Source organism: Oxyura jamaicensis, chromosome 9 (genome assembly GCF_011077185.1).
Source record: "Oxyura jamaicensis isolate SHBP4307 breed ruddy duck chromosome 9, BPBGC_Ojam_1.0, whole genome shotgun sequence".
Lineage (NCBI taxonomy): Eukaryota > Metazoa > Chordata > Aves > Anseriformes > Anatidae > Oxyura > Oxyura jamaicensis.
Genome location: NC_048901.1, coordinates 2,384,636 through 2,456,532, shown reverse-complemented (window position 1 = coordinate 2,456,532; position 71,897 = coordinate 2,384,636). Strand labels below are relative to the sequence as shown.

Below are 71,897 nucleotides of genomic sequence, written 5' to 3'. Positions count from 1 at the left end.
ATTTAAGAGCTTGCTAATTGCTTGTGTTTCGTTCTGGAACTAGTTCTTTTTGCATAGGACAACAATGAGAAATCTCCATCCCTTACTCCAAGTTTCTCTTCTTGAACAGTTTGACCTGGCATGCTTTTTCTTGAAGTCTCTACTACTTTTTCTCATTGTGTAACTTGAAATTCACTTGCGTGAGTCAAATGTTCTTGCCCTTATCCAAAGGAGTAATGGTATTTTATTTCCTGAGAATACCTGTGAGAAAAGTGACAATGACCTTCTGTGTAGTAACCTCATATCTTCAGTATATTCAGTTGCTGGGGACTTGATGCCATTTTATTTTCCAGAAGTCAGTGTATATGTGCTATTTATTTTGGGAAGGGCTTTCTGTCCTTAATGGGTATGGGTTTTGTGCAAAGCAACGGGTGCATTTAAGTTATGAAGTACTTTGTCGAGCCAGAAAGCTTGAATATTGAAAAAATAACTGTGAAAAATAAAACAAGATAAAAATATTATTGTAGTATTCATGAAAGTGCATTCATCTCTTCAGAGGTTTCAGGCGTCCTCACAGTTTTCCTGTGCTGTGTTTTATATATTTGAAGGACATCATAATATTTTTATAGGAAAAACATGTTTTGGTTAAAATCTTACTCAAAATGTCCTTTTGCCCTCCTGTATGTTTGTTTATTATAAGATTCTATTTCTTAGGAAAACAGAAGGAAATCTATTTAGATGTTCCTGTAACTTGCAGCTTAATTTCAAGACAGTTGAGAAATGGGGAGAAGGGTTCAGACCTGTGAAATTAAAAATAACTAAGCAAGCTATTCCGCAGTTAACCTCTGGTCATTATCACATTGCCTTTTTATTTGATAAGGTTCAGTAAAAATGTATTCTTCCTTTGCACTTTGAAAAATGACAGCTCTTCATTTGCTCAGAAATAGTTACTAGTGGGACTTTGTTCTTCAAAATGTTGATAATCACAGTTGTGATGAAGTGCGTCATAATGACAGGTATTTTGCATTTTTTCTATCTGAAACGTATACTTTGCGGAATGAAATCTTATCCACTATGACTGCCATGAGCACTTGAGTGTGAACGGAGCAAAAATAACTTTGTGAGATCTTTCTGCCTCCTGCGGTTTTGTAGGTGGCTGAAAGGATATTGTAGTCATGTAAAATGACAAGAATGCAATGTGTCCCAACCAAGTACTTACCCTGCACAGGGCTTGCAACCTGCCAGAAACTTTTTTCCTGTCTGGGAAAAGTTACTGGTGTCCTTTAAAGACATAGCATCAGGGCTCTTTGCATTACGTTTAGCCTTGTTGTTCATTCGGTTTCATCTGATGGTTAATGCGTGCTGTAGCATGTTCCATGAAAAAGCAAGATATAAGATTCCTTATAAAGTTCCTAGAGCTGAGTAGAAAGTTATTTAAGCTCTTAGAAGATGAAAATGCCACATAAGTGCTAAATATTACTGTTTAGTTCCTTTGTCTTTTGTTATAAAAAATTCTTTCTGGAATGTTCTCTTTAAGTAAATCATCTAATGGGTCACTCATTGATTTAACATTGTCAATAATGTGTATTTTATTGGATAAGAAATACAATATTTAGCTGATGATGTAATTCTTTGAGCTGTTGATTTGACAGCTTTGCAGAAACTGCAAGCTGCAGGTTGGTGAGTAATGTAGTATTCTACTCGTATTGGACCACACGTACAATTCCAGTTACTGTGGTGAATAGTTTCACGTAACAGACATATAATGACGTTTTTAAGAAGACAGCTCCTAGAATACAGATACAAGCAAGTGGAAACTACAGGCTCAGTTTTGCTCCTTGCTCAAGTTGAAAATCTGCTGGTGGAAGGCAGTAGCAAGCAGGTTCAAAATACACGGAGTGGTTCTTAACACAGTGTAGGTAGGCTGCAGGGCTCTTCTGGTAAAGATCTTGTAGAGTCTAAGAATTTATCTAGGTTCAAGGGGAGAAGGGACAATTGATGGAAGAGAACTTTGTTGAGAGAACCCATATCTGTCTGAAAGCCCTTGACGTGCAAACAACTGGAGGCTAGGAAAATATTAGAGGTATCAGTGCGCACGCCATCCTCTTGCGCTTGTCCCCACACATCCAGCTTTGGCCAATTCACATACAGTTAACTGGCTGTGTGGGCCTCGGTCTGACGCAGCCAGTAGTTGTCTTCCTGGACTTACCTGTGTAAGAATAGTACCTTCAACGTTAGTCTTAATCCTGAAGTGGTGGTTGAAATCCAGTGAGTTTCATGACAGGAACCATCCAGGCCTCATCGTTTGCTCGACTTAACCTGCAGTGGCTGTGTCACCATTACCCTTCTCACAGGACTGTGCCACGCAGTCCTGTGCCTTCAGTCATGCTGGCTGTGAACACGGAGCTTCTCTTTTATGTCCTGTTTTTGAGAAAGCCACCTACACATTGTACTATATTAGCATGCATTTTAAAGAGCTTCATAAAATATATACAGAGCTAAGTAGATGGAAAATGTTCTCCTTTTATTAATATTGCTTATAGAATATTCAACAATCATTAAAAAATAAATCCATAAGCATCACTGAAGTGCAGTATTATTCCCACATTACAGATGGAAAATGGTCAGGAGAAACTGAAGAAGAAACAAAGCATTGCACAAAATCAAAAGTAAAATTATGTTATGGGAATACTAAAGAAGCCTGGTAAATCTTGTGTACTAATTGTGTAGTTATGAGTCAGTAGCAAGTGTTCTGCGTGTCGTATATGCTCAATCCCTATAACGTCTGGTTGCTGGAACATCTATAAATGCATATTTCTTCTGATGACACTTCACCAAGATAGGGTTGTGAGTGGGTTCTCCAAGGGGGATCTGAGGCAAGGATAGTTATTTATGTGTGATCACACAGGGAGTCGTGGGGAGATGCTCTTGAGTCCAAAGTTCCAGTCATTGCCCAGTGACTTGCCTAGCCTTCCTCAAGGCATGTATCTCTTTCATTTCCTTAGAGCGTGGATCTAAACTGAAGAATATGCTCACTACTTCAGTATGGGACTTTGATCCCAGAGGTAAATTCAATTTCCTTTTTTTCTAATATAGCAGAAATCTGTTTTTGTCCCTTTTTGCTTTTAGCTGTAGGCTTTTTGTTAAGACGGACAGCTTTCCCCGTTAAAATGATGTCCCTCTGTGAAAATGCAAAAACCTTCAGTGGTGAATTTTGCATAAGCCTGTGGGATTCAGGAGCTCCTAAGCTCCTATACAGTGTGTTGTTATCTTCTCCTGGTACTCTGGGCAGTCCTCTTTGTGTTCTGAACCAGTAGCCCATCAGTTTATCCAAATGTCTTTTCCTTTCTAACCAAAGTGAAGTCTTTCCCTTTGCTGAGCATTAATGGTATGCTGAGATGTTTGCTCTGTGAGTCATTTCAAGGGTACAGTTTTTGCTAATTAGATTTGACTTTATCTTCTAAAATACAGTTGCCTACTCGTTTGGTCAACTGGCGTGTTGCTGTGTGAACATGTGGAACTGTAGGCCTGGGTGACTGATTTAAGTTACGCTCCCTTTCTCCTCACAGTGGCTCTCGGGAGAAAAATGAATGTTGTAACGTGAGTGACAGAGGAAGATCAATTGTTCTCCTCTGCATCTAGGGCCTGTTCAGTTGTGTGCAGGGAAGTTTTTGTGCTCTGTTACTGCATTCCTCCAGGGTCTCCTCAGGCCCTTGCTGCAGGAGTGGAGGAACAGCTGGAGGAGAGAACAAAGCAGTCAATGGCACCCCTCGGAGGAAGGACGGACCGAGCCCCAGGAAACAGCTGATAGAGCTAAACTCAGCTTGTTTTTTTTCCTCTGTTCAACAGTTCTTGTGCCATGGCAAACAAAGGATAGACATTCTGATTTGCTTTACTGTTTGGTTTGCGATATCAATTGAGTTTGTTTTGCAGAGATCTGTGGGAAAAGCTAGAGGGATCTAAATCCCATTTCTCCCCATTTGTCTGTTCCCGTGATAAAGAAAACTCCGGACAGTTCTGTTTCTTTCTCCGCTGTATTTGTTGAGAAATTGGGATAACGATGTTGTTCAAAGTACTTTCTCTTCTCAGGACAGTGATGTGAACAGGCTTTATGAACATGAGTTACTCTGTGCACCGCGATCTGCTGAGAGTAGCCGTGTGCCAAGGGCCCTTGACTGTGCTGGGAAGTGAGTGCACTTAGTGCTTCTCTGGATCACATCTTGTATTATTAAAAGATTATAATTATGTGGCCTTTAGAAATTTTGTACAGAATCACATTTCGCTAAAGAGACATTTGTATCCTTTCAGATGATTCATTGCTACTATGCCCTGTCAAACCACACTCAAAGCAACAATTCCACTTAGCAGAAGTTCTTTGCTAATGTATCCAAGGACAACATTCGGTCATTACATTTGAGATGATTGTTGAAAACTTGTATTTTGCATAAGAAAATTAAGAGAGAAGTAGATCATTTAACCCGTTTTCAAAAGCAAGTCAATTAAAATTTATTTAACAGAAATTTAATTAGTATGTTTGTATTTCAAACAGCATGTGCAAATAAGGCATTCTGCTTACCATCAGAAAATATAGTATTAGATGTAGAGCAAGCAGGAAATGGACAGTGGGGCACTGACTAAACTTGGAAAAGTTGTGTGCCTTTGCAGTGGTGCATGATTTCTGCCCTCTGTGGAAAAGCTGGGGTAATATAACATTCTTTGGCTCCTAGTGAGAGCTGAAAATAAGCTGAGAATATGCTTCTCTCTTACCTGCCTAAATAAACCTTTCTTGCATCATTGAGGCTCTTTCATGTTGCCACAGGCTTTCTTTTCCTTGAAAGATGGTATGATTTTTTAACATCTTGTTTTCAGTAAGGATTAGTGCAGGAATGTGAGTTTGTAGCTTCCCTCAAATGCCATCAACTCTCCAAAGATACAATTAAGTCTTCATATGAAAGATACATGTTCTTCCAGTTCCAGGGGTTGAATAATTTTCTTTCTGATTTCCCTGTTCTATCTTTAAATGCTTAGGGGTTTATCATCCTTTTTTCCCAAATGAAATATTTTGCCAAGCTCCATATGTTGAAATAGGTGTAAAAGACTAAAATTTAAGCTCTTTTCTTCCTTTTTCACATTACTGTTTTGATTTAAAAAAAAAAAAAAAAAATGCTGAGATTTGTATTTCTTCCCCCTGCTTGTTTATGTGTTTCTTCCCACTTACACATCACTGTTGACTACTTGTGAAGTGTGTTTGTTTCTGTTATCAAATGACAATGTTTAGGTGGGTTTTTTGAGTCTCAGGGGTTATGAGATTAGATTAGATTCCTGTTTCCCAACCTGTTCCTTCATTATTAATTTTGGGATTAATAAGAATCTTCAGGATTGAGAGAGACTTGTTTTAAATTTAGGTTCAAGTTTTGATGAATTTTCATGAGGAAAAAAAGCTCATTTGGGATGGTTTCACATATCAGAGGAACAATATATGTTTCTAGACTTTTCTCAGATTGAGCTGTATTAGTTCAATAACAGTTCAAAAGATTTCAGTGCTACTAATTGAGAATTTTAAAGTTTAATTCTCATTCACACTCTAACCCCATCCAACATCTTTTACTTTAGTCTGAAGGAAAACTTTTGTTGATCCATCTCTGTTTTTTATTATGTTGTCATGAAGTCTTTTTGGTCCGTACTTACAGTCTTGTTTTCTCTGTTCATGAGTAATGAATACCATGTCAAAGCATGGTTTTCTGCATAGTGTGACTTACTGAAGGGTATGTGGAAGATGCATATGGAAGAGACAGATCTTACTTGGCAACTGTTTCTTCTGAAGAAAAAACAATTATGGAAGAAACAAGTGGAGGGAATAGCCTGGAAGGGAGCTCCCATGAGACACGTTAATGATCACAGAATGACACTCTGACTTTTCCATGTTAGAATTATCCAGTTCCCGTATGGTGATGCTAAATTACAGCAAAGTAATGTCTTATCAGAAAGACCTTACTGTGCTGTTGTCAGGGCACATTTTGATAATGACATGACTCATCAGTTCTTCAAGACATTAGTGCCCTAAATCAGCTCCATCTCAGCAAAACTAAGAATGCTTATTGCTTCCCAGAAAAAGAAGCCAAAAATATTCCAGAAGCCTAAGAAGTGTCTGTTCTCTAACCCAGAATGAGCTCTGTGCCCATCCTTTTGTACCAAAATTTCTCTGCTGCTTTCAGCCCCTCCTCTCCCTTCCAGGTTTCATGCTCTTCAGAGGCTGGATACGTCTGGGTTCTGCAGGCTGTGTTTGAGCACTTGTCCCCTTTCTGTATGGCAAAGTAATCACACGTAAAAATATAATACTATCAGGGTATCTCTCAATATTAACTTAAAAGAACCCAGTGCAAACTGTATAAATTGCCTGAGGAAAGATACCAGCTGCTGTAATGCCTGATGGTTCCTTTGAACTGTACCTTTACTGACGGAGGTGTCGGTTCACTTTTAACCCTTTCTTTTGCTTTCAACCTGGCCGATATATTTTTCTCATTTTACTTTTATTTATCAACCAAATGGTGGATTTTACTTTTACTTTAGAACCCTAAAAGCAGAAAAACTAACTGGATTTAATTTTGTTTAAGTTGTTTAGGCTTGTTTAGTTGTTGTTTAGGCTTGTGTTGTAATTGATGTTGTGATGTTACCTCCTGCACGTATTGTTTCCAGTAGAGTATACGCCATGATACGTACTGGCATGAGCTAAACTTTACAGGGAGACCTGACTTATAAACTATAATTCAGCTGGTGAACTATTTTTTTCCCAAACATAATTTGCCCGTATAAACTCTAGTTTTTGTTACCCCTTTCTCACTCTGATTTGCTTCACATTGAATCCCTTATTAATCATGTTGTGGTGGCAGTAATGATGACCATCTTGAGTAAATTTGGGGGAATTGTATTTTCATTTTAAATCACAATCCTACTAATTTATTAGTCCCAATATTTCAAACAGATGTGACAGGAGTTCAAGTAACTTCTGACATAGTGATTGCTGTTAGCTGAATCTGGTAAATACATGGAATAAGGCATTGCATCAGATATGTCAGGAAATACTGGGTCAGCCGAGAAAATGCTTTGATCGAAATCTCACATCCTGAGTGATGTAACAGTGCAGCAGAAAGCATATAGAGAGGTTGACCTCCTCTCGTTCCTCCCAGGTAGATCAGCTTACTAGAGAGGCAGCAGGAACTGTTTTGAATACTGTGGAGTCTGTCCCCCAGCTGGGAACGTGCCAGGCCCAGGCTTGGGAAGAAGCAGACAAATTCCCCTCTCCAAGAGTGGACACTGCTTTTGGAGAAGGCTCGATTGGTCCTTTACTTTATTCAGAAAGCCTTTTCCAGTCAAGCCATGTGAACTAGCTCTTTCACCTAAATGTAAGTAATTTACTAATTATGATTTTCTTTAGTTTACTTCATACAGTGGTTTTTCTTGGCCCTTGATGGTCGTAACTCCTTGCAGAAGCCAGCAGGGAGTGCGGGTGAGAACTTCCTACCGCAGCTCAGCTACCGGCTCAACGAGAATTTTCTCACTGGCAGCAAACCCTTGTTGGAGCAGAGTTATAACCACTGAACAGGGAGGGGGCAGATGATTGTCTGATTTTTGACCTTTTTCAATCGTTTCAAACTGATTGCTAGCTGTGTTTACAAGAAAAAGGGTAGCAACACTCTTCAGCAGGAAGAATGTTAATATGAAAGAAAAAAGAAAGATAAAGACTAATATAAAAAGAAAACACTCTTAGGCAGAAATTGCATAGGCATTTCACCTAGAAGAGCATATTTAACACAGTTTTTCCATATGCTAAGATGTTCAAAGACAGAAATAGTCCATGTGCTAAAACATTGTTCCACCTCGGTTTCTAGATACAAATTATGTCAATCATATTACTGATATTTTTGAAGAATTATAGACTAGTCTGTTTAATTGTATGTATTTCATTATTGGCCTTGTATAGTAAATCTTTCTGTTTGCTATAGGCTGGGACAAATGGTTATATGGCTCCAGAAATCCTGAAGGAAGAAAATTACAGCTATCCTGTGGACTGGTTTGCTATGGGATGTAGCATTTATGAGATGATTGCTGGGCGAACACCATTCAAGGATTTCAAAGAAAAGGTCGGTAAGGATGAGGTTAAAAGAAGAACTCTGGAAGATGAGGTGAAATTTGAACATGCCAGCTTTACAGAGGAAGCAAAAGATATTTGCCGACTGTTTTTGGCTAAGAAAACAGAGGATCGTTTAGGAAGCAGGTATGCCTTACTTCTCAGACTTGAAAAGAGACAGATGAATGCTGCAAATAGTAATAATGCTATTTTACACAAAATAAGATTAGCTCTTCACTTTCTATGGAGTATTGAATTTTCTCTTTCATTTCCAGGAAGAGGTGGAAGTTGTTGAAGAGAATATGGAAAATAAGGAGTGTTGTTGCAATACTGCAGCAACCATCCCCACCCCAGACTACTCACAGGAGTTCTTTTCTTGGTGTTTTGTGGGGTTAGGTTCTATGCAGATCTGGGAGATGGGAGGAGCCCATTTCTCATCCAATTTCTTTCCTAAAGCTAAAGGATGTTCAAGTAGATGCCCACATCTATGCTAATGCAGACTGAATGCAGAGTCTCAGCCTGTATCACTTACTGGAATGATGTGGGCAAAAATCCAGATCTGCAATATGGATTTTCTGCCCTGCAGATACCTAACTTGCAAGGCTGTGGCATTGGCTTCCTGATGAAGAGACCATCTTCTTTACTCAATTACTTTTAAAAAATCTTGTAGAGGTTACTGTTCTTCCTGACTCATCCCAGGAAGAAAAGAATATTGGACACACGTTGGTATAAAACAAAAAGTTTTTTGGGATTTCGGTGGTGGCTTTGAGTTGATGAAGACTGATGAATGTGTCCCTGACTTAGCAATTTCAAGTAACTGTTCAATAATAACATAATTGGAAAGCTAAGCATTTTAATATTTAACTTGTAATATCTCTGGTCCCTGCGATTGTGTGTGTGTATACGTATGAATCATTTAGTGCATTTCTAATGAGACAGATTGGGGTTCCACATTTGCAGTAGAGACAAAATAAAAGAAATGTAACCAAAATGTAATAAAAGAATAGGAAAATGGTAGTAACTGTCTTTAGAATACACCAAGATTTTAATCATCTATGCATGTTAGCATATGTTCAGATTCTTCTCCAACCTAAAGGTCGTATAGACACAGGGACTTAATAAAAATACATAGATAATCTTTTGAATTTATATTTCATTACAACATTGAACAGATTTGCAAAATTTTAGTCACACATTTGCCTGAAAGAATTAACTTTAATGAAATGTAATAATATATCATTAATATACGTGTTCTCATTATCCTAGTGCTAAATAAAGAACACTACTGTTTGTGCCTGATGAGTTTTCCCAACAACTCTGCAAAGCTGCAGGAAATAATATGCAAAGGATTTTTGATAGAAAATGTGTTATTTTAATATGTTCTAAAAGCTCATTTAAAATAAATTTTATACAAGAACAGAGCATTCTATTCTACAACTCAACATGCTTTGCAGATGTTTAGTCTTAAAGTGTTTGGTGAAGTAAAAAAAAATCAGAATAGGGGAAAATGAAATTTAGATATTCTGAGAAGTTGGGCCAAGTTAATTCAACAACTCTGAAACAAAAACAGCAACAAATTAATCACTTACAGTAACCACATTCCCTTTGCCGAAGTACAATTATTCGGCCTGCTTGCTGTTGCATTATTTCTCAGCAATGGGAGAAATGTATACAGAAAAGTCATTGCACGGGTTATTTTTGATTTTCTGCCTTTTAAAATATTCTTACTGTTATGTGTTGTACTTGCAGAAAGAAAACGATGGGATGTATAGCATGCCTGAGCATGACAGAAGAAAAGCCTTTATGTGCCTCTTAAACAGGGAGAGATACTATTCAGGACAGCTCATCCTTATGTAAAGATTAGCACTGTAATTCTACTAAGGACAACAAGACCTTGGGTTATCTACATAAGTGCCTGTTGCATAAGTTAAAGCTGCTCAAGGACAGCTTTAATTTGTACACATGACCTTTTAAAATACTCCACTTTTTTATTGAAGACTTAATGTCATCGATTAACTCGGGAAATAATGTAACCATTTTTCTCCGCTCCAGCTTTTTTGGGATTTGCATTTCTGAAGCCCACATCTTCCTCCATGTACAGTGATTTTCTGTTTTTGTGGAGGATACAAAATTGGCAGAGTTGAGATGAGCTCATTTGTTTTTTCTACATAAGTCATCTAAACACACAGTTCACACAGTAAGGGCTCAAGTTCAACTCCAGCTAGTTGGAAGATGCCTCCGTTGGTTCCAGTAGATGGCGTTCCTGTAGCTTTATGTTTTCAAACTTTTTATGTTTCTGGTGGTGTCAGAAAATACATCAGGAGGAAAAACACCATAGCAGTCCATTCTGGAGCCTTCGCCAATTTTTAGTGCTTTTTGGTTTGTGTTACAGAAAGGAAAAGAAAATAAAGTGAAATTTTTGCAAGTGCATCTCCCCATCGAAATGCCAGCACTGCTAGCTCACTGGTGTCACAGGGCACTAATTAATTTGAGCAGCAACTCGAATGTACCTCAAGCTAACAGCAAATGTAAATAAATCTCAACAGGCTGGAGGGCTGCACAAGTACTTGGTATTATCACTGGCTAGTTAAGCCAGAAGATGATTTTGCAAGGCTGTTTGTATAACTTTGATCTATGTATACAGGTCACAACCTCTTTTGGCTTAATCTACAGTTGAATAATTATGTTCATATAGCTCTTTTGGGTTGAAAATGTCATTTCTTCCTTGTGCAGAGTGCCGTGATGGCAGTATCTGTCATTCTTCAGTCTATGATTTAGCATCCCAGTCATGGTGGCGTGCAGTTGTTAGTGGCTGATGGTGACTTGCTCAGAGGAAGCAGGCAGCAGAAGGGCAAAATGATGATTTTCTATCAAGGGAGCTGAAAAAGGCTGCTGGTAGTTTCATCTCAGCTGTGCTTGGTTATAAGCAGGGCATGTCAGGACAGCTTGTGAGGAACTGGCAGTAGTGGCAAGCTGTTCTGTTTTCCTGGTGCTGCTATACATTTGTAAAGATAAAAAAACAAAGGCCTGTATAACATTTTGTTCATAGAACATTGTCTAGAAAGACATCAGGGCTTACACTTCACAAAGTACATGATTTTGTAAGAAAATGGGAAAATAAAGTAGCAACATGTTAGCAGCAACTATAGGTTGCTGAGGTAGAAAAAAAAATACAAATATGTTCACATTACCATTTTCAAGACCAGTGCACTCATAAATATGAAAAAAAAAATCATAGATGTAAAAAAATAAAAATAAAAATACAGTGGTCCTCCCTTTTCCTCTGTTAAGTAGCATTCTAAATGCAAACTTTGTATGCCTTGATGCTAGAGTTGCATTACAGGCAGGATGCAGTTCTAAAGCTGCAGTCCTTTGGCATGCTTTAATGAGATATGTTTAGGGTTCAGATCATCCTTAGAATATCCTACAAGCCTTTTGAAAGAATTCACTGTTTCTGTTAAAGCAAAAGTCCTACTTGAGGTCTGTAGTTGCTCTTCTTAAAGTGCACTTAAAGTACTTATGTACAATGTTTTTAGTCTTCTGGATTTTATTCTTGAGTTTTAAACCTATTGAGAAAGGACCGTGTTTGTGACAGAGGTACACCTACTTTTGTTAATGCCATAATTTATGAACATCTTTGCTCATCTATAAGGAGTAGTTCACCTGAATGAACAGATTCACTAAAGCTGTGACTGTTTATTAGAGCAACGTAACTGGGTTTTGCAGAATAGTTACATGATGTAAATGCATAGCTGCTCTGAATTAAGCTAAAACCACAAATACCATTTGTCAACAGTTTCCTATTCAGACCATTGTTCCTCAGAGTCAATCCCTAGATGTATTAACCCAGTGTACGCCAGTCTAGCATTTACTAGATATTCTTACCTCATTAATATAGAGCCAACCACTGGAGTTTCATTGTTGAACAGTAAATCCAACACTTCGCTCCCCATCCTTCTATCCCTTTAGTTCTGGTTAAAGTGTATCTTTGGATATGGGTATCTTGGTGCACTTCCAGAAGCAGCACTGTGACTCCTGCATGGCACCTTGCCCAGACTAATTTACCCTGAGAGGCAGAGTAATGAATAATGGGATCTGGAAGTTTTTTGCTTCTCAGATGTGCTTATATTGTGCAATGCAACATTCTCTGAATATGCCTGAGCTATCTGAATGGGATTGCATGGCACTACATATATACTTATATACATATAACTATATATCGTTAATTTAAAATACTCTAGTATATACAACGCAGAGGCACCTGTATCTACCCGAGAGCAAAACATTGCAGTGATTAACCATCTTTTGCTTTATTGCAGAAATGAAGATGATGACCCAAGAAAACATAGCTTCTTCAAAACAATAAATTTCCACAGGCTAGAGGCAAACCTTATTGACCCTCCATTTGTGCCAGATCCATCTGTTGTCTATGCCAAAGATGTTGCAGACATTGCTGACTTCTCTGAAGTACGAGGAATTGAGTTTGATGACAAAGATAAGAAATTCTTCAAAAAGTTTGCGACAGGTGCTGTCCCTATACCCTGGCAGGAAGAAATTATTGAAACTGGACTGTTTGAAGAACTGAATGATCCCAACAGAGTAGATTCTGGAGGTTATGCAAATGGCGGTGAAGCTAAGTCAGGAGTTTGTTTGTTGTTATAAATAACAGGTCATTAACAAAAAGAGTAGAAACCACCTCAGAACTTTCCATATTCTGACACACTGTCAGAAGCTCAGTGCATCTGTTTAAGAAGAACCAATCAGTGTAATGTGACATTGACAAGCTATGTAGACCACCAGCTTTATAGACTATATTATTTTCCTTTGCTTTAGCAAAGGGGATATCCTTTGTTTTAGCAAAGGGGATATTTTTGTTTTATTGGAGACTTACCAAAATGAAGAACCGTATTTGTCTAAAAACACTTAGAATGATAGAAATTCTGAAATACCGAAAGCAATAATAGAGTGAAGAGGCAACCCCTTTTGAAAATGACTGACTGTTCCATTTTGGATACAATCATTTATTGGTTTTCTTTCTATTTTCTTGTTATTTCTACTAATGTTTTCTCTTTGTTGTAAAGTTTTCAGGACAGATTTTTTTAATTTTCAAGGAATATTCTCAGTTAGACAATGGAGCTCATAAACCATGTCAAACTTGGAATCTTATTGTCTTGCCAGTCTGTCTGTAGTTGTCTTAATTTCTGTTAGTTTTTAAATGGTTTGATTGTCATAAAATGTAAAAGAAGGCTCTACAGATCACTAGGAAATGGGACTTCCAGGATCAAACTCTTCTTAAAGCTGATTTTAACAAAGTGAAGATAAGATTGCACCAATTTAATTGAATAAAACATCTATTTATTATTATTATTGTTTTAAGTCGTAATACCATATACAAAGAAAATGTATTTATAAGTGAATACGCATTCTTTTTGACAATCAATTTCAACCTTTTTCAGGTTTCCTGATAGTATTTCTGTATTTGGGTGATAAATTAAACTGTAAATAGACTAAAGCAATTTGTAACTGGCTTTTTATAATAAATATATTTTAGTATAATATTAATTCAGTCACAAATACAAAATATATTCACGCAAGTTGACACCTACAACGGTTCACTGATTCTCATGCAAATTTTGATGCATCTGTTTGATTTTTCGGTTTTATGACAACCTAAAATGAATTAATTAAAAGCATTTTTGCAAATACTTGCTACTGTTGAAGTGTATTACTTGAGAGGTGCGTCCTACTGATTATCTCTAGTATGAAATAAATAGGTGGTAGTTTTTTTGTAGCAACTTTTAAAAGCGATGCTGTATGTTGTTTACTGTCATCTGTCTAGCCATAGTTTCCACTGACTAAAGTAGAAGTTGAAACGCTCTGGTCATTGGAGTTCTGGAGGCTGCTTATACCATTTCCTATTTTTCATATAGCAAACCTTCTCCTGAGCTCAGAGATTTATTTTATACAGATACTGGAATTGAACTCTACATCTGTTTTAAAATGGGAGTATCAATAGATTTGCTGGCTTCTATAATCATCATATCTATAATGCAACACATAGTTTTAGAGATTATTTATAATATAATAGCTTATCCCAAATGGTGCAATAATCAAAAACTCTTTAGTTTTAAATATTTTAAGTGCTTTAGTCACAGCTAAGTAATATGTTGGTAATGCATTGTGTTGTTCTTCATTTTCTGTAGTAAGTATAAAAATAATTCTCTTTTTTTTTTTTTTTCCTTTTTCTTTTAAATTTGCTTTTCCAGTGTCTTATATACTTAATTTTCAAGTGAAAAATCATGAAAAAGGGTGTTACTTAGGATTAGTGGATAATTCTGTTCATGAATTGTCATGAGGATATAATTGTCTGCATTTTGAGGAGACCTTCTGACAAATAGTTTAAATCAGCATAAGCTGAATTCTGACTTGGGCTTTTAATTGAGAAGGATGATCATGAAAAAATGTGAAAAGCAGAGGAGGTTGAGAGGAAGGATAGGATAGCCTTGTGTTTCTGTCAGGGATTTAGAAGAGTGCTTTCACTGCTGATGCCCAGTGATTTTCTCCTTGCTTCCATCTGTAAAAAGCTCCTAGAGTAGTATTAGGCTAATATATTTATTCGTATAGGAATCAGACAGAAAACTTGATCATTTATGTATTTCAACATCAAAAACCAAAACTTACTACTGGTAGGAAAGGCCTAATAGTGCTAGTAGCATCAAGCAGCAAGCTTTTGACCTGAATTGGTGCACCTCTCAAATCCATACAGATGCCACTTCACAAATCCTCTGAGGCCACAAACCAGTAGTGCAAATCTGCTGTAGTTTTTCTAGCGCATAACTGTTTTGTTTTTTTCCATAGATGCATGTGTCCATATGGAAAGAGGTATGTATGGACAGAACCAGAATGTAATGTGATGTTTAAGTCATATATCCTCTATGATACCAGCTGTTGTAAGTCTGGGATTTTCAAAATGTATTACAACGCTGAGGTTTGTGAATTCAGGATATCATGTGTGCATAACATTATGTTATTTAGTTTTAGAAATTTTATAGTGTCAATAAATCCCAGCAGCATGTGCATCAGTGAGATACTGTAATGTTAAGCGATCTGTAAGTCATTCGAAGAAGCACATCAGTAGTCCGATAATGCACAGTTTGGCACAGTGCATTACAGAAAAAATGTGTCAGATTGACATTACTGGTTTTAATTTCCTAAAATTCTCTCTCAGAACAATTATTATTTGCACTGTGAAGAGGTAGAACAGAGCAAAGGTTATAAATGTATTTCTGTTAGCATTTTCAATGCATCTTTTAAAATTTAATTTCAGCTTTTTTTTTAAGACTCTTTGAAATACATGGTTTTCTTCTTCCTGCTGCTGTAAAAATTCCTTGTTATGCTTTCATGAGCAAAGTTACTTTTAACACCTTGCTCCACCTTAACAAACCAAAGCCAGCAATCCTAAAAGATTTACACTTATGATGAATTATGTTATCAAAGCCTATGATTCCACTCACATGAGTAAACTAAAATGTATGTATAATTGTGCAGGATCAGGGCCTAAGTCTAAAGTATTGATCAAGTAAGTTTATGACAGAAATGTGGGTAGGTGTTTATGATAGAAAATGGGAGATGAGGTTGTGGGAAGAGAATAATTTTGTGCTTGTGAGATACGTAAGTTCATGTGGCAAAAGAAAATTATGTACTCTGAAACCACTTTTTATTTTTTATTTTTTTATTCTAGCTGTCTCCCTTTTTTGTCCTCTGCCAGTTTTGTGGTGCCACACTTGCCTGCCTCTTTTTCAGGCAGATAAAATGCATTCAAGTGTTAACACAATCTAAAAAAACTAAATTGTGAACTCTGTTGGATTAAATGCCATCCATGAAAGGCTACTGAGTACCCTGGCCACTCTGTAGTGATTGTCTTTACAGAGCTGTATAGGAGAAATGATGCTGTCTTTCCTGCCTTGTTTTACTTAATACTACTATCAGAACTACTTGATAAATTTAACAGAAGTAGGCTGAAATATGAGGTTCTTAACAGCTTAAATCTTAAATCTGTTTGTCTAAGAATATCTTTTAAAGTACCCTAGCCAACACTGAAGAAAGGCTGCTGGCACAGAGAGGATATGAAAGGAAAAGCTTTCCATTGTATCTCAAGTCCAAACTTTCTTTGATATCATTGCTGTTACCCTTACCATTACTCCACTGATCTCACTGAGCACAAAGAGGCAAAACGATTTTAGTATTAACCTAATGAAATCATTGCAGAGATTATTTATCAGTGTCAATAAAACTCTAGCTGTATACCTTCGGTTGTAAAGGCAAAGGCTCAACTAGTCAATAAGCACCTTGTGTTGCAGCAAGTAGTTTGCTTTTCTATGCCAGTACGAAATGGATTTAATAATTGGAACCTGCATGCAATTTCCAGGCCCTCTAGTAGCATCAGTAGCAGGTAAGGCATCTTAACGTAAAGTTAAGAGCCTGTTAGCAAACCTAATATTTGAGATAGTTATTTCTTCAACCATAAACAAATGTCACAACTGAAAGAAAAATGGAACTGAAATGAGATTTCTAGTTAGAGCAGACACATGCATCTATGCAATATAGCCATAAAATGATGTGTGATTTTGTATGCCTTTAATATCAGCACTCATTTTTTAGAAATAAAATGCTCATAATACTGTATTGAGAATATTGTTGCTTTCACAGCTTTTAATGATACATGTAACATTTTTCTGATCTGGATATCCAAATCTACGCTTAAGAGAAGAATGCTCATCTCATTTACATTAAAAAATATAAATTGCCTCTTTTATGCTATGATAATCACTGGTATCTTTTTGTTGTTAGATTTTTAATATCAAAATATTTAAATTCCTTTATTTATACAATAATCAGTTAAAAATATTTTAATTATATGTAGTTTTTTCCTCTATAATAGGATTTAAATTAAGAATTTAGATCTTAGCAACTGTGGCTCATAGCACCACAGGATGATGAAGGTTCTACCATTTCTGATGTTTTTGTTGTTGTTGCTGTTGTTGTTTTTGGTTTTAACTAAAAGAAAAGCATACTTTTTCCAGTGACAAACCCATCAATTTTGATATCTAAGGATAGAAGAAATTACTGGCGTTTTATATGAGGAGACATATAACTTGTTATGGGTAAAGGTCATCTATGATCATTTCTTCGTAGAGAGTATATTTGAAGCATCGCATTATGATAGCATTAGGGAGCTTCATAGACACATTAAAGAATGCATAGACAGAAATTGAAAGCAAATTCAATTGCGCATCTGATTTTTTTTTTTTCTTTAAATTAGCCGTTGCATTATTACAGTGAATAATTCCAAACCTAGTATCTCATTTAAAAAATACACAGGCTCGGTGCTTTGGGAAATCATTGTTTGGTGTTTCTCTGACTTCTGTTTACTTAACTGTCTGAATCTGAGCAAAGCTAGTATAAAATTCTTACCAGTTAGCCCTTTGCAGTTGAAAAATGTGAATAAATACTTGGTGTTCGCAAGGGAAGGGAAGTCTCTTGGGCATCTCTTGCCTTTGAAAGAGGAAAGGCAAGACCACGGGGGGTGTCAGTGTCTTACAGTGCAAGTACCTGCTTCCATGGCAAGAGTGCAGATAGCTGGTGACATCTTGGTGAAGTACCATTCCCACCAGTCTCGAGTTCATTTCCTTTATATGGCATGGTATATTGTTCTTACATGCATCTCTTCATCTGTATCCTCTTCTGTTGCCTACACAAAGCAGGCGCAGTTCTGAGTGAAGCCACCAGCTTTCAGGGAAGCTTCATGTTAATTCTCTAGGCTGAACAGATAAAAACTGCCATAAAGGAGAGCTGTCAACAGCAGTTCAGTCAATCTACTTCAACTGGTGAAAGGCTGTGGGGGAGGAAAAAAAGCACAGGAAATAAAATGAGTCTCTTTGAAAGGGCTTCTGTATATTTTATGTCATTGGAAAAGCAATAGAACTCTTTGGGGCAGCTGCAGTGGTTAATTTCTTCCCCTTGACTGGGTGCAAGCACAATCAGTTCTAGTAGTTATTTTGTCCTGTTTGTGGTCTTTATGCATGCTTTTCAGTGCCTGAGTGTTGTTGGTAGGCCAATTTCTTTTAAGTGTTTTGCGTTTTGATTAATGTACACCAACGGTGTGCTATTACAATGTTTGGTTTAACTGAAAAGTTTCCTTCTTCAGTACACAAACATTACTTGAAGCTAAACATAACTAATTAATTTTGACATGTTTTATCAGAGATCTTCTTCACCAAAGCTACATGTTGGCCTATATGATTCATTCAGGTTGTTCTGACAGCTGTCTTTAACGGAGTGGAAAGATACAGCAAGACTGAATCACACGCTGTATGCGTATCCTTATGATGGGAGTTCCTCATGATGAATGTTTCTGTGATTCATGTTTTTATAAAGAATGCCAAAGGATGACTGTGGATGTATCAGTTGTCATAACTTGTAGTTCAGTTAACAATAGTGGAGTAACTGTTTAAAAAAACAGCTATTGTACAGGAATGTTCAGTTAGGTTTGCTTTGCAAGGCTTCATGGAAACATGACATAGGATGTGCTGGACATGTCTCATGATTTTGAATTGCTGGGGTAAAAGGTCCACTGCAAGTATGGGCAGATTTGTAGTTGAACAATCCTGTCAGCAAACCTTCACACAGAAATACTGGCTATTCCGAATACCTCTGGAACGATGAAAGCTTTCTTTTAACTACATTGCTAGCCTGCAGTGCTTAGCTACATGTCCCTCTATGGAAATATATCGATGGAACTACTAGATAAATCATTCCAATATCCTGGACTTCTCAGGAAGACACAGAGCAGAGTCTGATCACCATGGCGGGTGTTTCTGAGGGCTTGAGCCTGCTTCTGGTGTCATCAGTGTGCAGTTTGTAAGTGGTCTCAGGAATATGAAAGTGCAGAGAAATTAGATGGGAAAAAAGCCATGTTGCGTGATGCTCTGGGTCAGCTCAGGCAGACTGTTAGGAAATACTTGTCCAGACCGAATGACTGTGGAGCTGTACCTTGATATTTCTGTGGTCAGTGTGGAACTGGTGAGATAATGTCTGCAACAATACCAAACGGGGAGACCCCTGGAGCATTCCTGTTTGGGTACTACTTGTGTGAAGTTCGTAGTAAGAAGTATGGGTAATTTTTATCATTAACAGTAATAGTTACATCATGTTCATCAAGAACAACCAGCACTAATTATCAGTCCAGCCTGTTCCTCTGTAGTAAGCTGGAGACATACGCCTAATTTGTAAACAAGCCCAAAAGAATTTTGTTTCTGTTCTCAAAACATAATACTGACAGGATACCGTGAACAACAGCAGGAAGCTCGCCATTGAGCTTATACAGAAAGACACTGGATAGAATAGAAATGTCAAATATGGTGCCTTGTAGCTTTGTAAGTCTGTTTTATTCTTCCCTAATTATGCAAGAACTATGAAGCTGGTTTGAAAGCAGTCATTAGGCAAAGAAGTTTATTCTGATGAATACAAGGAATTTTCCTTTTTGTTGTTTTGAAGGTATCTGTTTCCTCCCTTCCTCCAGACTGACTTCTATTCTATCACCCGTTAACATTTCTTTGTTAATGCATTTCTGGAGACAGATAAGAGACTATTTTTGACCACAAAACCATGGTGAAGTTGGTTTAAAAAAACAAACACAGAGACACCTTGAAAATGTAATGAGAGATCAACAATTAACTGTTTGGACTGATGTCCAAAAAGACGTAAAATATGACATTAAAATACATTGACAATTAGGCTGTAGTTTACAGAGTATTTTCCTAAGCAGAAAAATTATTATCAGTTTCTTAGGTCAATTACTTGCCTGTAAATAAGCTGTACCAGTGGTACGAGCTATTTAAATGAGCATCCACATAGAAATAAATATTCATCCTAATATTAAGTAAGGTTTGAGGAGACCAATTTAAGTATCCTTCTACCTAGAGTAAAGGCAAAGATTTAAGTCTGGGTGTTTGATTAAGACAGGCTAGCTGTGTTTCCAAGACCACATACAAGTATGTAAACTTTTGTTTGCCCTTGCTAACATAATGAAAGTGAAAAATGATGGTGCTGAAATCTGGAACCCAGCATCAAACTAATGAGCTGTCAGAGCACACTTGCACAAAAATACTAAAGTTTAAGGTAAAGCATTAAAAGCACAAACTCTGAGAGGTTGTGAAAAGGTTGTGTAATTATTAGGTATTTATAGGTCTATTGATACTAAGATCTGGTTTTATTTAATAGTGCAAGCAGCAATATTCTCATCACTTTTTTTTTTTTTTTTTTTTTTTAATGTATTTTAAAGTCCTGATATTTTGAAAAATAATGCAACTTAAATGTGGGCAGCTATTTTCTATAGCTGTATGGAACAACTGCATCTTTTCATGCTATGTTGAAGAGGAAATTCCGAAGTGTGTTCTGTATTAAATGGTAAAGACAATTCATATGCTGCTCAAATAATCTGTTAATGGTATGTTGTCTGAGTCATTCTAAGAATCAGTAGTTCATCATGCTTTTCTCTCAGTGTAGGAGATCCCATAATGAGAATTTGCTGTTAAATCAAGCAATAGGTAAGTATTCAAATACCAGCTTTTCTGAATTTCCCCCAGGTCATTTTTCTCATTTTTGCAGCTTGGCGGTGAACACATTTTTGTTTCCCTCCCCATCTCTCTGTGTCAATACTGAATCGTTTTCTTTTTGATGTCACTGAAAATGTGGTGACAGATGCTGGATGAGGAGGCCTCTGAATTCATGAATTCAAGCTAATCTGCTGCCCATGAGAACTAAAACCAAACATGTACTCTTATATTCAGTCTTACTTCGGACTCCTATGTTACCCAAGTTCTAAGCAGGGAAAGGAATAAAATGGATAATGTCTTTATAGTTTTCCATATGCCTTGTACAGAGAATAGTGGATCAAGTGTTTTAAACAAAGGAAGGAAGGAAACTTTGATTTCTTGCCAAGAGATTGAAACCTCCTGATCTCTTACCGAGCTAGTTTATTTTGCTGCCAACAAGCAGTTTCCTCGCCTTAAGCAGCTCCTTTTCATCTGGGAAACTAACAGCAGTGAGGGAAGCAGACTGCAGAATGGCACCGCTTTAAGAATTTGCCTACCATATGGATTGATTCACCTCCAGATTTAAATATGGACCAGCAAACACACAGCATTGCGGGTGTGGGGCATTCTCAGCTGGTTCATTACCAGCTTTTACTTTTTTTCTCTTAAGTAGACAAAAGTTGCTGATTTTGTTAATGTTGATCTCGTACCACACAGAAACTATTTAACTACTTTTACTGTTGAATTAAAGATGACTCTGATTTTCAGAAGTCCATATATTCCGTTCTTTTAAAAATACTGAGATTTACTGAATCTAAGCAACTGAACTCCTCCAAAGTGTTTTCTTGAAGAAGAAAAGCCAGATTAATTGAATGCATTAGTTCTGAAACTTGGCCTTCCCAAAAAGTGGAGAATTAGTTATGCTGCAGGTTACACTGTATTTCCAGGTCTCATGCTAGTGACTTCAGAGCAATCTCTACGCAGAAGTGGACTATAAATCTTAGATAGTTCTTAGATATTTTGCATGTCTTTGTTTCAGTGAGAAGGCGAAGATGTTTGGTAATGTCTGAAGTCAAAGAAAGTCCACGTAGGCTGTAATCCGTGACAGTATGACAAGGTTTTTATGCTAATAAAGCCAAGAGCAGACGTGTGATTAAATTATCTTCTCTTTACCCCTTGAACGTAAATTCTGTGCATCCCTTGAGCCTTTCATCCCAATCATATTTATGCAAGACTAATTGAGAGATCAATCAGGTAAATGTATCTGTTTAGTCCCTAGCGTAGAGCTGAAATAGAGGGAAAGTTTTTATTTTGAGAATTATAAATTAAAACAGTAATGGAAATCATTATTTTTGAGGGGAGGAAGTTCTAATTACTGAGCTTTATGAACACACATCTTCAGTTTTTGTCTATGCTCCCTTTTTTCTATGTTCCCTCTTTTGTCTAATCTCAGGTAGCTCCTCTGAGACCCTTTTTTTTTCTGGATAGACGCAAGGATAATTTGTTATTCAGGGCCCCATGGAACAGCTGTTGCTCCAGACTATAAACTGTTATTGCAAAATGACCATAATCTTGACATTATCTGGAAAATAAACATTTTAAAATTAATTTAAGACAGGATATACAGGGCTTTAAATCTTCGTTTTAATCAGGAATGGCAGCAAATGCATTAATTGTGTTTTGTTCCTGCAAAAGGAAAAAAAGTTTTTTCCGGTAAGGAAAAAAAAAAAAAAAACAGTCATTCTGTAAAAGCTATTATTTTAAACGAACAATGAATTTTTTTTAAAAAAAATAGCAAGAGAGGAAATGCTGTTTGAATCTTTTTAACAAGCTTGCAAATAGATTCTAATTTGTAGTAAACCAGGTGAACAATCCTTTTTTATTTTTATGTTTTCCTTTATGTAGCTGGCAGACTGCATTTAAGGCTTGTACCAGCAGAACTGATAGAGAATGAAGAAACAATACTTCAGACTTTAACATATATTTTGGGTCACCCAGATGACAGGAAAATAGATAGACCATTCAGAAGAAAATAATGTATTTTCCAACAATAATTGAAAAACATTATTTAGCCTACAACCATAAGGCTAAAACCAGACCATCTAACTGCACACTAAGTTAACTGCAATGAACTTTGTGTATTCATCTCTAGAAGGATGATTTACCTACCGATTTCTTAGTTGCTTAATGTACGATTTAAAGATTATTGCATAGCTCTTTGTACAGTTTTTTTTGTTTCTAGTGAAAACGTTATTTTCATCTTAACGGGCTTTTATTTCATATAAAGAAGGAAAGCAATAGGGAGGGTGACAGAGGGAGAACAAAAGACACTTGAACAGCTTGAGAGCACAATATTTGTGCTCAGCAGAACTCAATTAAAAATCTTTTTATTACAAGAGTCTTTGTGGGCACAGATGCTTATCTGTATAATTCTAAGTGATACCCGAAGGATTTCTTGAAGGCTATTCTGCTGCTTCAAGTTCAGACAGCAGCATTTTTGTTTACTTTGTGCTTAATGTCAACCCATTTTGGAGCAGGGAAAAGTTTTATGAAAGAGAAAGTTAGAAAAAACATTTGTAACTGTGCAGTAAGAAATGTGTTTAGGATTGCACATACCCTTAAGAAAAAAATAGTCCCTCTTCTTATCTGAGCAACAGCTACGAGCTCTAGTAAAGGAATACTTCATGTTTCCAGATGCCAAAAGGATTTATTCTGAAAAAAAATGTTTAAAAACAATAAAAGATGTATACTGAACCCAGCACTACTGGACTCAAACTGGAAAAAAAAAAAAAAAAAAAAAAAAAAAAAAAAAGTAATATGAAAGGAGGATTTTTTAATTAATTGGAATCTTAATCAGCTAATTGTCTCTAGAAACTGATTTATTATGTACGATTTGACCTAAAAGAAGTGGAAATCATATGTCTAGGAAACAGCAGAGTATGCATGTCAGGATTTTATCTTTACTGGTATTACAAAGCAAAGTTAGAATATAAGAGATTTTTTCTTTTTTGTCTCCAGAGTTGATCATCATACCATAAATAAATTTTCTGTATGACTGAAAAACAATGGAGATCATGTCTGACTATTTAGAAGCTATCTGTTGTCAGGAATTTATCTTCTGGGTTTAGATTTCAGGTGATCCTTACTGATCTTTTCCTGCTATTAAACTGTGTTGTTAAAGAACTCAAATAATAGAGGACGTACTAAAACAGAATAGAGAAAACTATCTGAAGAATTATGGCTAAATTAATTTCAGGAATTAATCTTATCTTGTCAGGAATATATATAATCATATATATCGTTGTACACATTAATACATATTATATGCATATATAATATACATATATAATATACATATATATATTATATAATAATTTCCAAAAAAACTCCTGCCTGCTGTGCCTTACAAGATAAATCCCTCTACTCAATTTTGCCTTCTGTTGGAGCAACTTTCAGCAGCCTCCTAATCTGTATGGAATTCACAGAGCTCCCTATTCAGTTCCCAGAGAAATACCCTAAGTCTGGGTGTTCTCTGCTGTAAGCAAACCCTTTTATTCATTTCAGCTCTCCTGCCCATGGCTGCCTCCTTGCTCTGCCTCTGCCTGCCCTCCCCACCCTCTGCACCACAGCTGCTTCTCTGGAAAGGTCAAAGCTTCTCCAGGCAGCTCCGTGTCCTCAGAAGGCTGCAAGAAGAGAAAAGGTAGTCAAAGGTGGCCTGCCACTCCGCTCCCTTCAGATGCTCCGCTCCATTTAGATAAAATACATGCTTAGAATCTATGCGTAAGCCAGAAACAAATGAATAAATTAAATGCAATCTTTGCCCCATTTTAATTATCTTTAACACTTTAGTGTTATTGTTGCACCTGCATTTTAATCACAGGGTAAGAAATCTGTACGAAATGTAATTAAAATGTAAAGATGATGATAAAAATAACAGAATACTCACAGTTCTGTAAATAAATACCATGCAGAAAATTAAAATCATATAATAGTTTTTGCAGCAAGACAAAAAAAAAAAAATTGCAAAGGTCACGCCTGAGAATTGCAGTGAAGACACAAAATCAGCTTTTGTGTCTTAATTCTAAGAAATGGCAAAACCCGAATCTGACTGAATTCCCCCAAATCTAGAATTTTTAAAGTCTGTGTTCAAGAACACAATTTAAGATAATTATTGACTGTTCCTTTTGCAGCATAAATGATTCATCCACTGAGCTCCCAATTTGTGGCTTTATTTGTCTTCTGGTTTATTTAAGGGTATGTATATGCAGATCAGCATATGTAGCTAAGATGGACCGGGTTTCTTAATGATTAAATGAAGATGCCTAATTTAATATAAAAATTTAAACTAAGCCTTCTTCTAAGAATGCTTTAAAATACAGAACATGTATATGCAAGACATTATAGCTGCCCTACCTAGACTTCACTGTGGGTATTGACGTAGTGACTTAAGATACTAACAAAGATCTGGGCTCCCTGAGATCACCTCAACCACTTGAAAATTCCCGAAGGGGAGAGAACAGGTATAATTGTATTTCAAGGTCAAACTTAAGGCAGATACTGAGTATTCCCTGTTGTAGTTTTATTTGAACACTGGGAAATATAAAATTAATCCCAGAAATCTGCTGTACAGCACACGTGATGTTAAGAACATGAATTCATTGCCAGTTGTCCTCCAAAACACCCTATGCAAATACCGTTTCCTCTTCTGTGACTGCAGTGTTTAAAATGTGATTAACACTGTACTTTTCTGCTATAGATACACAACAGGGCAACAACAGTCATTCCTCTCTACTGTTGGTGTTAATAACCTTCTTCTATGTGCCAGATGTCAGTAGTCCAACTTGATATGAAGTGCTAGGACAGTGGCTTTACAGCAGCCTTGGAACTATAGCCATGTTCAATGCAGTAACAGCTATGTTCAGTGTAAGTTTAAATACCAAGAACCAGTCTTTATAGCACATACAACCCGCAGCTCCTTCATCAGCTTCAGAAATTGTCCTCCTCCACACAGAGGAAGACTGCACTGATTTCTACCAGAAATCAGAACCAGGATGACTGTAAGTACTTTGCTTTATTTGGATTGTGGCGTTATTTTAAATAAATAAATAAATAAATAAAATCCATTTCTATGGTCCCAAATTTGTTAACAAATAGATCTCTTATATATAATCAGTATGTCTTGGACTGAATGTTATAATATGCAATGATGTTTGCACAAATCTATGCAGATGGGCTTTTATTATAAATTACCTTCTGTTAGCAAACATCTTAGCAAATAAATAAAAAATGAAGACTGATGGTATTATAAGAACAAAGTACCCATTACAATTACAGCAGGAGAAAATTGCCAAAAAAAAAAAAGTGTAGAATATTTCAGTTGTTTTTTTAATACTTTTTTTTTTTTTTTTTTTTGTAGTTAAAGATTTATTTTCTCCTAGGCTCTGTGACTAAAACAGGCTACATTTTGACAGTTGTTTTTTTTTTTTTTTTTTACACTTTTCAGTGGGCTAAACTCCTGTTCCTCCTACTCAAAAACTATTCCTGTACGGGAAATATCCCAGGAGGTGGCAAGGGGGAACAGAATGGGGAGAAGACACAGCAGTTTTACTTAATGAGCACTTGAGCCTGGATTTTTCTTGTTTTTAATCTGAAGTATAAATGTGCAAAAAACTTCCTCTGAGCCACTATGTATTTAAAACCCTGTATTTTACCATCATCTGGTCGAAACCACTGCTGCTCTTAGAGATCAGCTAGAAGTCACATTTTACGTATTTTTTTTTATTTCAAAAGATTGTGTCTGGTAGTAGGAGGCAAAATGAACATTTTAAAATTGCATTATGGTTAGGAGATAAGGAAGGCCTGTCGTATGTGTGGGTTCTAAAGTGAGAGAAATTGCAAAATAAAATTTAGAAATAATTTTAAAACTTTAATGGCAGCTCTTTTGGGAAAATCCAGTAGCTTTTACTGGGAATTAAACCTGTAGGAGCCTGCAGAATCAAATGAGCATAGAGATCTTAGTAGTTTTGATCCTTTTTTATATTATTTCTACAGAATTTGTTTATAAAACTATATTATAGATGACAAAGTGTATCTACTGCTCTTTCAAAAACACAGCTACTTAAAAACTAAAATAATCAGTTGCAAGGAGGTTATGATTTTGTTTAAAGATTTAATAATTTTCCGTAAGGCTAGTGTAATCTTACAAAAAGGCTGTAAAAAGTCAGACCAAAAATAGAGTAATGGTGGAATTCCCACACAGACTGGTTTAAAAAAAAAAAAAAAAAAAAAAAAAAGCTGACTATGATTTTCCATTTTGAAAAGTTCTCTTTTTTTCAAAATTCCTCTTGCATAATCATATAAATAAACAGACCGATTGCGTCACATCAACGTTAACATCATCTCAATTTAAAAGTCTTGTGACTTTGTGTGGGCATTCCATTGCTGTGCTTGCTATAGGCGTACTCCCCATGACTGAATCAATCAACAACAGATGGATGCAGGGCACTACTGAAAAAATGCTGAGCATCTTCATTATCTTTTATGGTTAATGAGAGATGAAAGTGGTTAGCCTTTTAACAAATCTAGCTTTGATGGAGTGGGAGAAATATTTACAAAGAGTTAGTAAATAACCCCAAATGAATACATTAGTCAAGAGCTGTTCCTATATACCAGCTGGTGAAATATTTTGTTGTTCAGTTTGATGCAGCCACCGCATACATTGCACACTATTTTGATTAGGAAATAAAATGAAACATACCCTGAATAAGTAGGTTATAGTATATCTTTTATCAGTTAAAGGAATACTACGGGGCAATGGTTTATATAATACAGTGAACTTTCTGCTAAACGATACATAAAAGCTAGCTTGCTCTATTTTTTTTAGCTAATGTATGCTCAGAAGGACTAATAATAGGCCTTATGAATCACAAGCATTCATTAAGCCAACAGATGTTTTAAAAACACAACAGTTGAGATCTAGACTGTTTGAAGTGAATGTGTAAATGAACATGTTTAAAAAATACTGAATCCTTTAAAAATGTAACAATAATATGCTACTAAATATTTAAGATCCTTTATTCTACACAAAACCAGTTTTAATTACTGGATTAGTTGAAACATCTTTCAAGACCAAACTTAAACCCGTCTTCTTGGTTTTGAAATGAATTTGGAATGCTTCACTCCCTCATGATTGTTCCCCAGGGAAAACGGGACAGTCTCACCCATGTTTGTTTTCTTAGGAAGGCACAGTTTAGGCATATGATTCGGTTTTCAATAAAGAGATGTTTTTTACTTAGTTATCCAGCTGGCCTGATACGGGTACAATTAAATCAAGCGATTTGTTCAGGATCACTAAGTGAATCGGTGACTTGACTGGGAGAAGAAAATTGGACTGGGAAAACTGAAAATACCAGTTCCCATCGCAGAAGTTTCTCAGTAGCACTTAAGTAAATTAGAGGGGTAACTTATTGTGTTTCACAGTCATCTGCGCAAACCGCCAGCATTGTATAGACTAAATTTACATCAGTAGAGAAATGTAGACACAGAAGGAAAACTGAATGAAAAAAAAATAAATAATAACACTTTCATGTGATAGATATCTGAACAGATACACCAGATAAAAAAGAACAGATGTTGAATGAAAATTTGTCTTCCAAAGCTATTTGGTTTTGTAGGTATCCCTTTTAGGGTAAAAGTTCAGCTGTGTCATGAACCTTTCATGTTTATCTTCTAATTAAAGATATTCAAAGTTCCTTTTTTTTTTAAAAAAAAAAAAAAATCTTTTCCTATTTTTGACAACTTACAGATTTGTCAATGTTATCATGAGACTGTCATGTTGGTATGATACCACCATTTTTAATGATAAGGATAATTAATGCACACGGCTTTTGCCTTTTGCATGCATAGATTACTGATCAGAATAAGTTGTCATCTTCAGTGATGACAGAAGACAATCAGACATGCACATGGGCTCACAAGTAGCATCACAAACTTTGCTGATATTGTTTAGTGGTAGTAAATGCACGGTGAAATTTAGCATTTTCTAATTTAGTTTCAGGGGCAGGACATGAATGCACTGCAGTAGGACAGAGACTCCTGCAATTGCTTTCTACCGTCTCCTTTCTTCCAGATCATACCTCACTTCTCCAGGCCTCTCATTCCCTCTAGCATCGATTTTTCACCAGTTCTTCATCTTTCTGGAGTCTTCATTTCAGCCTCCGTCTCCTGGCTTAGCCAGTGCTGGCTTTCTCCTTGGCTTGCTGCCTGAGTCCCCTGCTGAACTCAGGATGTGGTTCTGCCAATCTAATTGTGGGCTGGTACTGAAAGCGGTAGTTCCATTCCTCCGACTGTCTCCCCTGGTCTCCCTTGTGAGCTGAGTCAGGGAACTATACTCGTATGATTAGTTTTCTTTCAGGTCAGCTTTCTGAATCAGGTCATCATGGGGTAAAATGAACACCAGTGCTAAAAATCATAGCCAGGGTGGGAGAGGACAGCAGAGTAGGGAGAGAACAGACCAACTTTCAGCAGCACAACTAACATGAGTTTCATCGTTAAACTCCATTTTCAGCCCCAGACTCCTCACCCTGCCTTTCCTGTATTTCATCCCCCAACATTAGCCCCTCCTTCTACTGCTTTTCCACTTATCCTTGCCCTTTCTGCTTCTGTCGCAGTTATGCATCAGCTAATGCCAGCCATCTCACCCAGCTGCTTTTTCTGCCTCAGTCCTTGTACTTCCCCGGTCTCCTGCAGGAGAGACCGGACCTTGTCAGTAACAGTGCCTCACTCAATTACCACTGACAAAGTATTAGCTAAAATTGGGAGGAAAGAATGCTTCAGCATTAAAGAAAGATACCTTATTATTATAAACTTTTCTCTAACCAGCTTTAGGAAGCTATTTATCCATGAAAAAAATAAGAAATTGAATTCTGACTGCTTGTGTTATAAAAGGGACAAAAAGCCTAATAGTCATGGAGTGAAATTCCTACAAATTGAGCTTTCCTCATTTCGAGTCCTTTGTATTAAAAATAAGCAGTGAAATAGTTTTCAACAATAGTTAGAGGTTTTTTTTCCTACTGTAAACAAATGCTGGCCAAAAGTCTCCTCTGCGTAATGCAAGTCAACTCTCATTGACTTAACAGGAGTTGTTGCATTACATACTAGAGCAGAATCTTGTCTCTGTGAAGAAAGGAGTTTTTTCAAGAGTGAGGGGGCTCTGCACAATGGATGTATTTTTACCAGCCCTTTCTGATTCACTGGCAAACTACCAAACACAAGAACTGTTTCTGTAGTTTTTTTACTCTCACAATGACAGACGTTTTCTTTATCATTTTTAGTGGGAAGTCCTTTGTGTTTGTTTCTTTTTTCCTCATTAAAATGTGTGTTTTACGTTTCTTGTCATTTTGTACAATGAATTAGAATATTTCTCAGTCAAAATATTTTTGAAGATGGTCCTCCCAAGTTTATCAAATATCTTCTAGTCCCAGTTTTAAACTAGCTAAGGATAAACAAACAGATTTGGGTCTAACTTAGGGGTAGATCTCTTGCAGTTTGAAAGCTGCTTTGGAACTAAGCTGGACAGACCCCTGTGGAAGTTACAGGGAGCTATCCAAGTGATGCCAGCTTGTGTCTTGGTGTGGTATACCCTAGACACACAACTAGAAAAGAAGTAAGCAGCTCTGTAGTCATCAGGAATCATCCAATGGTCCTTTAGCAACATGAAATAAATTTATCTTGTGCTAAAGAACTGCCCTCTGTAGAGTTTTCTGGACCGTAAACTATAGCAGTCTTGCTTTCTATTGGATTTTGTTTTCATCCCAGAGCTGTGCTTGACAATTTAAAAAAAGAACTTGGCAGATATCTTTCTAAAATTAATATTTTAAAAGTTTGGATTTTTGTTGTTATTTTACATTTTTAACGTCACATTTAAGAAAATACATTATTTTCTTGATAGTAAGCCAAGGTGGTTTTCTTCACATTGCAGTTTTGAAAATACACACTACTAATTAAACTGTTACAAAGATCAGACGTGTAGATAAATCTGCCTCTGCAGAGAAATAGGAAATAGTAATGAGTCAAACTGTAAAGCAATGAGCACAAACTGTAAGAGCGGATAAGATAAAGGGGAGCCCAAACTTGGTGATTGATCTCTAGACATCCATATTCACAACAACCAGAGCTACTTGTTTGTTTCTCTCTGTGGAACCCAAACAAAACTTTCAGTAAGCATCTGACTGAACAAGGGCAAAAGCTCAGCGGACTGTAGAGACCATTGGTCTTGCTCTCTGGTCAGTGTTTGCAAGTACCTGATAATACTTCTGACCTAGAATGTTGCATGGCACTGGGACTTGATATTAAGGAAAGCGTTGCTGCCTAGCCGCACACAACTGGATTTCTTCGAAAGCTGAATTAAAACCTGCCTTGAAAAAGGCTATCTAATCTCATGTTTAAAGCCCAAGCAAAGGTATACCCAGTATCTCTCCTGATATAAACTATTTCAATATTTAATTGCCCTCACGGTCAGGAAATGTCAACAATAAGTTTGTCTAGCTACAGGTTCCAACAAATGGGTACCCTTCTGCTTTGTCAGCAAGGTTGAAGAGGTCATACAATCAAGATTTATTTTCTGTATATAAACACCTATTCAAAGCAATCAAGTCCCTTATCATTTTTTTTTTTTTTTTCAAAAGTTGAATAGGTTGAAATGTGTATGCTTTGTATTGTACAGGCTTGTTTTCTGCTCCCTGGATAATTTTTCAGTACTCTTTGAACTATCGCTAATATTTCCATTTTTCCTCCCAGTATAAATATCAGAAGTGGATGCAGGTTTTTGTAGTTTCTTCACCAATGTGTGCGCAGAGGCCTTCTTTCTAGAAGACGACTTTTTATATGCAGTAGATTGCATTAGTTCTTTTTGCCACAGCATTGCTTGTGCTTTGCTGAACCAGTGATTCTTCCAAATCTTTATTTGAGCCACTGCTTTTGTAGCCATAGTCTACTCATCCCTTACACATCTGCTTGCATTTGTGTAGATGTATTGGATTTAACTATATGATTCAGATAAATCTGTAAAAGTCTTTCCTCCTTACTTATTACTACACTGATCTTTCTATTCCTTCTAAACGTTACCTCCAATGGCTTTATGTAACCATCTAGACTACTAACACAAAATACTAGCTGAGGAATCAGCATCCTAAAGGATGCCACTAGAAACGCATCAGCTCATTGACATCTTGTCAGTGACAATTGCATTTTGAAATGTCAGTGAGACAGTTTTTAGGCCACTTATTCCTCCATAAATCAGGTGTTTTGAATCAAAATGTCTGGTGGCACTATACCAATGGCTTGGAGAAATCCAAGTTTAAAATGGAAGAAGTGCAATTAGTTTTATCAGCCGAACGTTTAATTATTTAAAAATAAAGATCTCTGTTCCTACTTGTCAGGGCCCTGAGGGCACTAACGGGCATTGATTGCCCTGGCCAGTCTCACCAGGCCCTCGCCCCACGGCCCAGGCACCCTGTTTCATTCAGCCTGGGGCCACCAGAAGGCTGCTGGTCTCCAGTCCTGCCTGTGCCTGTGCCAGACATGGGCCCTGCTGATCTGGTCTCTGGCCATGGGGCTGCTGCTGAAGACATTGCTGTGGGCTTGCCTGTCCTCTGGGCTCTTGGCTGTTCCCTGGGCCTACCCTGCTGTGGGGGTCCCTGTGGCTGCCAGCCCGAGGGCTCTGGCCTGTGCTGCACCCTGACCCTGCTCGTGCAAGGGGTAAGGTAGGTCTGTTACCCCGTGGAAGGGGTAACGTAGGTCTGGAAGGGACGTAGGCTATCAGATGCTGCCCCTGGGATTGCAGCTAGTTGTACAGCAGACTGTGCTATTGCCAGTCCTTATATTTTATTAAGGAAGACTGGAGCATGGATTGACCTTTCCATTATTTTACCCGTGTCTAACTAATGGGTTTGTATTTCCATGAGTCAAAATATTTACCCCTTTGCATCTCGGGAACTGTTTGATTTTTGATGGGATTGAGGACCCATCAAGGTGGGCTGGGCTCTATGAGGCTGTTTTGGAAACTGGAGTGTAACAGCTCTCATAGTCAAACTAACCTCCGCACTCAGCGGAGCAGAGCACAAAAGGCTTCCTGGTTTTTGTGGGCATACCAAAGAGCTTTGGTGGTTGCTGGATATTAGTTGCTCTAATATTTACTTTACATTTTCTGTAATGTTGCATAAATATGAATATATGCAAATGTTGATATTTCAGCATGATCATTCTTTTGAGGCAACCTGATCTTTTACCAGTATTAACTCCCCCATCTTTGTATCTAGTAAAATGTAATGCCATTGAGTCAATATGGTGCTCCATCCAAAGAATACGATGATAGGCACATTTTGCTGACATACTGTTCCTTAAAGAGTGCAGCATACCTATTTGAATAAACTGTGACAATAATTCAGCAAAGCAGACACTATAATGAAATGACATTCAGTCTTCTGCTTGGTGACATTTAAAGGAACAAAGAAATATGGGGATGACTTATTTTTGGCCTTAAAAGGAATATATTAGCTGATCAGTGTGGCATAGGGTAAGTTGTGAGTGATATCTTATTTTTCTGCTGTTGTTTTACAGCAAATGGAGTTATTTAGATGATGTACTGTAACAGAAGAAAAGGGAATATTGTAGTCCGACAAGAGGCAAATGGGTTTATTCTATTTTATGCTTCATATTTACAGCTTTCTGGCATGAATGACACTGCAAGCATTATAAAGATTTAAAGTAACCATGCTGATAAATACTTAATTCTTCTTGTTTAAGACATCACTTACAGTGTTGCATGTACATTTTAAGGATGTTATCTTAGCTTTTTTCACTCAGGTTTGATCTCTGGTGGATCAACCGACTATTTTAAGAGCTGCTTTGATGCAGCAGCCCTCTGGTTAAGTGAGTTCTGCAAAGCCCCCAACTCATGTTGTTATTTACTGACTGCTGTCTGAGAGAGAAGGGGTTGGGGCTGCCCCTCGAGGGGTGCTGGGACTGCGGGTCGGCCGCGGCTGGCAAGGAGAAAGGCCAGGGGGGCGAGCGGCAGCCCCCAGAGGAGATGGGGTCTGCTCCTGCGCTTCCAGGCGGGAGATGGGGAACGCTTTTTGTACTTGTTGGGCTTCGACCCCTACGAGCGTGGCACCAAATGAGTTTCTGAGGGCAAAGAAACCCCGTTGTCCACTCATTTGGTGTATTTTTAGCACTCCCGCCTGCCCCCGGCACCACGGCGAGCCGTGCCCCACACAGCACCTGCGACCCCCCTCCCCCGACATGGCGCCGGCTCCACACGCGGCCAAGCGGCGCCCGCGTCCCCCCCCCCCCCCGTCTCTCCGCGCTCGGCCTGGGCGGGGCCGCGTTCTCCAGCGGCCGCCAGGGGGCGCGGGCGAGCGGCGGCCGGGGATTGGCGGCGGGGCGGTGGCAGGGCCCGCCTCGACGCGGCGGCGGGGAGGGCGCGGCGCTGCGGGCCTGCCCCTGCTGCCTGCCCCCGCTGCCTGCCCCCGCGGCCGCTCTCCCGCCGGGCGCCGCGGCGACGGTTACTTAGCGGCTGGCAGCCGGCGGCCGCTCCCTCCTCCCTCCCTCCTTCCTCGCCGCCGCTCTCTCCGCCCGGGGAGCGCTCACACCGAGCGAGCCCGCGACGCGGCCCCGCCATGACCAAGGAGGCAAAGAAGCCGTTCCGGCAGAGCGTGGCCGAGTGGCGGCAGTTCGTCTACAACCCGGACAGCGGCGAGTTCCTGGGGCGCACGGCCAAGAGCTGGGGTGAGCGGGGGACGACGTGACCGGTCCGTAACGGGGGGTGCCGGGGCTCCCCGCTGACTCAGCTCCCGCCGCCGCAGCGGGCAGATGCTGCCGGCCTCGCCCCGCCTGGCCGCACCGGGTGGCCGGGGGCGGGGGGGCGTAGGGGACCGGGGCGGCCGCAGGTGACGCCCCCGACCCGGTCCCCCCGCCGCCGGTCGCCCACCGGGGCGGCCGGGCCCTTAGGGCCGAGCGAGCGGCGCCTTTGTGCGGCCAGGCGCGGGGCGAGGAGCCGAGCGGCCGGCCCCGGGGGCCTGCGGCACAGCGGCATGTGCTTGGCGCTTCGTTTCCTCCCGCTCAGGGCTGCTGAGGTCTCTCGGTCCCTTACACAAGATGAAGGCTCCGGAGGCAGCGCTCGTTGCCCCCTCTCAGGTAGCCTTCCCTCTGAGCTGTAAAGCCTGCTATCGTCATCGCGCCCCTTCCAGTAAAAATATTTGGGTTTCCTCAGTATGTTTTCTCGTGTTAGACGCTCGTGTAAACGCTTAATATTAGGATGTTTCCTCAGCCCTCGCGGGACGTATTTACTGACTTTGGAAAACGCTGCGTCGCCTCCCAGGACTTGGATGTTGTCGGGATGCTTCGTAGCTGTGCTTACAAAACCAACACGAGGCTCAGCATGGCGTGGAGGAGCAGGCCAACGCATCCTTGGCCCTGACACAACCTTAATGAATGCTCATGCTGGAACGGCGAGGAGGAGCCTTCGGCAGGCTGCGCATGGGGCGTGCGGCCTCTGCGGTGCCAGGGGCTCCGTCTGTCAGGAGAGGGCCCTTGCTCTGACAGGAGTTCTCCTCCATTCAGATGGAAATAAGAGCTCGCGAGCGGCTCTGCCAGTTGAATAGCAAAGGAGAGGAAATTTCCACTATGCTGTCGTCTAGTGATCTCTCTGCGCAGGCAGGTTTCCTGAAGCGCGTGGGCTGGATGAATGGGTGTATGGTTTGCAGAAGGCTGTTTGTGTCGTGAATCTGACAGGCACAAAGGCTGTGGGCACATCAGAAATAGCTTGTGACTCAAAAAAAAAAAAAAAAAAGATACTGAAACAACCTTCTCTGTTCAAACCTATCTGAGAGGATAAATCACTTACAATGTTACTAGCTTGTGCTAGTCCAAGGCCAAGAGATAACACTTGAAATGGATAGGACTAACTTAGTGGGTAATTGAGCTGCTATGTTGTTTTACAGCCAGCTCACTTGATAAAAGATGTTTTTCTACATCGAGAAAGTATATATAGACCTAGATAGCAGTTTGAATGATCTTGCTTAATTAGCTTTCTTAAGTGATGGTTGACACGGGGATCGTGATACAACTTTTCCTGAAGTATACATTGAGAGGTGACTGCCCAACAACACAATGAATTGTCAGCGTATGTTTTTTTGTCAATATTTATTTGTCCTGGCATTTTGCAAGTAATGCCTTGTGCTTATTTAACTTATTTGCATATATTAAATAAATAATATTTTTTGTCTGTTTTGGGGATTTCAGTACTTGATATCCCAGTCTCAAAAGCATCCACAAAGATTAAAGTAGCAGGCTTTTTGTTTTCTTTTTAATTGCAGAGCACTCGTTGAGTGACTGCTACAGGAGAAAGTGCGGGGTTTGGTCTCACTTCTGCTCTCGGATCACTGATGTGAGCTCAGAGCAGGCTCACTGACTGTTGTTCCCTTGCTCTTGCTGAGCTCCCCTGTGAAAAGCAGGGAGGCAGGAGAAGTGAGCTCTGGCTGCCTGTCTGCTGGGCTGCGGCGTCTCCTGGGACAGTGTGGTAAGAATTCGGTTGGCTCTGATTCTTCCTTGTGTGTTTCTTTTGTCTCAAGACAGCTTCCTCCCAGAAATGAGACAGTAACAGTAGAGAAATTGTTAAATAGCTGTTTGTAGTACGTGTATGTATTGCCCTGATCTGAGGCAGTCCTGGAGCTTTATCAAAATTGTGACTGCAAGGCAGTGCTTCTCTGTGCATCGGAGTGCCTTGGCATTGGAGTACTTGGCCTTATTTGCCATTTCTACACCAGGATTTTAAAAAAGATTTAGCACAAGCAGATGCTGTTTCACTCTGCTCTTTTGTCACATTACAGAAGTGTGTTGCCCTTAGAGTTTTGTGAAAAGTTGCCTTTTACAGGTTGGTAAACAGGCTGTGCTAAGTCTCCTCCTGTTGTAAGAAATGGAGGATTTGTGCCTATTGCAGACCTGAGGGCTAATTCAGTTTGAATCTTTCACAAACTGGTATCCAAATGTCATAGTTCTCTAGTTGTTTTAACTCTGTCATTAAATTGGATGGAATAATACAAGCGCAGTGAAATGCTGGAAATAGACTATGGATGGCTGAAGTCTGTCCCCAGCTGCACACAGAGAGGGAGGATCAGTCCTGGGGCTGCACACAGGCTGTCATCGGGCAGGGCAGAGAAAGGAGAACTTGGAGCTCTGCCACGTGGGTCCTTCCTGTAAGTAAAAGGAAGATTAGCATCTTGTTCTACATGTAATGGCAAGGTGCTGTGCCTGCCTGCAGCTACTGCAGGAGCACGGGGTGAGATCATTGCGGCAGGCAGGCAGTGCTTCATTTGTGGTCACGCTGGGGGCTATGCCAAGCCTGTTGAAGCCTTTCTGTAAAGCTGGCCGTGTCAGGGTGTTGAAGGTAGGGATGATACTCTCTTGGACTACATATAAATTCTGGCCTACTGAATAGTCTTGAGTGCTTAGTGGTATCCTTCAGTGCACAAATATGTGCTTGAAATGAGAAAAAAAAAAAAAAAAAAAAAAAAAAAAAAAAAACACACACAACAAAGCAAAACAAAGAAAAAACAACAAGGGCAAGAAGATCTAGATTTGCTTCTGTTTAGTTTTCACTGTGTTCTTGCTGGGACATACAGTGCTGTCAAAGTTTTAACTGCTTTTCTGTCTTGCTTCTTCTCTGTTGATTATAGTGTTTGAGCAGGGTTTTGGTGTGATTTGGCTTCCTTCACAGGTAGCATAGTGTTAAACGTACTGGGATCTCTGTCTACCATTGCAGTAGAAACACTTGCACACCCAAGCTGTGAATCTTACAGAGACAGTGCTATTTTTTGTGTCGTGGCAGATGGACAGAACACTGAAAAATTCCTGCACAGCCAGGAGTATGACCGCAGTCAAAATCTTACTAAAGTTTTCCATGGTATTGTACATCTTAATAAATAAATATTTGAGAAATCAGTAGACCGTTTTATTTTCCATGACACAGATAGCTCTGAGGAAGGAGAGCTTCCTTTTTACCATTACAGGTATTAGTAAACTCTGGTGGTACATGGGGGATGTGTGTGTTTTAAATCCTTGATGATTACACTTATTTTGTGACTCTCTGCAAGTGTTTCACTTGGCAATTTTTATCGTCTCCTGGAGATGTTGTATCTAGATCTCTGGTTTATTGTGAAATAAACTGTAACACAGGACCAAGGGTTTATTTCTTCTTCAAGTCTTCCTTCCCTCTTTCTTCCTCTCCTTCACCCTGCCGCTCTCCAAACTGGGAAGACAGTAATTCTGAAGTGATTAGGCAATAAGGATGAGACATGATTGCTGCTCATCTAATCTGTACAGATACGTAGGTATAAAGCAAGGAATTCCATCTGCAGGTGGACCAAGAGGCCGCCTGATTGTTGCTGGCATTGGTGGTAGTCCCTAATAACACTGCTTACCTTTCATAATTCCCCTAGTTAAGTTACCGAAGAACAATCACCCAGGTGATAAGATCAATGCACCATGTAATCCATAAAACCATAAAGACAATGTTCTTCATGGTTTTGGAGACTGTTGAATAGTTGTTTCAAGGCCTGTTGTGAGTGTGTTTACATGGATGCATGCGTATATCTACCTCTGTGTGACATTTAGGTAGAGCTGCCAGTCTGGTTTATGCCAGACGGATGAACTGTTTGTCGTTTTTACCATGTAAAGAGTGGAAAACTCGTATTTATCGTGGCAGTCATGGCCAGATATTTGATATCTTGACTCTACCAGAGTTAGATGCTCTAATTTTCCCTGTGGAGAAGTGCTCTGATTCTTGCAGATGAACTCCAGCTAACGATGGCACCAATGTGTTGGCTCAGAAATACGAGTTTTCCAGATTTGACTGTTGCTTACCAGCATTGTTAGGATATGAAAGGTTCTTTGATACTGCAGTGTCCTGCAACATGAAAAAACACACACACACAAAACAAACAAAAAACCGCTAGGTATTACAGGCAAGCTGCATTGCAGGATTTGGTTTTGATAGTTTCCTCTGTGTGTTCATGTTAAATAGTGAGAGCCTGCAGGCTGTGCATGGTAACTCCACGCGGGAATGAATGGCAGGTTAGACGTGGTGCCTGCATTTCCCTTGGGTTAAACAAGGAGGAGTCTTTTCCACTGTTGCTTGGGCAGGTCTCGTTCTCTGACAAGAAATCCAGCATTGTGTGGAGTTATTTTGGCTGAGCTCCTTGACAAGTTATGGCTCATTCCTTGTGATTAGCTTAGGATAATTAATGCTAATAGGCTCACAAAGTGCAGCTTAGTTTGGTGCCATTGGAACTTGCAGGGCTTTTTTTTTTTTTTTTTTCTCCATCCTCCCCTTTTTAATGTGGCAAAGTAGCATAAGTGGGGCAGTTTATTCTAACGCGCAGTGTTCTGCAGTGCAGTTCCAAGTTATATTAAAATACAGGTCAAAAGCAGCATTCCTCGGGGGTGCGTGCATCTGCTTTGCTGTGCTGGGAGAGGCTGCTGGAGAGCAGAGGTCTTTCTGGCCTTGTCACTGCTGCCCCCCCACCAGCACGAGGACACAGTAAGGGGCTGTGCACAGACATCGAGGCCCTCTCGTGCCTTCCCCAGTGCTGCTGCTCCTGCTGTGGGCACAAGGGCCAATCAGTAATAAAAATGGGGGGACTTAAAAAAGTGTCCTTTTTTAATGGCTTGATGAAAGTGTATGCCAGAACTGATTAATGCTTGGGGAACAAAATGGGAGCTAGCCAAAGGGTTGGGTGTTTTGTTTCCTTGTTTTGTGATACCCAGAATACATGGGATATTTATGAGGAGATCACTGCTCTGTTTTGGATCCGGTTACAGCGATTGTAAGCTTACAGGTAAAGCAAACTACTGGTGCAACTGCAAACCCAGGTGCAACTTTAGTGGCTTTTGTTGATTAGGATTTCTACTGCTTTCTTGATATGCTCTTTTCAGCTTCTAAATAGCCCTAGAAATAGCTTGCAATAGATGTCTAGCTGCCTCGTTCATTATAGAACAGGGCTGGTTTTGCGTTGTCTCAGGTACTTGGCTTCATAACTTGACATTGCCGTGTGATGCATTACACATCGGTAGCTCCCAAATGCATCTTAAATGGCTGCTCGCTTTCAGAGTACTGCAGATTAGTAAACAACTTTCTTGACAGGTGAAGTTGGAAACTAAAACCAAAATCTGGCAACGTTCAGTTGGTTGCTGCAGGGGACTTCTGTCACGGTAACAATAACTTGGGAACCACCTCATTATTTTAATATACAGATTTTTTTTCCGAAGCAGTGCAGGTACTTGCATCTGCAGTGGTTGTGGATTCCTGGTGGCTGTAGTGCACCAGAAAACGTGTCAGCCAGAGCTGAGGCTGCCTTCTGTCATCTCCCAGTGGACAGTACCCATCACTGGGGTGCAGTCATTTTTGCTTTTTGCTTTTCCCTTTTCTGTGGAAAATAGAAGAGTACTGCACTTGAGTCTCTCATGTAGTCGGGTGTCAGTGATAGAGTGCTTGATACTGATTTCGATATCTCTTGGACTTCCTGATAGCAGCCTTATTGACAGAATATTTGTAAATAGGTGAATTTGCATCAGTGTTCAGTTATGTTTTCAGGTTAGAAAGGTTCTGAAGGTGCTTTTCTGTAGTTGGCTCTCTGTGCGAGCATCTAAATTCCTCCATACCGGTATGGTGCCCATACTTTTTGACAAGGTGTACGTGTCCATGAGCCTCAAGTGATGAGTCTTAAAACAGAATGACATGCTCTTCTTTAGCTTAGTATTGTATACTCAATTAATTAATCAATTTGTGTAGAATCTTATATATCATTTACCAGGTCTTCTATCCAAACAGTATATGTGCTTCTTCAGTCAGGAACTATCTCCAGATAAACCTACATTTTGAAAGGTAATCTCAGTGAACTTATTGGTACATATTTTTAAAAGGCCTGAAAAGAAAATCAAGGAAGTGTAGCAAGCACTATGTTATAACTTTTCAATTTTAATGAGATATGCTAATGTATATAAGTTCATCAGGATCAAAAACTAAGCAATGCGAGAATATTTAATACGTTCGTTTGAAAACTTTGTTACTAAAACAATTGAGCGTTGCTAAATTTAAAAAGGTTAAGTGAGAGCTGTGCATTGTATCTCAGAAAAAGGACCAAGTTCTCTGGCAATCTCTTCATCTAAGCCTGTTACATTGTCTTTTCACTAAAAAACCTGTATCCAGCGTCAATGTCTGTGTATGCATAATGAAAAGTGGGGAAGAAAAAAAAAGAACATGGAAATAAATTGAAATAAAACAAGAGCAAAGCACTTAATCACAGTAAGTTTTCTAGCAGTTTTCCTAAGTAGTGTTCTCACCTAGCAGTTTGTTTCAGCTACCTGATGGAGAGGTATGGTCATGTAATAAGCTGTTCCCTTGAGGCCATGCGCTCAGGTTTTGGGGAGCTCTTTGAGCTGTCAAGTTGGAGCTAGTAGCACCTGTGTACCTGGAGAATCCCAGGAACCTTGGCTGGATCCTGGAGGTAGATCTGTTCAGCAGGTGGATGTGCTGGGCCGAGACTTGGAAAGCCTGAGCAGAAGGCTTGGTGTGTTCTCAAATACCTGCAGCAGGAAGCATTTCCACCTGGAGGGTCTCCTGGAGCAGGAAGAATGTGCGAATGAGTGCCGTGTTGTGTGGGGCGCTCTCAGGTCCTCAGCATGCTGTTACACCACCAGTGCACCTCTGCAGCCTGTTCTTGATCCGGCGTAACAGTTTCATCTTTGCACTCAGTTCTTTCGTCTTCCCGACCACCCCTTCCTTTCCAGATGCAAAACTGTAACTCCTTTAAACAAACGGAGCTGGAATGGCTTGCTTAGTTGTCTTTGCTAGCTTCCCAGTACAGCCCAGAGTGGTTTCCAATACTTCTCTCTTAAGGATACCAAAATGCCGGATTGTATCCTGTAAATTTTGAGAGCTGGAAAGTATGAAGAGAACTTTTCTATGTTGTGCAATACATGTATATGCTGGGGCATGCTGATTTATAGCTACCGCTGGGAGCGGCAAGGGTCCTGGGGGGGGAAGAAACAACAGATTGAGCATTTTATCTTTTTTGAAAATCAAAACAGGAAATTGGAATTAGCTGAAACAAAAATAATAATTTTAGCTTTTCTTTACAGGTTTGATCTTACTATTCTACCTGGTATTTTATGGCTTCCTAGCAGCACTCTTCACGTTCACAATGTGGGTTATGCTTCAGACACTGAGCAGTGACATTCCAAAGTACCGCGACCGGATTTCTAGTCCAGGTAACACTGTGTTTATTTTTTCCATAAACCCATTTCTGGCTTAACAGCCAAGTTTTACTTGCAAGTTTGTTTTTAAGTTGCAGCTGTCTATGAAAAACTGTGATTATTATTCAATCACAAATTTCAATGGAAAAACTTGAGTCAAGTATGAGGCAAGTTATATATATAGCATACATTCAGTCAGCAGCTCTCTGTGCATATGTGCTAACTTCTGCTGATTTTTTTCTCTAAATTCTCTTTAGTTGTTTTTGTCATATGTTTAGACTGCAATTTTCCCTTCGCATCCATACAAAATTCTGTTGTAAAAGTGGAGTTATCATTTGACCAAACTGCTTTAGAGATACTTTAGATCAAGTCTCTTGGATCAGACGGAAAGCCACCTGTGAGTAGTATTTGGTACTTGGAAGAAAGTAAAGGAGGGGGCTGTGTTACAGGGATAATCCGCTCAGGAGCTTGTAAGGACTACGATGGGAAGGCATTTCCAGAGTTTTAATTTTAGTATTAGATAGTTTTCAACCAAGGTGGAATGCCTGTAGGTTCCAGAGGTTGTTGACATATTACATAGGGATCCATGGAGAAGGGAACGTGTGATTTTACAATGAAGTTAAATCTATATAATATGTAGCTGCCACTAGCAGCAGTGTCTTGCTACCTCTTTCTTTGTGTACATGCTCATCCAGTCCCACAGCTGGCTGGTTCAATGAGCTAAATGTGATGGAAAAATAATTCTGCACAAATAAAAATGTATAATGAGGTCACTGTCTTTATACTTCTTATTAAGATCAGTTTAGATATATCACAGAAAAAAATCTATCATTCTGAGCTCTATTTTGGTGTATCTGTATACTAGGGGAAAAAATAAAAGGATTTGCACTGTAAAAGTTTTAAAAGCTGCTTCTGCATACTTTACACTGAAGAGATTAATCTTTTCTAGATACTGTTTCTGGAGAATGTATAAGTATTTGATTTCTACATGTAATTTAAATGATTGGGCCACCTGAAAATGTAATAAGATCTCTCAAATCTTATAAAAACTTGGCTTAGGGATCAAACATGTAAAAAAACAACAAAAACTAAATGGCTATGCAATATTAATTTGGGGCCCCCAGCACAAGAAAGCTGTTAGAGTGAGTCCAGGGGAGGGCTACAAAGATGATCAGAGCCTGGAGCACCTCTCCTATGAAGAAAGGCTGAGAGAGCTGGGGTTCTCTCAGGGTTCAGCCTGGAGAAGAGAAGGCTCTGGGGAGACATCGTTGCGGCCTTTCAATACTTAAAGGAGTTTCTTAAAAAGATGGAGAGGGAGATAGTGCTAGGAGAAGGGGGAATGGTCTTAAACTAAAAGAGGATAGATTTAGACTAGACGTTAGGAAGAAATTCTTCATTGTAAGGGGAGTGAGGCCCTGGCACAGGTTGCCCAGAGAAGCTGTGGATGCCCCATCCCTGGAGGTGTTCAAGGCCAGGCTGGGTGGCACCTTGGCTGACCTGTGGGTGGTGTCCCGGCCCATGGCAGGGGGTTGGAGTTAGATGGGCTTTAGGGTCCCTTCCAACCCGAGCCATTCTATGATTGATGTTTTGGTGAGAGTTAGTTTATGTCTTTAGAATACTTTTTCCTTTTTTGAACTTCAGACGCACAAAATTAACCACCATCTTGCAGCTGCATTAGTACTTAAGATGAAATGTAAATCAGTGTGTGAGCAAGTTGCAGCTGGGCCCCTGTGACAAATCTCTCTGGATTCTGAACAGATTTTTGTTTTGATGTGGTGTTCAGGCCATCTCTAACAGGTGCCCTTGGACCATAAGGGATTCTTGAGGCTCTGTACAGCCTTTTCAAGCTAATAATGTGCTAAATTCTGAAAGAAAAACAAAAAGATGATCTGCTTGGTTTAAATAATAATAATAATTAAAGAAAGGTGGCTTACGTGACTATTTCTTCTTCTGTGGTAGTCTGAACGTTGGTAGTGAATAGAGCTGTGGGTAGCTGTGGCTTAATACTGAACTTAGTGAAAGTTTCTCTCTTGACTTTGGGTTATTGATTTTCCTTTGTTTTGAAGTGTCATAAAGGATGTTAGTGTAAAATAGCATATCTTCCACAACTAGTTGTTTTTTTTCTTAGGTGTTTCTAAAACATTTCTGAATTTATTTTTATTAACAATAACTTTATGTATGAGTAATTAAAGACAATAAAATTGCTTATCTCTGTTTTAATGTTTTAATGTTAAGCTTAACTGTATCATTTTTCACTTGCAGTGAAACATGTCGTGTCCCTGGCTGTAAAACTTTAATTTATTAAAAAAAAAAAAATCTGCACACAAAACCTGGATGGCGTAGGTTAAAGTTTTACTCTTGTATTAAAAATATTTGGAAATCTCCCGGATTGATTTATTGTATAATTGGTATTTGGCTTGCAATGGGCACTGGAATACAATAATATCAATCGAATACACATGATTTTAAGGCTTTTTTTTTTTTTAAATCTCTTGGAATTGTAGGATAGTGTAATCTCTGTTACAATCCTAGATATAATCCTGTGTTGAGGCTGCTAATTCTGTTTGCCTAAAAGTCTCCATACCCTGCATCTCTCATGGTCTGTGCTTCAATCCTTCTTCAAATAGCTTCTTCTGCAGCCTTTCCATCATAGTCTCTAGGCAGATTGTGATGCACTGGAACTGGAGCAGTCCCTTCCTCTTAGGATATTTTTGAAGTTCCCCTGAAGCAACGAGTCTCTTCAAATTATTGTTTTTTTTCATTGATGACTACTAGTTTAGTAACTTTGTCATTCACTTTGAAAAACAGCATGGAAGGCTTTTGTTTACGATATAAGTATATAGATAATAACAATCTCTTCTCCCCCCAAACTCCTGAAGTGACTTTTCAACCCTGTTGCTAGTTACCTTGTATTTTTTTGAATCCCAGTTCAGTGTGGAGGTCAGAAAATGACTAAAGGTGCAAAGTAATTTGCAGTCAAATATGGTATTTCTAATTTTACATGGACTGTCAGTCACAGAGGCATTTAATTGTGGCTTTCCAGGATGGAAATTCTTCTAACAGAGAATGGAGAATTTTTTTTGAAATCCTAAAAATAAAAAAGATTAAAATTGTACGTAATTTTGGAATCTAAAATATGTTTGTGTATGATAAATTTATAGTACATGCCTTTCTTATTTCTCAGTGTATTTATAGTAATTTCTGCCTTCACATGAGAAGCTTGGATATTTCCGTAGGTGAATGTCAATAGACCTGGGCTGCTTAATGGCACTTTCTATATGCTTTCCAAAAGCTTACTGATGGATTAACTGTGGTAAAGTATTAAGAATCCTTCATTAGGACAACTTCAACTTTCTCTTTCTACTGCAGTCTTGTCTTCTCATATGTTTATTTTGTATAAAGAAGGCCTGATTTTATTTATCTATCTATTTTTGGTGGAACTGTAGTCTTAAGTCTCAGCGATAATTGAAGAGACCGGTGCATGGTCGCTGAACTGTTAGTTACAACTGCAGTTACTGGCCTGCTCTCATTGGATCGAGCAGCAGTTACCCTGAGGTGCTGTAAGCAGAGCACTCACACACCCTCCTTTGAACCTCGTGTGGTGTGGTTTGCTGCCGGGGCCGCGGTGGGTGACAGCAGTATTTGGTGTCCCTGTCAGCGACAGCTCCCTTGGTGCTAGCCTGTGTGTGTCAGCAGAGCACGTGCCTGTGTGACGTCCCTCCCGCGTTGCCAAACTGTCCCTGAGATGAGGCTGAATATTTCCTTGCCCTCTCTTGGGAAGAAGGGCAGCTATGTTCTGTCAGGAGCCCCAGCTCCATGTCAGTGTCTGCCTTTTTCACCATCCAGCGCGAAGCCGGGTTTCAGGATGCTGCAGTCATTCCTCCCACTAGGCCTGGCACCTCTCTGCAGTTCGTTCCTGCTCTGGTAGCAACGGGAGGTGTGTGAGGGCGGCAGGCAGGGAACCGGTAGCGCTGCTGTCACTGAGGCTGTGGCGTCCTGTGCCCGTCAGGGACCTCCTAGCTACCAGGGCCTGGCTGCGGCATGCCCCTGCCCGCTGCTTTAATCCCGTGTTCTCCTTGAGGCCAACCACCTCTAATTCCTCTGAAGAGAAAGAGGGAAGGAACAACTAACTAACTTTGTCTTGTTTGGGAAAACTTACAAGCCATCTTTGTGCATTATAAAGCTTCTTAAAATCCTTTATTTCTTGCAGGTGTCTATGAGATGAATAAAGTCTTAGCTTCATTCTGTGTTGCCTAGAGCTTTGACGCATAAGCTTAACTGAAGGCTTTCTGGGTGGTTATTTTTTTATGTTTAGATTAATCTGCTGAATATTGAAAATGTGGAGTGAATCAATAAAATTGTTTGATTGAAGGTGATTTAAGCTTCTGATTTTGCTATTTCTAATCATTGGGTTTGGTTTATGAATTGTAGTTATATGCAGGATTGAATTTAAGTCTTAATTCACGTGGAGTGATGTTGATTTTTGATAACTGACTTAAAACACAAACTGCTTTCTGGTTCTGTGGCATATGGGGGTAACATTGATGTTTCTTTAAAGATAGGTATTTTTCAATTTATGGATATGATTTTTGAGTAGGTTAGAGTGGTTTAAGGATGAGAAGTTGTTCAGTTCCTTACTTGTGGTTTTTCTTTTTAAGGGCTTATGATTTCACCAAAGCCAGACACTGCACTGGAATTCTACTTCAATAAGAGTGATGCCAATTCATATGCACAATATGTTTCTACACTTAAAAATTTTCTTGAAAGTAAGTAAGTTACTGACAGCTACCCTAGTAGTTCAGGCGTCTTGCTGTTGGGTACGTTTCCTTTTTAACTTGAAGTTAGTAATTGCTAAAGAAAATTGATGCACTCAGGCTTACTCTAGACAAGTATGTTATTGAAGTATATACTTTACAGAAAAAGGTAATTATCATTGCCTATGTTTGACAGGGAAATTGAGCCGCTCAAAAATTGTAAGTCAGAATTGAGGAGGTTCTGTAGAATTGCACCTTTTTGCATGAGTTGCTTTGTTAGATACACAAGGTGTGGGCTTTCCTTTCAGAGATCTGGGGAGGTGAGAGGGGGGTAGGAAAAATGCTACATTAAATGATGACCTGCCTCTCCTGCAATTCAGTGGGTTTTGGACTCACTATGAGGTTGAGCATTTATTACCTTTTTTCCGTTTTATTTTATGTATGCTTAGCTATGAGAGGCGGATGGGGGGGTACACAAGACAGAATGCATTAAATGGTGAATATGAGAGCATTTGTGACAAAGTGATCTATGTACTTGTGAAGCAGAAGTGAGAATAACTTGGGATGTAACTATAACATCAGTCATACTACCCAATGTAAATGCAGAGGTAGTTTAATATTAGCCATTAAAATACTTGAAGTTCCTTATAAACTGCTTTAAAACAAAGTACCGAAGGAAAACTGGCCTAGTTTCCCGGTTTTAAAAAAAAGTTTATATTTTAATACATTATTAGTTTAGAATGATGTACAGAAAATAATAATGATTCTAGAAGGAGGATTTTATTTCTTTTGTAATATTCTCTGTATTCTTTCATTTGGCTACGATGCCACTTATTGGGGTTAGCCTCGATCTCTGGAGGTCCCTTCTAATGCCTATGATTCTGTGATTCTTGATAAGACTTGAAATAGCGTTTAAGATAGAAATAAGAGGCATAGTACTTTGAAAATAATCCTGTAAGAAAACTCCTAGAAAAGTAGTAACTATAAATTAGAGGTTTATATAGGCTTTCTGCATTTTTACTTACTTGTATTCTTTGTATTGTTGATTTAAAAACTGTTTTTCTTTCATAGCATATGATGATTCAAAGCAATCCGAAAGTATAAACTGTACACCAGGAAAGGTTTTTGATCAGAATGATGTTGCTGATAAAAAGGCATGTCGATTTAATCTCTCTGAGCTTGGACAATGCTCTGGAAAGGAAGATAAGACCTTTGGCTATTCTAAAGGAACTCCCTGCGTGCTTGTGAAAATGAACAGAGTAAGTGCTTGCTTTTTTTTAAAAAAAAAATATTTTTTAGTATAAGCATTTCCAGCTAACACTGTATGAAATATCACTGCTGAAAAGGACTGAAATACATGTTCAGTTTGCTTCTCAGGATATTCACATTTTTGGAATAGTGTAATTAACTGAAATGTCTACCAATACATGTGTTTCAGAGAGTAAAATGAAGTGGGCTTTTTGAGCATTCTAATATTTACAAGTATTGGCCTTGATCACTTGCATCAGGATATCTGAAAACCCTATTTAAAGAATAAAATGTGCTTTGGTTTTGCTTACTGTTCTATGTAACAGATTGTATAACACTCTGCAGGTCAAGTGTTTTACTTTGTGCCTGCATTCCAGAAATGTAATTAGAATGTCATGGGTTCTGTAACTCCTAAACTATGCAAAGTGATGAAAACTTTTACTGAATGAATAACTGACTTTCCAGTGATGTTGTATGTTTCTTGAACTGCCAATTGGTTTGTCATTAATATTACATGCTTAATGTGAAGTAAGAAAATAATCCTTGGTATGGCTGCTATCTAGTTGAGCTTTAACTTAACAATACTTTACATCTTGGTTCTAGTCTAAAATTGTGCTTCAGAAAATTGATACTAGACAGATTTGCTCCCTGTATCAACTCTGTCATAGAAAGTGGGAGAACGTTTGAATTTGATATGTAAAATTGGAGAGGGGAAGAAGGTCTGTAAATATTTTAACTTTCTTTCCTTTAGATAATTGGATTAAAGCCTGAAGGAGAACCATATATACAGTGTACATCTAAGGTCAGTTCTGATTGTAAGAAATAAATGTGTAGTTAATTTTCCTTGTGATTAAGATGAAAAGTGAATGTAAATGCTGTCAGAACATTTATTTCCATCTCTTCTGTTAGACTTCGTACTTCATTTTTTATTGTTTTCATCTTACTGTATGTCTAGTTTTAATGTATTTAATTTCTTCAGTATAGTTAGTCTTTTATTATTCCTCTTTTAGATGTATTTGAGCTACCTCACTTCCTATACCATTGAGAAAATGCATAGGCATAACTTGTAGTCATGCTTATTTATTTTTTATTTAGTGTGATTTATGTTTTGTTTTTCCCATTTCATAACCTATATTTTTATTTTTTTCTCCATGCTGCAAGTGCACCTTAGACAATTTTATAAATGATGGGTAAGACAAAATGTGGAAACTGGTGTTGTTACTGTTCAAGTAAAAGTTGTCTCCAAATCAAATACAAGCAACTTGTAGTAACAGCTAATCTATAAGTGTTTATTGAGTACCAAATGCTTACACAGAATGTTTTAAGGTAATTATTATAATTGCTCTGTTTTCTACATGTTTCTCCTAGACTGCATGGGGAGCAGTGAAAGCCAGGGTAAGTTAGTAGGTTCAGCAAGGGATAGTCATGGCTCCTAGATTGAGATGACTGATAAAAACATAGGCGGGGGAATTTCAGTAATTAATGGGACAAATACTGCAAGTTTTTCTGCCTTCATTCTAGATATCTGTGGTAGGCATAAATTTTAATACTTGATTTCTGACAAGTCCTTGGAACCTTTGATCTCTCCATGGTAGTCTGTTGCAAGCAAAGTTGATTCCTTCTCTTATTTGAGACTCATTTCTTTGTGTCCATTCTTAAAACATGTTCTGTTGGAGGAATTTATTTCCATAGAAGAAATAAATGCTTTTTCTACTTCTTTTCTGCTTCTCCAGTTTATCATTTTTTTTGTAATTTAATATCCCAAACTGGACACAAGGTTTCTTGTAGCTGAGGCAGGTAATGACAGAATTTTTCCCTCCCTGTCATCACACTGGAAGTAGTTACGTCTCTCAAGGTGAATTTACTCTTTGTAATAGTACTACTACATTAAGCACCATTAACAACTGTCATTTTCACCTTTTGTCTGTTTGATTTTTAGAGAACAACTTCTGACTACTTATGCCCCTTGCTTATTGAAACTCTTTGTTTAAACTTGAAGGATTACATTGTACATTGGCTCACATGGCCTTCTTTCCAGTTTTGTTTTTATTTCTTTGACTCTGTTGGAAAAGAGTACAGTGTAATGGTCTCTTCTGTAGCGGATGAGGTGACTGCTTGCATCTCTTCTGGGATTTGGTGATGCAAGGATGGGAATTGTGATCCTCTTCTCTGCACACTGGAGAGGGTGGAGAAGGGTTGCCAATTGCTTTGCATTTTGCTGATGAATTTATAATCATGCTGCAACTGCCTTAGAATCTGAATGCAACCCCTAAATACTGGCTCATAACAGAAATGGAAGTGTAGAGGCTGTTTGTCCTTCTCTGTTGCTTCTCTTATTCAGGGTGTTTACTTAGTCTTTAAATAACTGCTGTGTTGCAGCATTTTTTTTTTCCTTCTCCGTTAGGGTCAGCAAATGTGGATTAAAAAAGTTTGGGGTGTATTACAAAGTGAAGCCCAGGTGACACTCATTTCTGACAATAAGCCTCTTGCTGGCTATCATAGCTCGTAGAATATATGAAAATGTTTGTGCGGTTCGTAGCACAAACGCAAACTAACCGGTAGTTATAAGTTTTGCATCAGAAATTTTTTAATATCTGAGTGACAAAGATGGAATTTGCTTAAAAGGTGATTCTGTTGAGCAGAGCAGATGTCCTGCTATCATGTTCTCTTCATTATAGGGCAGACCTTTATTTTTTTTAAACCTCTGGATCAGCTGTTGATCAACTTTTCTTTCCACTTCACCAATGTTTTTAAATACTTATTACTATTTGATTTTTTCACATATTGGGAGCAATATGAAGAATTGTCTGCCTTGATTTTTATACAGTCTGACTTTTAAATAAATCTAAAAATTAACTGTAAGGACAAGTCTCTCAAATACTAGATGAGGTAAACAGCCTTCTGACCACACATCCTGCCTGTCTTTGCTACCTGAAACATTTGAGTTTTTCATTTTGAAATTGGTACCATAAAAAAAAAACATTTTCTTCAAGCATTCTTCTGTGAGGTGACCCTTCTTTCTTCTTACTGTGCCTTCTCCTTGAGATGTGTTTAAAGAGAGAAACTTGAGGTAGATTTGTGACATCACAGTTGTCATGTTTCATAGGTGGGGGTGCTCCCCACACCTCCATGCCCCTGCCGCCCCTTGCCGTCATCACAATGATTTCTGTAGGTAAGAGCAGTTAGTGTTTGCAGTGTCAGACACTGAGTACAGCCCATTCTTGCTCCTGCACCCTGGAGGAACTGACCTGCTGTAGACTTAAGGATCCTCCACAGAGAGAAACATGCTAAGAAAGGATTCTGCTGTCAAGAAGTTTGAAGATCAGTGGTTTGGATCTTTAGTTTTAGGCTGCGTGTTGGGAAATCTTGCTGCAAAGAATTAAGTCTTTCATGTTACATGTGTAACTACACATACTGGATGAAAATTGAGAGGCGGCCCTCTGCAAAGCTCGTGAGGTTCAACATAGCCAACTGCTAGGTTTTGCACCTGGGCCAGGGCAATCCCAAGCACAAATAAAGACTGAGCAGAGAATGGATCAAGAGCAGCCCTGAGGAGAAGGACCTGGGGGTGGTGGTTGACAAGAAGCTTGACACGAGCTGGCAATGTGTGCCTGCAGCCCAGCAAGCCGCCCGTACCCTGGGCTGCACCAAAAGCAGTGCGGGCAGCAGGGCAGGGGACGGGATTGTCCCTGTCTCTCATGAGACCCCCCCCTTGGAGCCCTGCTCCCAGCTCTGGGCCCCAGCACAAGGACATGGAGCTGTTGGAGCGAGTCCAGGGGAGGGCTGCAAGGATGCTCAGAGGCTGCAGCCCCTCTGCTATGGAGCCAGGCTGAGGGAGTTGGGGTCGTTCAGCCTGGAGAAGAGAAGGCTCCGGGGAGACCTTACAGCGGCCTGCCGGTGCCTAAAGGGAGCCAACAGGAAAGCTGGGGAGGGACTCTCTATTAGGGAGCGATGGGACTAGGAGTAACAGCTTTAAACTAGAAAAGGATAGATCTAGATTAGGCATTAGGAAGCAATTCTTTACTCAGAGGGTGGTGAGGCCCTGGCGCAGGCTGCCCAGAGCAGCTGTGGATGCCCCATGCCTGGCAGTGCCCAAGGCCTGGATGGGATTTGGGCAGCCTGGGCTGGTGGGACGTGTCCCTGCCCATGGCAGGGGGGTTGGATTTAGATAATCTTTACGGTCCCTTCCCACCCAAACCGTTCTATGATTGTATGAAAATCAGTAGGTTTGTAGTTTTGTACAGGTTTGTACTTTTTTTTTAATGGCAGAGAAGATAAATAGTATTAATTCCGAGCTATATGCATTTTTGTTGTTTAGAGATCATCTTGACTTTGTATTAGGCATCTTCCTAATTTACAAGAATGAAAAATACTTTCCTTGCCATTGTCAACATACTTGGCCTTGGATTTCCCTTTTTTTTTTTTTTTTCTGAAGAAATCTCAGATGTTGTTTGTATAAGGTTCTGCTAACCTGGATATTGCTGTTTTATCTTGTTTCAGTAAGTTTTGCTTTAAACTGCATCGTGAGTCTAAATGGCTACTGCAGTTATACCATTACTCCTTCTTAGATAAGTCATTCTTGCACAAGTTCTTTCCATGTGCCTTTTTACATTGCTTTAGCATCTGAAAAATTATTTTAAGACAGTCCTAATAAAAACTCTTGTAGGTGAGGTAGAAATCTACCTTTATGTATCCAACTAAGTGGTCTGACTTGTAGATTTGCTGACTGCCTGCAAGTTTGTGGAAATTTTCAATGGTAAGCAGAAAAACTGACACTAATGCATTGGTTCTTGAAACTTTTCAACTGATGCAGCTAGCTTAATCTTTAAAACTTTGTGTAGGGATATTAGTTAGGATTAATTATTATTATTTAAACAAAAAAACCCACAGCATTTGCATGAGACAGGCAGTTGCATGTCCAACAACCTCTGCTATTTTATTTTGATAGCTTAATGCGTATGTTTATGACTGTATGCATGCGTTGTGTTTAGCTGCTAGAGAAAACCCCACTCCTATTTCTCTTATATCATTCTGAATTCAAATTTTGTAAGCATCATTTCAGAAATATATTTGAATGAGTATATCAGCTGCATGAGCTGTAATGAACATAGACTAATGGTGAAATGAAACATTTCTTGTTAGTAATTAAATTTGCAAACTCAAAGTCTAAAATACTTAGTGAACATATACTGAGGAACTGCAATAATTTAGACTTCAAAGGAACAAGAATCTGGAGGTATTTCTGGGCTGTGGTTTATTCCCTGTTCCTTGATCTTTCTTTACCTTCCCCTTGCTAAGGTTTTTTACTGCAGTTGTATTCTGCACTATGTAGTATATCTTTTTTAAAATTGCAGCTATTGTATATGGTAATATAGGAAAAAAAAAAATGAAAGTTACTAATGCACTTTGAAATTGTGATTTACACTGAAAAAGTAATGATGTTCTAAGAAATATTTGGCATTGGTGCAGAAACAGAGGTAAGCTGCATAAATACAGTGCATAGTATTCAGAAAGGATCTAATCTACAGGTATTTTAAAAATCATGGAAGAAATAGGTTGGATATTAGGAAAAATTTATTTACTGGAAGTGTTGTGCAGCACTGGAACAGGCTGCCCAGGGAAGTGCTGGAGTCACCATCCCTGGCGGTCATAAAGAACGTGTAGCTGTAGAACATACTAACATGGTGTAGCGGTGGACTTGTCAGTACTAGGTTAAAGGTTGGACTAGATGATCTTAGAGGTCTTTTCCAACCTGAATGATTCCATCATTGTATCATTGCCCTTTATTATGGCAGTATGTCTAGCTAGATTCGTTCATTTCCTTGCTGCGTGAACTTGAAATACTTTGCTATGCAGGAGATGCAGTCCTGAAAAATAGTGTGTATACCATAGAACCAGTCAGGTTGGAAAAGACCACTAAGGTCATCTAGTCCAACCTTTAACTGAATACTGAAGTCCACCAGTAAGCCATGCCACTAAGTTCCAAATCAACATGTTCCTTGAAGACCCCCGGGTGGTCATTCAGCCACTTCCCTGGGCAGCCTATTGCAATACTGCAAAACCCTTTCAGTGAAGAAGTTTCTCCTAATATCCAACCTAAATCTCTCCAGCACAACTCGAGGCCATTTCCCCTCGTCCTGTCACCAAAGATAACAGACGCATGGAGATCTGTCTGTCATTATGTTGACAGCATGTGTCAGGGACAGCACAGTTGTATATGCAAGACACAAAAAGATTGTGTATCTTACAGACTGGGTGACTCTTTGGTCAGAAACTATGCAGCATCTTTATAGGTAGCTGCTGCTTACTGCTAGATTTGGTATTGTAGGGAGAAGTCTAGTGATAAGACATGCATATATGCATTAATTCCTTCTGGTGCTGATGACACACAAACTGTGGTAACATCATAATTCTAAAGCTTGGTTTCTGTTTAGGTAGCCTGTATTTCAAAGGTAGCTGAACAAGTTAGGAATGGTACACTATTGCTAGAGTTCCTTGTGAAGGGCTGGGGTTGTACTGTTCTAAATTTGAATCTTGAAAACCTGGCTTTAAACAGAAATTCATCTCATCCTAAACATAGATATGCTGTAGCTTCACCAAAATATACAGGCTTGCTTGTGGATACACGGGATTTTAGCTTGTAGATATGGATTTTTTTTTTTTTTTTTTTCCTGCTGCTGTTATATTAATTTCAATGAATATACCCCCCTCCTCCTTTCTTTGACTGGTAAGGGAAACTTGAATATAAGCTGTCTTGACTTGATTACTAATTTAAATGTTACTATTAATAAGCTTTACTGCAGCAGATGCGTGCAGCATGTAGCTGTTTGCCTAAAATTCATCTACTTTGGAACTTACTTTAATACTTTGGAGCTGCTGCTTTTTTTTTTGTCCTTCCCCTTAGGGATCATGCATTTTTCATTGGATTATAATTCCAGTTTTGTACTTTTATCCAAGTAGATACTAACTTTTAATTTTGTTATCTCCAATCATAGGAACAAGACATGGTTGAGATAAATTATTTTCCTCCAGGAGGCTCGATTGACTTAATGTACTTTCCATACTATGGAAAAAGCTTGCATGTGAGTATGTCTTAATGATGGTCTTCTTACTAAACAGACTGATTGTGAAGTTTGAACGTTTTAATGAGGTACTCACAAGGAATATTACATCTGCACAGATTTTATAGCGCTTGATGAGACTAGAGAGATGCTTTAGCTGGTGTAAGGAAGTAAAGCAGGCACTGTCCTAATAAAGAAAAGGTTGTATGCTAGTAGCATTTATGGCATCTGCTGTTTTTTGGTCACTGATATATTCTGGAATCTTTGCGACTGCAGGGGAAGGCAGAAAAACTAAAGTAGTTCTTTTGAGCCCAACACAGTTCTGAATAGTTGATCTTAGGGGCTTATGTACAGGATATTAGATTTGTAATTCAGCATGGTGTTGTTGCTTATACATCTTTGTGGCTCTGCAGTCATGTTTTCTCTTCACTCTGTTTTATGAAGAAGCACTTCAAGGTTGCTGATAACGTTTTTTTTTTATCTTAAATATTTTTTGTCTTTGCTTGTCCACATTGCCCTCTTTGTATTCTGACATTTATCTACTTGAACAGTGAAGTTTTCAAAGTAAAATAACTACTTTATGGACACAGAATATGTATAGTTAAGACTCCAATTTCTTTTCAAATTTAAATTTAGCCATTTTCTTTACTTGAATCTGCTTCTACGTACAGAAAATCTGTACTTTCTGTGAGATATAAACTCATATTGCCTCTTACTGACCAAGTTATTTACTCATGGTTGATAAACATGTTCACTGTTCACCACTGAAGATAAAAAGTACTTTTCTAATGTAAATCTTTTAGGCCCATAGGACACCACAGTAGCTGTTTGATATTTTCCCAAAGGTTTTGGTACTTAGCTATTCACTTACTATTTTTCCAGTGTATGCTACACTTATTTGCAGCAGTTGACACACATTTTTTTCTTCACTTTTCTTAATGAGGAAGGAGTTTTTCTTCAACATCTGCTTTTATGTAATTTATGTGTAGTTCTGTTTTGTTGCCAGAATTCTTTAACTGGTAAAGCATCTATTTTCTTAGACATAAAAGATTATAGAGGGACTGTCAAACTCTGCTTACGATAGGCAGAGTCGATATGTACTCTGTTCCCTTTTTGGAATAACAGAATAGGATAAGTGCATTGCTTCTCTAAGAAAAGCAAAATATAGCATGAGTAGACTTTAACAGACTTTGATAGACCTTGTCAGGAGATAGTTTGTACCAAAGATGGGATGAAGAAAGAACTTTTCTCATACAATTCCTGTCTTACTGCTATACTGATGAAAAGGTAAGATTATGAAAGGAGAGCCACTAAGTCAGGCAGAACTCAGTGCTGTTCCTTACTTGACTTAGGGTGATTAAGAAATATATATATATTAACTGGTATTTTCTTTTGGAGTCTTTGGGTCAATGTTCTTTCATGTTCACTGTGATGTGGGATAGGTTTGTTTGAGGAATACTTGCTTATATAAGATGCAATTCTCCTATCATTAGTATATTGTGAAAAAGAAGGCAGCAAGAATAGTTGAGAAAAGTTAAGTATTTGACCAGGTCTCAAGAGACTGGATTGATTTCTTGCCTGAACTACAAAATGTATATATTGTATCTATGGGAAACTGTTGAATTATTTCATTCTGCAAAAGAGTTAAGAGGATACAACTAATCTTGCTGCTGTTGAGCTAAGGTAGTAGCAATAAAAGTACTATTTTTTTTAAGTACATAGTTTTATGGTCCAGAATGGTTATTTCCCTTTACTGCTCAGCACAATGAACCCAACTGCCTGACCTTAGAGAATGAGCTTTTTTGCAGATACTCTGTAGTGCTTAGCTGAGGATGCTGATTCTCGTCCCCCGCCCTCAGTCATTTTATATTGAGTAAAAGATCATTCTGGCATCATGTCTTCAAAAAACCATAGAAATTTGTGTACTTATTGAAAAATCTTAGAGATGTGAAAACATCTCTGAGCCAACTCAAGGATTTTATTTCTGAATTGTAGAAAACTTAGTTACTACTTTTAATGTGGGTGGTATAACCACTTAAAACATGAGAATTTTGAGGATGACTTGCTTAGTTCTGTTTCCTCCTCCCAGTCTGAAGTTTATAGGGGAACAGGAAACGTTCTGATCGAGTAAAATGACCCTCCACCAAGGCAAAATAGTTAAGTCAATGTATTTCTTACTAGTCCTTCATTGTAAAGATTGTTGCACATATGCTTCCATGCCATCATTCTTTGTAAATGAGAATTTGACCTTTCTATATTGCCCTCTTTGTTAGAGAGGTAGAGACGATAGCCGGAAAGTAACAGAAATGTATTAAAAGAAACTCTTTAAGTTAACGAAAAATTTAATCCAAGGTTTTGTTCACTTAAAATTTAAGGCTTGTACTTGTATGATATGCAGTGTCATATTTAGGCCAGTAGCTTCTTTGAATTTTATTGTTCAGAATTACCCATGTTTGCTGGCTACCAGGAGAATAAGTACATATTTTTACTTAATTGGCAGTCACTACTGTTGACCTGAAAATGATAAATAAATTGTGGAAATGCTTGACTCTAATATAGGCATGAAATGCTGCTCTGAAAGTATATAATAAATTCTTATTTTAATTGATGGTCACTTTATGAGAGAATTCAAGTTGTCCTAATTGAATTGGACTTGAGAAATCATACTATCTTGACAAAAAATATAATTGTGTTCCATCTTATATTTTAGTTGTTATTATAGGGAATGGAGTGAAGAATTGTAATTGTTCCACCAAATGCGACTGACCAGGATACTGTTGAAATACTCAAGGAGAGGTTTCTGTCAAAAGCTATCAAACAGATAACACATTTTACAATATGTTATTGTTGAACAAATAAATGGGATAGAGTGGAAGGGAAGCTAGCTTACTAATAGTTGTTAAAACATGCTGTTGGCCAGAAAAACAAACAAACAAAAAACAGTTTAAAATGTGTAAAAATTTGTTCTATAAGAAATTGAGAAGAAAAAAAAAATGACAAAAGAGGGAATTGATAGGAAGGCAGAATGTAGTTTCAGAGGATGTTTCAAGTAGAGGTTTCTAGAAAATCAAACGCAGTGTAATAAAAGGGTAACGTAATGTACCACTTGAAGATACTGTCTGTGACTCAAATTAGGTTGAACGTGTTGGTTATGAAATAGTTTCAAGAATGTATACCTGATTATCTAACTTGGAAAAAATAGTCTTATCTCAGTCAGACTGGGCTTTGAAAGGTTGGGTTCTTAAATAGCTTTTTTGCTGAACTGTTTTGATGGATTAAATGTTAATTGTTCATGCTAATTGTTATATTCACATCACTTACTCCAGTATCTCAAATATTTTCCCCATCTTTCTGTTTACTAGGCTCACTATTTACAGCCTCTAGTGGCTGTTCAACTAGCAATTAACTCCAACAGTACCAATGAAGAAATAGCAATTGAGTGTAAGATCCTGGGCTCACCTAATTTAAAAAACGAAGATGATCGTGACAAGTTTCTGGGACGAATTGCCTTCAAAGTTCAGATGACTGAATAGCAGGAGTAAAAAGTTCTCCACAAAGTAAACGTTGTGTTGTCTGTTTTGTATCAGCTGGACATGCCATTCTAGGATATGAGACCACCTTGGAGAATGTTAAGGTGGCTTATGGCATTCAGGGTAGCATAACAATATGCTTCCAAATCGTATGTTTAAAATCCCTCAAAATAAATGCCTATCATGCTTCTGCCTGCCCCATTGGAACAGTGTACAGACTATAGTTATGTCATAGGGACCTGTAAATAGCTGTTTTCAAACACTTAATAATGGTGACCTTTGTCCTGTTCTAAAATGTGGTTTTATCCCCCAAGTGAGTGTCTCAAGCTTAATGTGCTGTGCTTTGTAAATATTGTATTGATTTAACACTGGTTTAACTGTCATATCTCAATGCTGACACAGGTATAGGGATAAATAATAAATGGTACCTGATCGACACGGTGATTTTTTTTTTTGAAAGAGTAAACACCTCCACGTAAACTGCGTGTATGGGAGCTGGTGGGTGGATGGATGGATGCCTGAGTGGAAATGCCTTAAACTGTAGATTGGGTGGCATGGGAAAATTACAATGGATTTTAAGAGTTGGTATGGATTTCAGAAAGTAAGTGCTCAACTAGTACTTTCTTGTGCTTGTCACTGTGCAAGTATTGTGTACATGTAATACTTGGTATAGAGTTTGGTATTCTAGTTGAGGAATTGAATCTTTCTTCGTGTTGTTAAATTGCTTGCGATATGTGGAGCACAAATAAAATCTATACAATATTTTAAAACTTTCTAGTTCAGAAATATCAATACAAAACAATTAAGATTCGTTTAGAGTCCTGGTAACAGTTGTACAACAGAGCTGCTTGAAAGAAACAGCCTCACTATTGTGGGAATAGACTTTGATTTTTCCAATTGAAAATAAAAATCAGAGAACCTCTTTTGGGGAGAGGGGATTGTCTTGATTAAACATTCCTGTTTAATTTATATACTCTGTATCATTGCATCATTTTAACATACTTCATGTTTTCTTGTGCTCTTTCATCTTGTATTTTCTGTCTATTTCCTCATCAGCCATTTAAAAAATGGGTGTCACAACTGCTTTATAGAAATTGGCTATCGATTTGGAGTGTGGATTACTTGCAATTTGATTTAATTTTTTTTTATTAATCCACTTGCTAAAATGCCTACAACTAAGCTTATTTGTGACTGCTCCTCACGTCAAACTGAGTTGACCCATTATACTGGGTTATAGCTTCTGTAGTCTTGCTGACATGGGGTTTATAATGCTGTTCCCCAGGGTTTTTGTTTCTGTTTTCTTGAGCACGTGGTCCACATCCAGTGTGTTATTCTCAGTATTAAAGACTACAGCAAATGAAAGACTATAATTTGTGCAAATACTGGTTTGTTCTGTTAGTAATATCATGGCCTAAATTTGTTACTTAACATGCTTTTATGCCTAATTCCTAGAGTGTTTCTATACTTTATTTAAACAAATTAAGTGAATGGTTACTAAAATTCAAGATCCAGTCTTAAAACCCTGCTTTGAAAATGTTTGAGACCAGTGTAAACCACATCAGTGCAAAAACTTTTAAATACCTGTGCAAGCTTACACTGGTGAATGTCTGGGAGAAGCTAATCTTAATTGGACTTTAACAGTGTTGAACCTCATTAAAACAGATTTATAGTGACTGATATCATTTAGCATGCTTTTTTTGTTGTTGTCTACAAAAGAAAAAGTGATGTTCCTCACAATATGCAATGGATACTTATGTAATGATAGCATGCATCAATATTGAGCAAGACTATTCTTTCAAAATATTCCGTTACTAATGTTTCAAATCATGCAGTTTTAGAGCTGGGATACCTGGGTTCTTGAAGATACCGCTGATTGATAATATCTGTATATTAATACTGCCTGAAAGTATTTTAAGAGTCCTGACAGAACTTAAAGTGTAGAGGTTACATCTGAAAAAGAGAAATACTCTTCATGTTAAAAAAAAAAAAAAAGTCACATTTGTGTTCACTTAGAAATGGTAATAATTTTTAGAGAAATGCTCACTTTTCAAATGAGTTGATTGTTGCAACAATTTCTTTCTACTTCTTTATATAGACAAAGCATGAAATGGCAATTCTTCACCAGCACTTTTCAGACAGGTAGAACTCAATAAAATCCTGTTCTCCCTAGATTTTGTAGAAGTGTGGTTTTGTTTTGTTTGATTTTATTTAATCACACAGGCATCATCAGTGATGGGGCTGGGACTTTGAAAGGGTTCAACTATCAAAATCACCATGTAAAATACATGTAGGTAATGAGTCAAGTGTTGAACTATTTTTAAGTAATTGAACTGTTTTCCTTATTTTCATTTCTTTTCAGAATTTGAATTAGTAAATGATCTAGCAGTTATTTATAAATATTAGGGCATGATAAAATTACTTATTTTCTTCATGTGCAAATTTCAGTAATGGTTCACTGGACTTGATTTACAATTATGATTAAAGAGTTAAGTTTACTAACTTCTTAGCAGAAACCTGGGATGTTTAACTTTTATACTGGTTAATACTTATTGTCTCATAGAGTAACTTTTAGTGCCTTCAAGTCTGGAGCAAGAACTTTCAAACATGAAATTGCCAGTTGCTGCAGGTGCTTTTTCAAACTACCGTGAAAACCTGCTGATAACCCACTGAATTGAGGTACCCTCTTCATTTTGCCCCCTGCCAGCCCTGCACATGGACACACAGAGCTCAAGGGAAAGCTCAACAGAAGGTCATCAGGAGACAGCATTAGCCGAAAGGTTCATTTACATTGACTGACCTGTAGATGAGATAATCTCTTGATCAGGTGATGGGCTGCAAACCAAAAATGCAACTTTTACCCATAGAAGTTTCCTGACTATAAAACTGATGTTGCTGTAGACACAGATTCTATCATAGAGGCTTGATTTTACAGAAGTCTCAGTTGTCCTACAGGTAAATTGCATGGAGTAAATGTCATTGTCTTGTTAGAAGCAGCACTTTAAATACAAAAAATCAGACTTCCTAGTTTTTCTTTGTCTACATGGGGATGGAAGACAACCAGAGAGAAGCTAAACAAAAAATTTAGGTTCTTCTAGTTTGAAATCTGTTAGTTTGATGGCTGTCATTCTTAAAGTAAAATCAGTGTAATATGAGGGTTATTCAGAAGCTTGCATGACACTGTGTAGTTTAGATCAAATAGATGTAATAATTCATGACTAAAAGTAAGACTTTTTTGTCTCTTTAAATCTCAGGCAAGCACCTATAAAGAAGCCAATAAAGGAAATTTCAAAGTTATGTTCATTAGCGTGTACATAAATAATTTTGAGGCGCAGCCATGAACAGTAAGTATTGCATGTAGCAGTGGAAGTAGTGCCTCATTCTGATTTTGCAGTAACTGACGGCAATTGCTAAGAGTTTGATCTGTAGTACCAATGTATTTGAATTAATAAAATGACTTGTATATTTTATTTTAGAAATTATACATAGCTGTGTATAGTATACATTAGAGACAATTCTCTAATGTATATTTGAATTTGCTTTACAGTTGTATGGAATAAAAATGTGTCCTAGTACCCAAATATTTTTTTACTGGTGAGCATATGATGCTATTTCTATTTTTCTGACACGAGAGCCCCTACAGTGATAACTCCGGTAGTGTTTATTGTCCTTAACAAGATCTCCATAAACCTGCTGTGGCTGTACACTCTCACTTCAGAAACTTGCCACTTCCCTCCTAATTACAAATGGGACTGATGCACTTATTTAGCCATTAAAATATTTAAAGTGTTATTACTTAGTAGCAACTTGTCTGAACAATTTAAGCATTCTTGTGAATGAGAAATAATACATCAGAGCTTGGACAAGTTCTAGTGTAAGGAATGGCATTGGCCTGACTCCTGGCTTCTTCTGCTTCCTTTGCCTTTAGGTGTGGGCAGAGGTTAGCTCCATAGCTGCACTTCTTCAAGATTCCCTGCAAACTTGGTTTTTGAAATTGCTTTGTCTGAGTACTACTTACAAGGGGTTGTAATTTTCAGCCTGATCAGTTGAAATGTCAATTAAAAACAAACCCACAGATAAGATATATAAGGTTCCAAATTTCAATCCACTCTGAAGAGAAGTGACTTGCTCTGCCTTCTTTAGAGGTAGCTCGTAAAGCAGCAGCTCATCGTTGTGCTCTTGTTCCCCTATTAAATCCCTAAGCAAGCTACCTGACTAGTTGGGCTATTCGCCAATTATAGTCTTAGGTGTAAAGTTAAGAGCTTTCTAAGAGTTCCTCCCCCACCCTCAGCATTTCAAGTGATTAAAGTCCATCATAATCAGCCAATTTAGAGCAATTTAGTTGCAAAAGAAAGTGAAATGGTATTCTTGATTTGAACGTAATTCTTGGCTTTTTAAGAAACCAAGAGAAAACAAAAAGTCAAGCTGACTTCAGATAAATTTCTCCAGCTAGTTGGGACCTTTTTAGTTACTTCCCTTGGCATTTTATATGTATGTCCCTTCAGTGGATGGCACGTGGATGGATGCACATACTGTGCTGAAAGCAAGTGCTGTCGCTGGGGCTGGCCGTACAGTTTGAATGGGAGGAGTTTGTGGTCACATTGGCAGGACTTGTTTCCGAATTGTTTTCAGGACTTGTGCAGTCTCATCCTCAGGGTTACAGCCCTTGTGCTATGGAAAAGAAGGGAAGTTGTGTGGCAGGAGGGGATGAGTTTTGAAAGACAAGAAATGTTCCTTTGTGTAGTTTCTTCAGGTTAGATACATACAGATAACCATGTGCTTATGGATTGAGGAAAACTTTTTTTTTTTTTTTCCCCAGAGGTGAAAATTCCTGTTAAGAAAATGAGGTTGTAATGTAGAGTAGTTGGGCTGGGGAAGAGGGGGACTAGAGAAGGAAAGGTTTGTAATGCTTCCGTGAATTCTGCAGTAACATTCCTGTTGGGTTTAAGGAAGCTTCTTGAAGCTGTTAAGAGGTTGCAGGGAAGGTCTGCAGTGAATTATATTTAAACTAACAGCGTTATACATAGGAGAAATTTAAGGAGGTAAAATACAATCTTTTCAGGGAGCTAAAAGATCTAATATTAGTTCCTCTGGCAGCCTTTTTGTGAAATGTACCACATGCAGAAATAAAGAGAAACTTAATGCATAGCTTAGAAAATGATATCCAAAAAAAAAACAAAAACAACAACAACAAAAAAACTAGATTTAGGAAAACTGGGGACAAGTTAGAGCAGTATTCTCCTTTAAAGGCCGGTCTAATGGGCATCTCAGAAAAATGGTAAAAGAAGGATGATTGGGGCACTTCACTAGAAAGATACAAATTATATTGGAATGACAGAGCAGGAGTGGTAATAAAAAAGATACAACAGCTAGTATTGAATAATACAGGGTGTTTTTTGGACAATTATTGTGTCTGTATGAGAAATGAGCTACAGGATTAAAGTAGTAATCAGTTGTCAAGACTGTGCAGTACCAAGTACATGAGATTTTTCATGTCAAAATCATATAGAAGTCACTATAGGATTTTTTTCAAGGTAAGAGTACATTCTCCCTCTAATGCCAGTTACAGAATGACCAAAGAAGATGCAGGAGGTGATGAAGCCACACGCGCAGAAAAACCTGTCTGGGATTGTTCTGGAAAAGAAAGTTCTGTGTAGATCTTGATCTCTAACAGTTGTGCAGTGGTGTCTGCAGGCCCACTCAAATAACGTTGGTCAGACACCTTTATCAAATTGCAAATCTGAAATGTATACACTGTGGGATATGTCTTGCAACTTCTAAAATCACTATATCACGGTTCTTCATCGTTATTATGTGGGAGAAGGAAGATGAAGGACAGTCATCCTGATTTTTTTTTTCTTGCTACTTCTCTTCAAAGCTTTGTCTGATTAATGATGGGTATACTTTTATTTGCAATTTTTGCTTCAGTAGTGGTGTTTAGCTCCCCACCTGTTCACATTTGGTAGTGAAATTAAAAGTTTTAGATCTCAACTGAAGGTTGAAATCTGCTAATATACAGAAGAATGTCTAGAAAAAACTTCCTTCTTGAACATAGCTGTCTGGTGGGGTGAAATAAAAAGTCTATGTATTGCTAACCCTGCAGTGTTCTATGACAACAGAAGCCCTGATTTGAGGTGTTAAGCAGTGGTCTTCAGGAAACTGCAGCCCAGAAAGGCTGAGAAAACCCAGAAAAGGTCAGTGCACATGTAACAGCTTACTGATTTTGATCTTTTGATCTTTTTGAAATAATGTGTGCAGTCTCTAGCTAAAAATAAAAGGTACAATGATTGATCTGGATACTCCTAATAGTTTGGCAAATATCTTGAAAATGAATTTTATTTTAAAATTAGCCTCTAGTTCAGTGAATCAATATATTTATCTAGAGATTTGCTTTCCCCTGCAGTGTAATATAGTCTGTAGAAAGCTGCTGCAGTGGATCTCGTGTTCCCAAGTGCCCCAATGCGTTAAAGTAGGTCAAAAATTGCATAAGATGCCATTACTGGAAACTGCTGTAGGCTGACTTGCATATAAAAATTCAGCTGTGCAACTGGCAAACGCACTCTGACAAACGAAATGCAGTCACGACTTAAAATATAACGAGAGCTCTCTGAAATCTCCCTAGGACATGAACGGCTGTTGGAACTGTGAGATGTCTTTGCCCTTTGAGTTTATGTTCCTGCTATCTGCTGAGCCAGAGCTGTCTGCCTGGCTTGTCAGCGATTTCACGTTGTTCTTGTCTGCGGGGAGCTCAGATACAAGGCTCTTTAACTCATTCAGGATTGCAAAAGATGTATGCTGTATTTTCCAGCTAACCAAGCTGCCCTTAGAGCAAACATGCGTAGCACAGTGAAAATTATGTGAAGAGTCTATAGCAGCTCTTTCACTGACCAGCTGCTGATGATTAGTGATGACAAATGGGAGTCTGTGGAGATAAATGCAAAAATTCTAGGAGTTTCTGCATGCAGTAGTAGCCCCTGCAGTACAGATACTGATGTGTCCTGTGGAGCACTAAGCAGAGCATAGAGTTTGCATTTTCCCTCACTTGAAGCACTGTTAGGTTTCAGCACAGAAGGGGAATTACAGATATTCACTTAATGCAGTGTATTGCCTTCAGATACAAAAATGTTACAAAAATGTGTAAATGGAAGAGGGAAAAATAATTATGGAAATATTTCAGATCACCTTCAAAAGCTTGACAGTGTGGGTTTTCTTCTGTCATGTATACATTCAGTACCCTTAAACCAAACTCTCTTGGTTAGCCTTGTCTGTTGGCCCACTTGTTTCCCTGCTCTTGTGCCTTTTCACTACATCATGCAGCATTGAGAACAGAGCCACTTGCTTTTGGCTTTTGCATCTATTTTAAGAGTCCAACCATGGATGAGAGCAGTCTTCTGTATTTTTTTTAACTACTGCTATTGCATATCATTGTCTTTTCTAACAGAAGTTCACCTTGTTACATGCAACAGAAACAACAAAAAACTTCACAGCTTGAGGTCTTATATCCATTAGCAATCAGAGAGGGATATATTTTGCTGTAATTATCGTTTAGTGCAGGCATATTAGTCATATAATATACCATATGATGAATTCTTCTTTCCAAATGGTTGGAATAGGGGTATTCCTCTATCAAATGAATCAATGAGACCCATCTCAGAGTCTGGCAAGAATTCGTTGGACCCTGCAGTTATTGATGAAGAATCTTCATCAACCAGTACTGCTTTATTTCCTGGAATACTTGCATCCCTGGTGGTGTACCCATTTGTTATCCTGCCAATCACACATTTCCTGTATTTGAATGGATTAAGAGAGGGCTCAACACCAATTGTCTCAGGAACACATACAATCGAAGTCACGGGCTGGGAGGCTCCTCGGTTACGGCATACAAACCTCATCAGGTACTCTGCCAGTGGAAGGACTTCTGCCACTTGTTGGTTGCTTGAGGGCCAACAACCCCTGGTCTGCTAAATGCTCTGATGTATCTGACTCAGTCATTTGGCCACAGACCCTAGACAGAACAGGCCTATCATTTCATCTTAATTTAAGTCTTGCCAGATTCAAGAAAATGGTAGGTAGGAGCTTGGCAGAACATGAATAAATTTGTATGCCCAGAATGTTTCCATCTTTGCTTCAGTCACGCTAATGAGATGATGAGAAAATAACAAAGGTTCAAAAGTAGGTTGAGAATTAACAACATCCCTAAAATCCCTGGGCTTGCCTCAGAATGCTTGACTGCAAGCAGCCACTGGAGGTGTTAATCTGCATCTTGTACAAAGTTATCTTACTAGCAGTAGGTAGAGCAGCTTCTTATGTGCTTTGGAAAAAATACTGTTAATAATACTTAAAGACCTTGTTAGGGTAGCGTGAAGATGTTATATTAGTGTTAAGATGATGATAATATAGACAGGGATTTTCCCCCAAAGACTGTTTCACTGGATGTTCTTCCATCTTGAAGTCTGCGTCAGTGGATTTTCCACAGCTGGTAGTACTCTTCTTTTGACTTTCTCGGGTATTTAACAGAGTGAAGGCTTCTCGCCATCAGCTGGAGGCCTGTAGCTCTAAGTGCTGGGCCCAGAGCCCGGCGCCCCCCGGCCCTGCGCCCCCGAGCCGCCCTCAGGCGGGAGCTGAGGGGCCTGAGGGCAGGCACCGCGCCGCGAGGCGGCCGCCATCGCCTCAGCGAGGGCGGGCGGGCGGCAGCCGCGCCGAGCCCAGCCGAGCCGTGCCGTGCCGAGCCGAGCCGAGCCGCCTTTTCCGCCGTTAAACGACGGTGTCGGTGGTAGCCGTGGCACCGGGGCGCTGCGGTTGTGCCTCAGCCTTCTCTCAGCACGGAGCCGCTGTCTGCCGGCCGTCGGAGCGCGGCAGCCGCCTGTGGTGAGTTGGCCCCTGCCTCGTACTGCGCTGACCCGTCCTGGGCCTGCCCGCAGCCCGGTCCTCCCGCAGCCCGGGTCGGGGTGCCTTTAGCCAAATCGGGAGGCTGGAGGTTACGTCGAGCACAGCTAAACCCTAGGGTGCGTTCCCCTCATCTGCAGGGTTTGATCGCTTGAAACGTTTTTTATCCTAAATGTACCTTGTGTCCTTAAGTTGGTTATTTACTGAAAATGGCAACCGTTTTGTTTATGCCAGTGGCTGGTGTAAAATGTTGTAGCCTGCTTCTTTTTGCATAATGTAGAATAAAATGGGAGTTTTAAAATTATTATTATTTAACATTTGAAAGATTATGCTCAATTAATTACATTGGGTTGATTAAATATAACAGTTGTGTTTTGTCACTACTTCCTAACCTGAGCTTTCACACTGAGATATTCCTGGATGTGCACAAGTTTGCGTGGATTAGCACAGGTGTAAGTCATCGGAGCCAAAGGAGGGTAATGGTTTTGTTGTAAAACAGCGGGGCCGAGATAACTTTGCCATTTTGTAGCTCCATCTGCCCTTCTGTGCTGGGAGAGATGAACCCAGCTTGCAGGGTTTGTTCCTTCCAGGGCCAGCTCGTGGTTGCAGCTCAGGTACTGCTGAGGAGTCCCTGGGTGGCTGGCGCAGGACTCCTGAGGTGTAACAAAAGCCAAACCACAGGCAGTTTTTGGTGGCAGCTGTAGGAATCAAGCTAGGAGGCAGGAATGCAAATCCTTCAGCAACTTGTTTTTTCAATGTGACAAACTTGTTTTAGCCTAGGTGACAGATGAGAAGTACTGATCATCCTGTGCGGTACACAGAGCGGTTTGTTGTATTTTGTTACCCTGGAACAGCAGTTTCAGCGAGGAGGCGATTAGTCCCAGGGACACGAGGTCTTGGAGCCTTTTAAATAACATACAGTAGGAGCAACAGAGTAGGAATTTGGTGTTAATTATGACCCCAGGAGCAAAGATGTGTGCGTTGTTCCTCGGGCAGCCGAAGGACAGGCCCACCGCAGTAAGGCAGAGCCGAGCTCAGGAGCAACCTACACGAATCACACGCAGTCAGGAACATTGCTCGTGACAGCAGACTTCCACAATGAAGTATTGTTCAAATCTATCTCCTATCCTACACTTGGGGTTGAGACAAAGTTTAATGAATAATAAACCTACACAGTGTGTTTTTTTTTTTCTGTTTTCCCTGAATGTCTTCTAATGTTTTCTTCTTTGTTTTCTAATAGAATGCGTGTGGTTCAGCAAAATACAATTTAAAAGACTATTTTTGTAACCATAGGAAAGATTTGCCTAATTTTTCTGTTGTTATTGCTAACACCATGAACTGTAACAGTTACCATTGCTTAATAAGTTTTTTTTAGAAGCCATACAGATTTACATGAAGAAAAATATAAAACAGCTTCAGTTTGTATGATGCTATCTTATTGGGCAGTTACTCAAAGAAATTCCAACCAAAAGCACTTGTAATTTCAGAGAGGGCTTTTTTAATGGCATTTTTTGTCCTTAGAGAGAGCCGAGCCAAGTAGTACTTCCTAGAAGAAAAACTGGAAGTGGGCTTTCAGCCTTTAACGGTTTCTTAGTCTCTGTGTTGGGGTCCTGGGGGGGAGATCCCAAGGTGAAAAAGCAGAACAAAGAAATGTAAGTAGCTTACAGCAAAAGTTGTCCTTTTAGATTCTTCAGGGGAGAGTATTTATTCCAGCAAGCTTTATGAATAGTTTAATGTTCCAGAATCCTTCTGGTGCCAACTTACATAGCACCTACACAGAAGAACATACAGGTATCTAGACTTGGTTTTCAGTAAGCATTGTCTTTATTACTGAGAAAAAGACTGCAGGCTCTCATTTTTTCAGTTGTGTTTCACACCTATTTTAACCACATAACAAGGCTGTAGCTAGTTATTTAGGACTAACTGGAGTCTGCTAAAGCTTTTCATGAAAATGCCTTCCCAAATATGTCAACACCTTTTAGATGAAAGGGGTCTGTGCTACAATTTGTATTTATTACACAAGAAGGAACTTGGCAGTTCTGCAGATCTTTTCCTATTGGCTTTTAACCTTTAATTTCAGCTGGCTTGAGATGTTTGCTACTGTCTCATGGATCTTTTGTGCATGTGGGAAAAATGAGCACTGTGAAATTACTTTGGGATTTTTGAATTTGGTGATGGAAAACCAATACACATGATGAAGAGGGAACCGTGGTTAAGCTCCTTAAGTGCTTCCCGTGTGAATTCTTGCTCACACGATGTGGGGTTGGAAGGCTATATGCTTAGAGCCTACAGACAATGGAAGGGTGTCCCTGTGTAAAAAGGTGAGTTAGCGATGAGACACGAGGGTAGCACATGGATTACTGAAATACAGGGTGCTGAGACGAGCACTGTGAATTCCTTGTTAGCAGGCTGGACTGTTAAATAGAGCTAGCACTTCAGAAACCAGAATGAAAAGCATGTTTGAAATTGATTTCCATGTCAAACTCAATGCATATTTCAATTAGGTGTTTCTGAGGCATTCATTTAGGTTTAGATGGGATGCACTTCTTGATCAGATAGGGACAATATTATTCCTGTACATTTTGTAAGGTATTTTGTCAAGGTGTAACAACTTCAGAAGTCTGGCATCTTTGTCCTGGGCAATGGCAGGGGAAGTTGCTCAGAGTGCTGAAGTAGCCAACATGTTTTCAAGTGTGAAATTTTTGGTATTATTTTCAAAATGTCAAGTGATGCAGTGGTTCTTGGAGATTAAACCATAAAGTGGGGGATTTTTTTTTATTATTATTATTATTTTTTTCCCCCTATGAAGAACATGTTCTGTCAACATCAACCTTGAGCCACGTTTTTTTCCACATTTTTAAAAACAAGCCCAACCTTGTTGCCTTGAAATTCTTTTATTCGGTTCCTATACAGTTCAGCTTTACTTTCCTGTTCACAAGCAGCCAAATGATGTTTCTCTCCAGCCTGTACATACTTTTCACTTCAGGCAGACATTGCTCCCTACCCCCATTTTGCAATGTACAATTCCCACTTGCAGCATTTTCAGTAAACATGGGATCAGTTGAGTATACAGAAATAGCTTATTCTATAAAATTTCCATTTAAAAAAATAGCAAGTTTTTATTTACAAAGTGTTTGCTACTACAAAGTAATATTTCCTATTGGTTCAAATATACTATTTGCTAATGCCAGTGTTCCTATTAGGAAAGTAAAACTTTGTATATGCGTTTTCCTTTAGGTCTTTGTCAGTGTCTATAGCATGTGTACTACTATCGCTTTTTTTTTCATTGCTCCTCGCCACACACAACGTGATAGTGGAAAGTAACGCTAGTTGATCAGGAAAAAAACACATCAGGATAGCTTAATAGCAGTCTTTCTGCAAAAATACAAGTTTCATTTATAATTTAAAGGTATTTGGAAAGAAAGAAATCCACGGAGAATTCAAAAATCCACAGCAAATTGTTGTACAGAACAAGGTCCCTTTCCCGTCGCGCGCGGCGGTGGCTCCCTGCGGGTCAGCACGGTGCCGGCAGAGGGGCTGCCTGGGCCCGAAGAACCAGGGCGAGCTCCTAACCGAGTTCTCCCAGGTTGGCTCACATAGGGTGAATTATTTCACAGTAGGTGTTTGCGAGATGCAGTGGCACCATATTTGCATGTTTCTCTACCAAAACTTCGCAATCTGAAGTATTTTCCATGTGTATAACCTGGCTTTAGAGACGGGGGAGCATGAGAAACTTGCACAATGGATTTTTGGTAGTGCTGGTGTTTTACTAGGGAAACTTTGGGAGTCACACTTAATCCCTGCATTACAGCAACCAAAGCTATTAACTGTTTAAGTTATGTTAGAAATCTAACAACCCCACCAAAACCTAAAGATTGATCTTGTAGACCTTACCTGTTCTGGTTAATGCCCTACTTTTGCGGCCCTACAGAACTACTCCATGTCATCTTAAAAGTAAATTAGTCAAACGTAAGTTCTGCAGAAGGACTGATGTAGTGACCAACTTTAATAATAAATAACAAAAGGCAATATAGCTCCATGGGAACACTTCAGCTGAAGTTCCAGCGTTAAGGGCTGTGGGTGGGTGGTGGTTCCCTTCCGACTGCCTTGGCCTGTCAGCGTGCCACTGGTGCTACCTGCAAGGCACGGGAAGCAGAGCACCAGGGATTGCTCTGCTTCACTCAGCCTGGATAAGGATAGTGGGCTAAAAGTAGGTCACCGGGAAGGACTCGGTTTGTCTTGTAAAATTTTCCTTAGTGTTGCATAGATGAGTTTAATTTAAATCTACAGCTGGCTTTATGTTGTACGTAGCTGTGTCCTGCTGTCCAGCGGTGCTTATATAAGCCTACAAAGGGTTAAGCATTTAAAAATGGCATTTAAAGGCTGAAGATGCAGCGGGTGCCACTTCC

At 38.9% G+C, this 71,897-nt stretch overlaps 3 protein-coding genes across 17 annotated transcripts in view; 2 read left to right on the top strand and 1 right to left on the bottom strand.

Annotated features, from left to right (window-relative positions):
- GRK7 (G protein-coupled receptor kinase 7) overlaps positions 1 to 13,812 on the top strand; it is a 23,188-nt gene extending 9,376 nt beyond the window's left edge. The window contains exons 3-4 of one of the 2 annotated variants that reach the window (XM_035335013.1): positions 7,983 to 8,254; positions 12,427 to 13,812. In XM_035335013.1, the coding sequence (XP_035190904.1) occupies positions 7,983 to 8,254; positions 12,427 to 12,769 (615 nt within the window). In that variant the 3' untranslated portion in view covers positions 12,770 to 13,812. Of the gene's footprint in view, positions 1 to 7,982; positions 8,255 to 8,382; positions 9,696 to 12,426 lie in introns of those variants that run through there. The other variant, XM_035335014.1, reaches the window with a different exon arrangement.
- A 20,354-nt stretch (positions 13,813 to 34,166) lies between these two features.
- ATP1B3 (ATPase Na+/K+ transporting subunit beta 3) lies at positions 34,167 to 60,774 on the top strand. Of its 2 annotated transcripts, XM_035335015.1 has the most exons (8): positions 34,167 to 34,488; positions 41,899 to 42,027; positions 46,671 to 46,778; positions 47,838 to 48,025; positions 48,766 to 48,816; positions 49,383 to 49,409; positions 55,010 to 55,096; positions 58,438 to 60,774. In XM_035335015.1, the coding sequence occupies exons 1-8, from the start codon at positions 34,380 to 34,382 to the stop codon at positions 58,606 to 58,608; spliced, it is 870 nt and encodes a 289-aa protein (XP_035190906.1). In that variant the 5' UTR covers positions 34,167 to 34,379; the 3' UTR covers positions 58,609 to 60,774. The 2 variants fall into 2 exon arrangements, with proteins under 2 accessions (XP_035190906.1, XP_035190907.1); XM_035335016.1 differs by lacking the exon at positions 49,383 to 49,409 and having other exon boundaries at positions 34,168 to 34,488.
- A 9,592-nt stretch (positions 60,775 to 70,366) lies between these two features.
- Positions 70,367 to 71,897, bottom strand: part of TFDP2 (transcription factor Dp-2) — a 53,766-nt gene continuing 52,235 nt past the window's right edge. For all 13 annotated transcript variants that reach the window (XM_035335023.1, XM_035335034.1, XM_035335026.1 and 10 more), the window contains one exon: positions 70,367 to 71,897. This exon is cut by the window's right edge and continues 5,613 nt beyond it. The gene's annotated coding sequence lies outside the window, so the exon portion shown is untranslated.

Excerpts from the sequence above, each read along its gene's own strand:
- ATP1B3 (XM_035335015.1), top strand. The coding sequence starts at position 34,380 with ATGACCAAGGAGGCAAAGAAGCCGTTCCGGCAGAGCGTGGCCGAGTGG. Across the intron at positions 48,026-48,765 it reads TGCTTGTGAAAATGAACAGA|ATAATTGGATTAAAGCCTGA; the intron begins GTAAGTGCTTGC and ends TCTTTCCTTTAG. Across the intron at positions 55,097-58,437 it reads ACTATGGAAAAAGCTTGCAT|GCTCACTATTTACAGCCTCT; the intron begins GTGAGTATGTCT and ends TCTGTTTACTAG.